The sequence below is a fragment of the Amblyomma americanum genome, chromosome 4 (assembly GCF_052857255.1).
Source record: "Amblyomma americanum isolate KBUSLIRL-KWMA chromosome 4, ASM5285725v1, whole genome shotgun sequence".
Taxonomy (NCBI): Eukaryota; Metazoa; Arthropoda; class Arachnida; order Ixodida; family Ixodidae; genus Amblyomma; species Amblyomma americanum.
The window spans coordinates 69,917,846-69,989,934 of NC_135500.1; the positions used below are offsets into that span (position 1 = coordinate 69,917,846).

Sequence of the window (72,089 nt, forward strand, 5' to 3'; positions counted from 1 at the left end):
AGACGGTACGTTAGCTACGTCAAAAGCCTACACTTGCTTCTGCCTACGCGTAAGAGACGCCGAGGCCTCGCACCGCTTTCGCGAAATGGCATAAGTGGCCCTATCACGAGAACTCATCTCGGAGCCGCTGCGAATTTTTTCTCGGAGCACGTCAAAACGCTCTGAGCTGGAGGCTAGCGCTAAGAACCAGGCGAATGTAGTCAGAGCGGCCGGTTCGACCAGACGAATGTGCGGTCGCCTCTCAGGGCGCCCTTGAGCGATCTACAGCGACAATTCGAAGACATCATTAGATGCATCTTGTAGCTCTGCTCGTTACCTTTTTCAGAGTGAAAGCCAGTAATGTAATGGCTATACAGCAACGATGGAACTGACTGGATGCGAGCACGTCACACAAGGATATGCAGCAAGCTCTTCTTTGGCAACGTGAAAGCGAATGAGCATGGAGATCTAGGTTAGTACCCCTTAATATGTCCAGCTTTCTACAAGGCAGCACCGGGACCACTTTTGACGATCACTACGAAAGGCAAGTGTGGATGCGTTTTTGCTGGATATTTGCTCATTGGTCGAAAAACGACACGTGTTTTGTTGATCGTATTTGGTTGTCACGGATCTCCCCGGAGAACACTCGGACCGAAAGAATGGACTAGGCAACGGGTGTGCCCACACAAACGCACATTTATTACACCCTACGTGACACACACACTAGAACACGAAACTAACAAAACTAACACAACACACAAAGGCTATAAATACACAGGACCCGGGCACGCTGTTATCAGCATCTACTACTAGCGTTCGGCGTTCGCGCTCACGTTTGGTTCGGTATGGCTGCGGCGTTGCATGGATTCAGTATCCGGCGTCGAGGCGGCGTTCGGCGTGCTTGAGCTGGCGTCCCTGGCGGCGTTCTACGTGCTTTTGCTGGCGTCGCTGGCGGCGTTGCTGGCTGCGTCATACAAGCTCCCGGTCCAAGCGCCCGTGGAGATGACGCCGGTGTTGTTGGCGTTGGGGGCACCACCCGGATGGGTGGCCACAGCGCTGGAGATACTCCTGGCAGTAGCAGTTTGTAGATTCCTATGTTGACTCCCCGGAACGGGCTCAGGCACGGCAGGAAGTCCACGATGCGTTGCCGTAGAACGCGAGCTAACCAGAGCAGTAGCCGGCGTCGCTCTCTTCCAGCCAAAGTGTCCCTGACCCGCCGGAGCCTCTGCTTCTCTGCTGTTCCCCCTTGTGCCTCGCTCTCACTCGCCCTTTTATAGCCTCGGTGTTAGTCCACGTAAGCCTTGTCGTCGTCTTCTCGTCTTCGCCACCAATCATCTCTCTCCACCTCACCGAATGCTTCTTCCTCTTCTTTATTCTTCGGTTAATTCGCATCGTCTTTTTCACACCTTTTTTCTTTAAAATTTAATTTAGGCTCCTTAATATATGTGACAAGGGCACCCTCTTTCAAGCGTTTTTCCATGCAAAACTGCTCACGTCATCCTCACCTTCAAGCCATCGAGCCAGCCGACTATCTTCTGTGGCGATTCTGGACTCAGCACACACCACACCGAAGATGTCCAGCACACACCAAACGCACACCACTAACAGCACACCAAATTGCGTTTCCAGAACGTTAACACACCACTGCTGCTGTCCGCACAGAGTCCTTAATAAACATGTTCGTGTCCACAACGCACTCCCTTGTATAATCACATAACACCAACAACAACAAGATAAACCCCAGAGATACATTAACACAAGAACAACAAGATACATGCCAGAGATATCTATAGCTGTTCAGTTGGCTCTACTCACGAAGTCCGCTCCAACTTTATTTCTGCCTTTAATATATTGCACCTGAAATTAGTATTCTTGCGAGGCCAAACTACATCTCATAACTTTATTATTGTTCATTTTGGCCTTGGTTAAGTATTCAAGCGGCTGATGATCTGTCTGAATCCTAAAATGTCTCCCATACAGATATATGTGGAATTTCTTTACCGCCCATACCACCGCCAAACATTCCTTTTCAGCGGTTGAGTAGTTGCGTTCACTAGCCGATAATCTTTTGCTTGCAAAAAATACCGGATGTAGCACGCGATTCTCTTCTTGCAAGAGTACAGATCCTAAAGCTCGGTTTTACGCATCAGTGCGAAGCACAAACTCTTTACCCAGATTCGGAGCAAGCAGAACGGGCGGTATTGCCATATACCCTTTTAACATTACGAATGCATTTTCATGTTCAGCAGTCCAATTCAGCTTATTGCTTGCCCCCTTCTTAGTTCGACAAGCGGGTCGGCTATGTGGGCATAATCGGGAATAAAGTCCTTGTAGTATCCCTTTAAGCCCAGGAACGACTGTACCTCTTTCTTGGTCATTCATCGGTGTCTCGGCCTGCTGTGTTTTGTCCAAGATGTCGTCTTTCGTCGCGATACGGCCCATCCCCAGCTTGTGTCCGCGAAAAGAAATGGCTTCAAAGCCCGCCTCACATTTTGCCGGTTTTATGGTCAACCTGGCTTGCTGAATTCTATCAAATAGCTTTTCCAGCGTACTCATATGCTCTTCCCACGTATCTGTTGCCACCAGGATGTCATCAATATAGTGTTCTACATTTTGGAGCCCATCCAAAACCTTCCTCATCAGTTCCGTCAATATTGCAGATGCTGTCCTCAAACCAAAAGGCATGAATTTAAACTGAAATAAACCCGCCGAGCACGAAAAGGCAGTCTTCTCTTTAGAAGAATTTTCCATTGGTATTCGCCAATGTCCTTTAGTTAAGTCAAATTTAGAAAAAAAACTTTTGTGAGCCACCTTAGCGGACACCACGTCCGCTCTTGGTATGGGTTCTGCATCGGGTACTATGATGTCGTTTAGCCGACGAAAGTCGACACACAGTTTTGAGAAACACGAGAGGCGCATTGTTTGCTGACCACGACCTCTCAATCACACCAAGCTTCAACATATACCGCACCTCCTTTTCTATTGATTATTGAACTGCTAAAGGTAGTGGGTATTGCTTCACGCTGATTGGTCTATCTGTAGAGATCTAGTCTGCAACATATGACATCCGTTTTGCCCGGAACATCTGAAAATATCCTCTTTGCTTTGGAGTCGGGCCTTTATCTGTGAGCTTCAGGCTTCATTCAAATTGGATTTTATTAGCACCTTATTCCAACCTACCGTTTTCTTACCACTGCATGTGGGCATCTGGACAACATCATCTGTCTCCTCGGCTACAAGCGAGCATACTACCTTGGGGGCGCACTATATGGGAACTCTTTCTTCGTACTTTTTCAGCATGTTTGCATGGAAAACCTTCTTGGTGTTATTTATCAATAACTGATAATCCATGTCGTTTTTCTTCTGTGTCACAAGGTAAGGGCCCTTCCACTGCATCAGTAACTTATTATGATCCGTGGGTAGCAGGATGAGAACCTTGTACCCCGGATTCAAATTCCTGAGAGTGGTTCTCTTGTCATAGTAGCCATTGTAGCGCTTGCGCGCCCTTTCCAGGCCTTGATGTGCAAGCCTGCATGTTTCTTTCATCTTGTCCCGCAACTCTAGAACGTATGTGTAAGTTATCTTGAGATCTGATGCAATCTCCTTATTAGCCCACAGCTCCTTGAGTATTGTAAGTGGACCTCTAACGGATCTACCATACAACATCTCAAAGGGCGAGAAACCAAGACTCGTTTGTGGTACTTCGCGGCAAGCGAACAAAAGAGCTGGGTGATATCTATCCCAATCAGTAGGTATCTCCTGGCACATTTTCTTGATCATATTTTTGAGGGTGCCATTGAACAGCTCTACAAACCCAATGCACATGAGATAGTAAGGCGTTGTCAGTAATTGCCTTACTGACAAAAGGCGGTGTACCTCTTTCATGAGCTCCGATGTGAAATTCGATCCCCAGTCACTCAAAACTTCCCTCGGGATCCCATAACGCGAAACATTTCCACGAGACCCTCCGCCGCTTGGATACTGTCAATAGTTATCAGTGGAATAGCGTCAGGACAACGAGTGGCCACGTCAACCAGAGTAAGCACATATCTATTGCCTTTGGCGGATACTAGACAGATTGGCCCCACAATGTCAATCGCCACTCGCTGAAAGGGTAGGTAGATGGCTGGCATCTTGCCCAGAGGTACAGGACCAACTCTTCCCTTCGGAACTGTGCGCTGGCACACATCACATGAGCGAACAAAGCGCTTAACGTCACTCTGAACACCTGGCCAAAAGAACTCCTCGGTGATCCTAGACACCGTTTTTTGAACACCCTGGTGTCCGGCCATAATGGCGTCATGTCCTAAGCGTAGCACGGTCTCTCGCATAACTCTTGGTAACACCAGCTGTTGGACCCGCCTTCCTGATAAAAATAATAATAATAATTGGTTTTTGGGAAAGGAAATGACGCAGTATCTGTCTCATATATCTTTGGACACCTGAACCGCGCCGTAAGGGAAGGGATAAAGAAGGGAGTGAAAGAAAGGAAGAATAGGTGCCGTAGTGGAGGGCTCCGGAATAATTTCGACCACCTGAACTAAATATGCATGCCCTGTGCAAAAGACCATTTAACAATTGATACTCGAATGACGTCTGACTCTTTTTTCTTTTCACCTTTTCCCTGACTCTTTGGAAGCAGGTCTTCAGGCTCGGGTCTTCTTTTGGCCTAATTGCAATTTCGCCCGGTGTTACGCTCAGGAACATCGTAACAGGAGTGGAGAGCGGACGCTGCGTTGCTCGGGCTGTCGCTTGAGCTCTTCTCTCCACTGCCGACGAGAAGCTGACTGCACCCGTCTGAGCTGTCGCGGGCCTTTCCTCCTTTGGTTGTTCTTCAACGTCGAGAATCCTCCACTCGGGATCGGGGTCTTCGACACCTCTTGCACCCGTAATGTTTCCTAAGATGAGATCTTAGATGGGTTGGTCTACGCATTTTGCCACTATCTGCCCAGTATAATATGGCGTGGACACTAGAATCCTGGTTTCAGGAAGGCACCTTACTGTGCTGTCTACCAGAGTGACGACCGACGCTTCCCCTGTAAGATCCTCGTCCTTCACCAGGCTTCTACGAACCAAGACTTTATTAGCTCCGCTGTCTCTAAGCACCAACATAGGACGGTCTCCTATTTGCCCAACCACCACCGGCATTGCTGCTTTCTACTTGGGTGTTCTACTCACTGCCTCATTTTCCAGCGGCGTTTGCACTACTTTCAGCTGTGGAACTTCGGATGGCGTGACAAGTTCTACCCTAGAGTTGACAACGCATGCAGCTTGATCCTGCGTTCTTTATCGGCACTCATCCAGAGTATGACCCCTCCTCTTACAACCTTGACACACAACCTGTGTTTTTTGGGCAGCACTACTAGTCCGACAGTCAGCTGCACGGTTTTCCACCTTGCCGCAGAGAAAACACCTTACTGGCGCCTTGGATGCACCGCCATGTGATCTTGGTTTTGCCGCATCTGTCTCTAAGGTCTTTTAGGTTTCCTCCTTTGCCTTACTCAAATTTCTTGACCCTTGAGCCTCGAGGAATTGGTGTGCAGTGTCGGCGAACTCTTCCAGCAAACACAACTTTCTTTCAGGAATAGCGCCAGCTTTGAGCTGCAACGCGCTAAAAATTGCTCTGTGACCAGCTTGTCACGCACAGCTTCAAAATTCTTTTCTGTGTTTGACATATCAAGCCAACTATCAAAATAGTTGGATAGCCTGCTGTAAAACTGCTTAGCGTTTTCCGAATCCTCAGGTCTCGTGGTGCGAAATCTCTCACGAAAACCCTCTGCCGTAAGCCTGCATCTTTGGAGGAGTGCCTTTTTGACTTTCTCGTAGTCAATGGAATCGGCAGCAGGCATCCTTCCAAACACATTCAGCGCCCCTCCGAGTAAACACGTGCTTAATGCCGTGGCCCATTCACTGCGCTCCCAGCCTTGCCCCAAAGCTATCCGCTCGAATAATTGCAGATATGCATCCAAATCATTTCTCTTGTCATCAAAAGGAGCCATCAGCTTCCTTGGGCAAACTGTGGCCAGTCTAGGAGATTCTGTACGCGCTAAGGAATGCTGATCATTGTCCGTGATCTCCTCATATCTTCTCTCGACATACGCCTGTTTCCACAAAAAAAAAAGAACTCCTTCTCCCGTTCTATCCTTCTTTTCTCCTGTTATTCTGCCTCGCGAGCTCTTCTTTCTGCCTCGCGAGCTCTTTTCTCTTCTCGCTCTTCTGCTTCACTAGCGTCTGCGCGTGCTTGCGCCATTTCCTCTCTGCCTATCTGCCTCCTCTCTATGCCTTCTTGCCTCCTCTTTCTTCCTCTTTCCCTCCTCGTCATAGAGACGCATCGCCTCTTCCTTGCTTAACCCTAGCTTGTGCGCCAGTTCTAACGTTTTTGCCAAATCCATACTTTCTGCCGTCGAGAGATCGGAAAAATCCGAGACAAAGCAACAAAGAAAAAGAGGAAATGAATCCCGGCTTGCTCGCCACTTATCTTTGTCACGGATGTCCCCGGAGAACACTCGGACCGAAAGAATGGACTAGGCGACGGGTGTAACCACACAAACGCACCTTTAATACACCCTGCGTGACACACACACACTATAACACGAAACTAACAAAACTAACACAACACACAAAGGCTATAAATACACACGACCCGGCACACTGCTATCAGCGTCTACTACTAGCGTTCGGCGTTCGTGCTCGCGTTTGGTTCGGTGTGGCTGCGGCGTTGAATGGATCCAGTATCCGGCGTCGAGGCGGCGTTCGTCGTGCTTGGGCTGGCGTCGCTGGCGGTGTTGCTGGCTGCGTCTGCGTCGTACAAGCTCCCTGTCCAAGCGCCCATGGAGATGATGCCGGTGTTGGCGTTGGGGGCACCACCCGGATGGGTGGCAACAGCGCTGGAGATACCCCTGGCCATAGCAGATGGTAGCGTCCTCTGTTGACTCCCCGGAATGGGCTCAGGCACGGCAGGGAGTCCACGATGCGTTGCCGTAGAACTCAAGCTCACCGGAGCAGTACCCGGCGTCGCTCTCTTCCAGCCAAAGTGTCCCTGACCCGCCTGAGACTCCGCTTCTCTGCTGTTCCCCCTTGTGCCTCGCTCTCACTCGCCCTTTTATAGCCTCGGTGTTAGTCCACGTAAGCGTAGGCGTCGTCTTCTTCTCTTCTCCACCAATCATCTCTCTCCACCTCTCCGAATGCTTCGCCACCAATCATCTCTCTCCATCTCAACGAATGCGTCTTCCTCTTCTTTATTCTTCTGTTAATACGCGTCGTCTTCTTCAAACCTTTTTCCTTTAAAATTGAATTTAGGCTCCTTAATATATGTGACAGTGGTGCGGCAATGCTAAGCTACGTGTTGCTTAAGAAGAGTGATGATGAAGGAAGAGGAAGCAAAATAGATCAAAGTTTTTACACACACACACACACACGCTCACGCACACGCACGCACGCATGCACACACACACACACACGCACGCACACACACACACACACACACACACACGCCCACGCACGCACACACACACACAAACGTAAATATAGCACGAAAGCGTTAAAGAGCCGCATGCTTGCAGCTCGCGCACATTTTTTAAAATCCTTTCAAGCTTGAGTTCCGTGCACTTTCTTTCAAATTATTTCACGCTTGACTGTACAGAGGGCTGATGAGGTGTTAGCGCAAACTGGAACAAGAAAAGCTTGCTGACATTGGGGAAGATACTGAGCCAGCAGACATGACTGCAGATCTGTAATATGAGAACAATCAGCCGCCAAGGTTTAAAGAGGTGGGAGACTGTGACACCGTGGCGATTCCTGAAGAACTTGGACATATCGGGTGGACATATGTACATTTTTGGGGGGTGAAGGAAAGATTTTGAATTTGAACGTTGAAGTTACTTGTGTTATGTGTATTTTTGCATTTCAGGCATCCACAATTACAGAAGAAAGCGGTGTTTCCTTCAGCACAAACTTACCTTCATATCAGAACATTGCGCTGGAAATGTGTCTTCATACATCAGCCACACAGATGTGTGTGCCTCACTCCTTGGCAGCTCGTGTCATCCAGGCCTATGTGAAAAGAGCACTAGGCCAGTGTGTAAGCAACTCTTTTTCGAGGGGTATAGTGCTTTTTGCAATGATGAGGATCCATTCCACGATATGACGGCAGTTACATTCGCAACCTTTCCCGTATTGCTGAACTTACTGCCAATTGTACCAAGAAAGGTGGACTGTGAACGCAAGATAAGCTTGTTTTGTTTTTAATGAAGCTGAAGCATGCATTGCAATTTTCAGTCCTTGGGGTCCCGTTCCATGTACACAGAAGAACTTGAGCCCGCATCTTTGTAGGACTGCTTGTCAACTTTCATGCAGCAACCAAAACCTTGCTTTACTGGCCACCACGTATGCTGTCCGTAGTTCACTGCCACCAAGCCCAGGCAACAGTACCTTAACTGCAGAGATATAGTCGGCACGAAATTGGAAACTTAAGTGTCACGGGCAGTTGAAAAACAAAACTTATTGTATTCCCACTATAAAGGAAGCCACACGGTAAAGTATCTTGTTGGCATTGCTCCTAAACATCTTGTGACTATTTTATCAAAGGATTTTAGGGACCCAAGAACGAATTCCACAATAATCATTGATTCTGAGTTAAAAATTTACTTGAATCAGGACACATTGTCCTGGAAGATCAAGGCCTCCCTAGAATTCTCACAGGTGTTGGTGCTCAACATGCTACCCTAGTAATGTCTGCTTGCTACGAGTCCCCGGTTTACTGAATCAGAAGTGAACTATAGGTACCCGCTTTTGTGAGGATACATGTAAAATGGGTTATTCGGTGGTTGAAAATATTTACCGTCATTGCTCGTAAAATCCCAGAGAAGCTGACATCATATTGCCGCCAATATTTGCAGTGTTTGTTCGTTTTTCAAATCTGCCGCGACACCATCTTATCGCTTTGTTTGCGACGCAACACGCGACTAGATTTATCTCGATTGATCGCAGCCAGGCAAAGCTGATTCTACGTTGTTCCGAAATGTTCTAGTAACTTTGCGCCCTTTATCTCGAATGTTCGCTATCAGCTTTAAATTGAGCACGGCCGACAGCGGCGGGCATTCTGTTCCACGACCGCCGAGCACGCTTGTCGCTTCGCCGCCGCCGAGTGATTCAGTCCATTTTGGGTGCAAGTCAGCCCAATAAACAGTTCTTTTAGAACACCCTTTCGTCCGTCTTCATCGCTGCTTCGACTGCCGTCACCACTACGTGACATCTGGTGGAGGTGCTGGGTAACTTCCATGTTCCGGACGCCCCCTTCAAGTCGTGAACCCAGCCCTAAGCGCTTCACACCCGAGGACGAACAAGCAGCTCAGCGAGCCAGCCGACGTCTCCAGGGAGAGGAGCCTGAGTTCGGGAAACTGCCGGACCGCACCAGACAGCGAAAAGACGCTGCTACCAGCACTGCAACCTCGCCAAAGATGTCGACACCGATCATACTGCAGCAGCCGCCGGTGCCGCCAACTTTCAATGGATCCCTAGGTGAAGACCCTGAAGAATGGTTGGACCAATTTGAGCGCGTGGCGTCATTCAACAAGTGGGATGATGCGGCAAAGATTGGACACGTTTTTTTCTCATTGGATGGCTCCGCACACACCTGGTACGAAAACTACGAGTCGTCCCTTACGACATGGGAGCTATTCAAGAGAGAACTATTGAAGGTATTCACCAGTGTCGTGAGGAAAGAAAGAGCCGAACGACTCCTCGAGTCCAGGATCCAGGTTCCGAATGAGCCCGTCCGCAGTTACGTCGAGGAGATGAAGCGCCTATTTCGCCGCGCCGATCCCGGGATGACCGAGGAAAAGAAAGTTCAGTTTTTAATGCGCGGCGTAAAAGAACAACTCTTTGCAAGCCTCGTCCGCCAGCCGCCAAAAACAGTCGAGGAGTTTATGCAAGAAGCCTGCACGATTGAGAATACCCTCGACGTTCGAGCTCGGCAGTACAATCGCCCTTCCTCTGCCTGTGCAATCCGTTCGGACACGCCGGCCACCACCAGCGACAGCTTGCACGAAGTTATCCGCGAAATCTTACGAGAGGAGCTACGCCGATTACTGCCATCTTCCCCACAGCCACAAGCAGCGACCCTGATGGATGTGGTACGGGAAGAAGTGCAACAGGCACTTGGCACCCCGACGGCCACAGAACCCCAGGCCATGAACTACGCCGCTGCAGTAAGTACTGCTCAGCCCCAGCGACAACCCCCACGTCCTCCCCGATATGAGCCAATCGTTCCACAACGCCGCCTCCCAGCCCCCCCCCCCCCCCCGCCCAGCCTATGACCGACGCTCAAGCCCCAGGAAATGCGACGCCTGGAGGACTTCCGACAACAGGCCGTTGTGCTTCCATTGCGGTGAGGCCGGCCATATTCTTCGTCACTGCCCGTACCGACGTATCGGTCTTCAAGGATTTGCCGTTAACGCCCCACGACCACGCTTCGGACAACGTCCGCACGAAATCGACGAGTACCTGCGTCGAGAAGAGTACACGCCGAACCGCTTTTCGCGCTCGCCATCGCCGTCAACCTCGCGCTTTGCGTCGCCACGCCGCAGCTACGCAGCCGCGGTACGAGGAAGGTCGCCCAGCCCCCGTAGGGGAAACTAAAGGCAGCAACCTCTGGAGGTGAGGTTGCTCACGAGCTAAACGGCGAAGATCCTCCACCGACCACGCCCCATGAAGACGCTGCACCCGCGACGCCGCATGAAGAACCGATACTCGCTGCACCGACGCCGCACACAATGAGAACCTCGACCACGACGCAAGCTACCTTGAAATCGACGCCGCCACCCAGAGGAGCTTCGACCACACGCCCAACCCGTGACTCGCATACGCGATGAAGCCGTGCCCCGACGCCGAGAGCGACATGCAATGCAAGAGCCAGGACCTCCGACCTAGAAGTGACTATCGACGGCCGGAAAGTTACCGCTCTAGTCGACACAGGAGCCGATTACTCGGTGATGAATGGAACATTCGCTGCGCAGCTCAGAAAAGTCACAACGGCTTGGGACGGCCCACAAATTCGCACCGCTGGGGGCCACCTCATTACGCCATCAGGACGATGCACAGCGCGAGTGACTGTCAAAGGACATACCTATCCTGCGACCTTTGTTGTGCTACCGCCATGCTCCCGCGAAGTGATCTTGGGTATGTATTTCCTTAATGAGCATCAGGCGATCATCGTTCTGCGATCCAAGCTGATCACGCTTTCGAAGGACGAAGCCATCGCTTCGATGAAAACTCGGGAAATCACGTTGCCCTAAGTGTCCTGGAGGAAGAAGTGAGCGTCCCACCTCGTTCAAGCGTTATTGTGACCGTAGGCGCCACGAAAGCCATAAGCACTGAAGCCATCATCGAGGGGAACATGCAGTTGCTACTAGACCGAGGAATCAGCATCGCAAGAGGCATCGCACATTTCCGCAATGGCCAGGCCGAAGTACTGCTGACTAACTTCAGCGAAGAATACCGGCATATTAACAGAGGAACGACGATTGTTTTCTACGACGAAATATCTGACGTACGAGATTCCTTCGCCCTCTCCGACCCCTCCGCAGAAGATCCGCCTGACCAAGAGAACTCGCCCACTTTCGACATCAACCCAGCCCTGCACCGGAACAGACAAGACCAGATCCGCAATCTACTTCAAAACTACAGTGAGTGCTTTTCGACATCGCCGAAGGTGCGACAGACGCCAATTGCCAAGCATCGCATTATAACGGATCAACACGTCCGACCTCTCCGTCAAAGCCCCTACCGTGTGTCTCCGCGAGAACGACAAGCCATCCGGGACCAAGTCGAAGAAATGCTTCGCGACGACGTCATCCAGCCTTCAAACAGCCCATGGGCGGCACCGGTTGTTCTAGTGAGAAAGAAAGACGGCGCACTTCGATTCTGCGTGGATTACCGCCGCTTGAACAAGATAACAAAGAAGGACGTCTAAACCCTCCCCCGCATCGACGACACACTGTACCGCCTCTGCAACGCCAAATATTTCTCATCGATGGACCTCAAGAGCGGCTACTGGCAAATTGAGGTCGACGAAAGAGATCGCGAGAAGACAGCATTCATAACTCCGGATGGGCTGTTTGAGTTCAAGGTGATGCCATTTGGTCTCTGTTCCGCACCAGCGACGTTTCAGCGAGTAATGGATACAGTGCTGGCAGGCCTGAAGTGGCAGATTTGTCTGGTATATTTAGATGACGTCGTTGTCTTCGCCTCGAACTTTGAAGAGCACCTCAAAAGACTTCGAACAGTACTAGACGCAATCAAGTCATCTGGCCTAACCTTGAAAGCAGAGAAATGCCACTTTGCCTACAAAGAGCTGCTGTTTCTAGGCCACATCGTTAGGAAGGAAGGAGTACGCGCAGACCCGCAGAAAACAGCTGCTATTGAACAATTTCAACCGCCGGCCGATAAGAAAGCAGTGCGCAGATTTCTCGGACTATGCGCATATTACCGACGATTTGTGAAAAACTTTTCGCGCATCGCCGAGCCCCTGACCCAACTGACGAAGGCAGACGTGCCGTTTAAATGGGAAGCGCCGCAAGCAGAAGCCTTCAAGGAACTTCAGCGTCGTTTACAGTCCCCACCGATCCTTGCGCATTTTGATGAAAACGCCGATACTGAAGTTCATACCGACGCAAGCAGCGTGGGACTAGGCGCCGTTCTCGTTCAAAAAAGTGACGGGCAGGAGAAGGTCATCGCATACGCTAGCCGTTCCCTTTCCAAGGCCGAGGCTAACTATTCGACCACTGAGAAGGAGTGCCTTGCCATCATCTGGGCTACGTCGAAATTCCGCCCCTACCTCTACGGACGGCCGTTCAAGGTGGTCAGCGACCACCACGCGCTCTGCTGGCTTGCCAATTTGAAGGATCCCTCTGGCCGACTCGCTCGATGGAGTATGCGTCTCCAGGAGTTTGACGTCACCGTCGTTTACAAGTCCGGACGCAAGCACACTGACGCCGATTGCCTCTCACGAGCCCCTGTAGATGCACCGCCGCTGGACGACGATGAGGACGCCTTCCTGGGACCCATCAGCGCAAGCTCTTTTGCTCAGCAGCAACGCTCGGACCCCAACCTAAAAGGCCTCATTGAGTACCTGGAAGGCAAGGTTTCTTCACCCCCCGCTTCATTCAAGCGAGGACTGTCTTCTTTCTGTGTGCAGAATGAGGTCCTTGTGAAGAAGAACTTTACAGCGAACAAAACAGCCTACCTCCTTGTTGTACCTACTTGTCTCCGCGAAGAAGTTCTACAGGCTTCACACGACGAGCCGACAGCTGGACATCTCGGGTTTACTCGCACCCTCCGCCGCATTCAAGACAAGTATTACTGGCCCCGACTGTCTGCCGATGTCGCACACTATGTGAAAACATGCCGAGATTGTCAGCGGCGAAAGACTCCTCCCACACGACCAGCAGGATTTCTGAACCCCATTGAACCTCCCTCAAGACCCTTTCAGCAGATTGGCATGGACTTGTTTGGCCCTTTTCCAACGTCAACATCTGGAAATAAGTGGATCATCATAGCGACCGACTACCTGACCCGCTACGCCGAGGCGAAAGCCCTACCGAACGGAACAGCAGCAGAAGTGGCCAAATTTTTCGTGGAGTGCATTCTTCTTCGACACGGCGCCCCCGATGTGCTCATCACGGACAGAGGAACAGCATTTACGGCGGAACTCACGCAAGCCATCCTGCGCTACAGCCAAACCAGCCACCGGAGGACAACTGCATACCATCCGCAGACCAACGGACTGACCGAGCGCCTGAACAAAACCATCGCCGATATGCTCGCTATGTATGTCGATGCCGAACATAAAACCTTGGATGTCATCCTGCCTTACGTCGTCTTCGCCTACAACACCGCAGTGCAGGAGACCACCCAGATGACGCCTTTTAGGCTCGTCCATGGCAGGGATGCCACGACCACGCTAGACGCCATGCTGCCCAACGTTACAGAAGAAGAGAACGTCGACGTTGCCGCCTACCTTCAACGCGCAGAAGAAGCTCGAAGGCTTGCCCGATTACGGATCAAAGATCAGCAGCGGTCCGACGCCAGACGCTACAACCTACGAAGACGCAACACGGAATACAAGCCAGGAGACCAAGTCTGGGTGTGGACGCCCATTCGCCGCCGTGGATTGAGTGAAAAGCTTTTGCGCCGCTATTTCGGCCCGTACAAGGTTCTTCGTCGGCTGGGTGAACTGGATTTCGAAGTCATCCCTGACGCAATGACTGCATCCCAGCGACGCCGCGTACGACCAGAAGTTGTCCATGTAGTCCGTCTGAAGCCGTATTATGCGCGCTAAAGGCCGCTGCATTTCCATGCTCTATTTTCGCAAGATCTGTTTTTTTCCCTTACTAGTCGCATTATTTGTTTTAATGCATCGGGTCGATGCTTCTTTGAGAGGGGAGTATTGCCGCCAATATTTGCAGTGTTTGTTCGTTTTTCAAATCTGCCGCGACACCACCTTATCGCTTTGTTTGCGACGCAACACGCGACTAGATTTATCTCGATTGATCGCAGCCAGGCAAAGCTGATTCTACGTTGTTCCGGAATGTTCTAGTAACTTTGCGCCCTTTATCTCGAATGTTCGCTATCAGCTTTAAATTGAGCACGGCCGACAGCGGCGGGCATTCTGTTCGACGGCCGCCGAGCACGCTTGTCGCTTCGCCGCCGCCGAGTGATTCAGTCCATTTTGGGTGCAAGTCAGCCCAATAAACAGTTCTTTTAGAAGACCCTTTCGTCCGTCTTCATCGCTGCTTCGACTGCCGTCACCACTACGTGACAATATGAAGATGAAGTCTTTCATGTGCTAGCAGTCATTATAAATACGAAGAGTTCTATATTATCACATTAATAAAAGACGTAAAATAATAGCTGCAATTCAAGCTTTATTGTGCCGTTGAGGATTGGGAGTGCATTGGTCAAACAAATATTGCTTGTAAGACAATTTAGTGCATCTTTACACTTTCCTGCTTATATACGCACCTTGTCACTGTCCCACATTCGTAATTTTCAAAATGAAACCTTCCGAGTTTTGGCACCGCTACCGAGACAGGAAATGTCACTGACTCTGCATCATTATTAACAAAGTGGCCCATATGAAGGCCCAAGACGTGCGGGCACACTTGAATTTATGAGTAATACTGATGGCTTTTTTAGCTGCAGCTCTTGTTTTCCAACTAAATACTTAAGCAAGGACTTGGCTGTCCCTTTTTGTTGGCGTCGACTGAATGGACACTTTATTTCTAGGAGAATTACTTCGCCATCATTATTCCTGGAAGTTTAACATTTTGTTCCATAAGGAGGCAATGTCTTCATTAGGCCACTTACCTGAATATTCCATCAGTACTACATGGAGCCATGGCTCTTCAGGCCACAGAACAAGGCCGAATTGGTTAACCTTTACATTGTGTTGACGCTTAAGTGCCACACAATCTGTTGGCTCCTTTGCGATCCCGTACTGCACTGCCGACCCTCTGAATGGAGTGTCTTTTACTATATGTTTCACTCGAACATAGAGCTGTGCCTAGCAGCATGTGAGAATCCTGTGTGCCTGAGCAAGCAAGTACATACATGACACTATCAGCGGTGGCTAAACTTACGGTGTTCCTCATTGCAATTAAACGTTATCCAAAGATGCTTTCTACCTGTTCGGTTAATCAGTTGTTTTTATTCTTCTTCCAAAACATTTATGTGATTTCTCAATTTCATATATTATAAACAGTTATTTGGAATAGATAACTTTAATGGTTTTACAACGCCATCTTTAGTTTACTTTCATAGAGGTCTACATGGGAAAATAATTTTCTGTTACGAATAAAACTATGAATACAGCATAAATTAAAGTGCACGAGTTAGATGGAGCCTCCCTAGTTCACTTTGTTTTCTGCTGTGTCGAATACAGTCTTCCTCCCTCTTCATCTACCACTAACAATAAAGGTGACTTAACTTTGCTGCAGTAATTCTTGGGGATCTCTATTTGCTCCATTGGCTTCTGTTATGTAATGTCCGAGCCGACAAAGCATCAATGTAATTACGTCGCAGTGATGCGTACAAGTCTTTTTCCGTGTCTCAGCACATAAGTGGGTTGAGGTATGGAGAAGGTGGACTATTACACAAGATTATTGCGTCTCTCTCAACATGATGGTTGCTCTCAGAGTAGTCACCACAGGGACACGGAGCGCACCACGTGCAGCGCTGCGTGTAAAAGGGGGAGAAACGGGAGGGGGGTTTAGATAGAGTGTAGCACCGGGGTATATGGTGAACGGTGCTGCGTGGTGGTGTTGGGGGGGGGGGGGGTACATGGCATCCCGTGCCACCGCACCGGAAGTCGCTGGCCATAGTTATGCCTTTGGCTGCTCTTTTCTTTTGGATAACTAAAATGTTGAACTGAGGTAACGAAGATTTCTAATAACGATGCAGAAATTTTTGTGGGAGACAAACTGCTTCCAGAACTAATTTTCTGTAAGCGCAAGCTTTGACAGTGTAACTGTGAAACTTCCTCAGCCCCTTCCCCAGTGAAAAAGCTCTAGAGGCTGATCAGCGCACTATGCAGCATGTGCGGAAGTCGATTCTGCGGTGGTGCCTCCTTCTGCACGAAGCTTGTCTGCTAGAGGGCATCCGATGCCTTCAAGAAATTGCAGTACATGCGTGACAGGAAAAGTTTGGGCACGTACTGAGAAATTATAAAACAGAAAAGAGCGTTAGGAACATTGGCAAGCTAGCCATACACGCCTTAAAATATTATTTCTTGGAGCCTGTGAAAATGTATCAACGTTTAATTACCCAGAAAAACAGCCATATTGTGCAAAATTTCATTTGTCTCCATGCAGGGTGCACCAACCGTCGAATGCTTTGGGTAAACTTTTCTTCCTGACGGAATGCCCCAGGATCGTCCCGCGTTGGTCCCTTTTCTCCCGCCGTGTTTTGCACTTGCGGGCGACAATGGCAAGGCAGTCACAATGCGCCGCGACATTTCTGCTGTTGTTCTTAATTTCAAAGAGAAATAAAACGTGCAAGCTAGAAAAATACAAACGTTATAAAGAATTAACTTACGTTAATCTCCACGCTCATCCACTCCCCGTTGATTTGCGCTTGCGCCGCACATTTTCCTGTTATTTAGGAGCCGTTTGATTGCATGAGATTTTCACGTTATGCACGTTACCGGCTTCAAGCAAGAGCTTGCTGTTTTTCACGTTTGCACCTCGAAAAAAAGCTATTAAACTCGTCCAGATCACGAAATGCCGCCAATATTACAATCGATCCGCTTTTTGGTGCCCTGCTCTCAGCCTCACGGAATGGTTTCGTGCCATCTGCAACAACGGAGCAATCCTTCTAAGTTCTCTGACCTCGCTGCCTTGATGGCACTGGTTGTGCAGCGATCGTTTTAACGAATGCCCATTGCCTATATCGAAGATGTCCTCGACCTCTGTAAGCTCGTCAGTGTGTCCCAATGCAGGGAAAAGGCCCCTCCCATGTCTGTCTAATTAACCTGCCTTTCGCCAGCCCCATTCACCCTATGCCTGCAAACTTCTTAATCTCATCCGCCCTCTTAAACTTCTCCCGCCCCCTGCTACGCTTACATTCTCTTGGAATCCAATCCGTTATCCTTAACGACAAGTGGTTATCTTGCTTTTGCATTACATGCCCCGCCCAATCCCACGTCTTCCTCTACATTACGACTAGGATGTCATTAACCCGCGTTTGTTCCCTCCCCACTATGCCCGCTTCCCGTCTCTCACCGTCACACCTGTCATTTTTCTTTCCGTGGCTTGCTGCGCTGTTCTTAACTTAAGCTGAACACTTTTCGTTAGCCTCCACGTTTCTTCCCTGTAGGTGAGTACTGCTAAAATGCAGCTGGTATACAGTTTTCTCTTGAGTGATATTCGTAAACAGCAATTCATGATCTGAGAGAACCTACTATATGCGCTTCACCCCAATCTTATCCTCCTAGCTGTTTCCCTCTCATGATCCGGATCAGCTGTCACTACCTGCCCTAAGTAAACGTATTCCCTTACCACTTCCAGCACCTCGCTGCCAACTGTGAACTGCTGCTCCCTTGCTAGAGTGTTGAACATTACTTTGGTTTTCTGAATATTAACCTTTAGAGCCAGCCTTCTGCTCTGCCTATCTAAATCAGTGATCATGCTTTTTAATTCATTTCTTCAGTGACTGAGCAAGGCAATGCCACCAGCGAATAGCAGATTATTTAGGTATTCCCTATTACCTCTTATCCCCAACTATTCCAAATTCAGGTCTCGGAATACTTCCTGTAAACAGGCGGTGAATAGCTTTGGCGAGATCATGTCTCTTTTCCTGACGCCCTTCCTTATTGGAATTTTATTGCTGACACAATAAACTTTATATTACTTTGTATTGTTTTATATATTCTGATTCTTTTCTATTTCCTTCTTTTAAAATTCGTGCAGCACGAATACCACTATGGTCACAAAACATTTAATGCAGAAAATATATATGTAGCAAAGGAATGTATTTTAGACGGGTTATGTTGGTTCCATTGATATGATGAAGATGTGCCTAGTCAATAATATGAGCGAACTTCATTCAGAAGCCCCCGCCGAAACGGTCGCTGCTGTTCGCGACGGTGTAGCCCAGTAAGTCGGCGCATTCTTTCCTCCCGGACTCCCGTTGCTCCTTGGTGTGGGTCATCCAAACCAGAAGGGCGCAGCGGCGTCCTCAGAACACCGGGAGCACGCCATGGCAGTTTCTGCCGCTGAATGCCACCAGGCGGCCGCACTTTGGTCGGACGATGGCCTGCGAAGCACATAGTGCCCACCATGAGCCCTAACGGGTCCAGGACCCTGCCTAGAAGAGAGTAATAGTGGAGCCACTAAAGCACGGTTGTTTTTCGCTTTGTGAAAGACAGGTTAATTGCTAGCTTATGAAGATTGTCTCACTTTCACGCTGACCTCCTAGCTGATAGTATATAATGTAGGGCACAAACAGGGTTTACCGTGCAGTGCGGCGTCGCAATTATACCACGAAGCACGCAATATGTTTGCGGCTGCGCAGAGCGTTCAGCTTAAGAAGACACTCAGATTCCCTCCACCAATTCTTCTAGTACGACCATACTCAAGTCTTCCTGCTAATTCTCCCCATTTAAATGACTTGTTTTAATAGTTGGCACATACTGCATTTGAGAGATCGATGCCGTCAGACGTGCTGACTGCAGGAAATAGAAGAGGTGGTGCTTCCCCGCTACACTGTAAAAAAATGCTCCGCAGTGCAGAGAAACCCGCTGGTTATGCGTTGCCGGAGGGTTTTCCGCAACATGAGATACGGACTAATTGTCAGAAACAGAGACTCCGTATGACGACTGTCACATTCTTGGTAACGGAAAGGTACACCATGCTATGCACGAGAAAATCGTTTCTCCACAACGAATGCTTCTGCTTTGTTCTTATTAAAGATTCCGAAATATGTGTCCTCCGTTCACTGGGATGTGATTTCATTTAGAGCGGAAGTTATCTGTATTGTAATTATGTACTTTCTGTAGTACATGAACATGCGTCTTCGTATAGCTTCTGCCCACAATGTTCACTGCAGATATAGCCGTCCAGGTGCCGAAGAAATAAGTATTATGTACAAGGCTTTCCTTTACGCATATTATGTATTGCATACGTACAAAGAACGCAGCCTAGAATGAAAGAGTGGCATGTGTTTGGGTCAGTACATGCACATACGTTTTATTTTCATGGCAAACTACAGATTGTACATCTGCATATTGCTGTCAGATCTATCTGAAAAGCATAAAAAATCCTCATTTAGTAGTCACACAACACCAAATTTCACAAATACAATTCAACCATCCGCTACTGAGCAATCGGCTTTCGTAGAAGCTTGTAAAAGCCATTAAATGAGAACCAACCCATTATAATTTATTGCCCAAAATTCATTTCTCATAACAGTAAACAATAAAGTCTACAGCTCTAGACAGAAGCAAACAAAATTCGCTTATCCGGGCGGGACTGTGCGCATGAAAGTCTTTACGGTTGTCTATCATTTTCTGCAAATAGAAAGCTCAGGATGGGTACCAGATACAATTCATGCAGGTGCCTTTCTGTACATAGTACTCAATGCACAACTTATGGAGCAAGGAACATTGGTAATATCTGAAAAAGGCCAGACGCTTCCCGAATTTATCGTCCATCCAATTTGTTATACGCAAGACAAGACGAAGCGTAACTCCCGTACAAAGTTTGTATCCAGTTCACAGGCCGAAAAACGCAGTAACAACGACGAGTACACTTCGAAGCGAGAAGCTCCACTTCAGTGCGCGGCGCCATGTTGGCTGTCGAGCATCTGCTGCGTACGCTATGTGCTATATGTTTGACGTCAACGTCCGGTTTCTTCGGCCCTTTTCGGTGCATCGGAACCGCCACTTCCGCTTCCGACGTTTCAACCAATCAGGTGTACCCGTTGCGGCATATCATGGCGCTTTTTATTGTAACACAAAATTGGAGTACGGCCTCAGGAAGCACACTTCCCCCAAACCGCATGTTTTCACACACTTTCTATTATCTCAGCATGTGCAAGAAAATGTACTAATATCTGATGTCAGTGAAAAGGCAGTCACACGTACCGGTTGCAGCTCACTAAAGCATTCCAATATCTCTTAAGTGTGCCTCACGAGGAACGGATGTTCAAGTTTCCAAAAAGGGCTCTTTGCAGAAGTTTAACCACAGGCCGTTGCCATGTGAACCATTTCAAAATGATGACCCAGGAAGACGAAGTGTCCTCATGCGTCTGATGCAAAAGAAGGATGAAGTCATGAGACTTTCAGTTTCTAGTCCTTTATAAGGCAATGGGACATATACATCCCACTTTTTACGCCGCCGAAAAGGGCCCTTCAAAGGCATTGGGAAGCATGCATCCCATTTTTTACTGTGCTGCCATCTATCTGTGAATACTGTAATTACTTTTGAAAGTAGTTTTGCTGCTTTCCGACAGGTGGTACTAGGCGTCCGTTGTTTGGAAAATTGTGTCTCCGTTCGGGAAGGCGAAGGAATTTTTTTCTTGTTGTGTCTCCAAACGAGAATAATTCGAGATGTCAGGTGAGCATTTCCGTTTCTCTGCTTCAAAACAAAGCCCACTAGCTTGTATGAATCGCGTTTTTTAAAGAATACAAGCAATATTTAGCCTGAAAATCTTGTATAAATAGGACCACCCTTAGAAAACAGCATGAGTTATGCTAGGACTAACTTCCCGATTTTCGGGGCAATGTGTTGAGGAATACGTTACTCAAACTTTTATATTTTGTTTGTTCTTGAAATGCAGATAATCGATTTCTGACGGCAGCAGAAGCGCTTGATCTATATTTTAGCCTTCCGGACGACCCCACGTCGAGTGACTCGGATGGGGATACAGACGTCGACTTCGTACCAGAGCTCGCTCCGCCAGACTCTGATGACGAAAGCGGCGACGATGGAGCAGCAGCTTCAACAAGCAGACCTAAAAAGCGCAAGGCTACTTACACGATAAAGACAAGGAAACGACCGAAAGCGCCTGCAGTTTCTGCTGAAGAAGAAATCGAAGAGGAGCCTGGAGTCTGGGGTAGCAGCGAACCGGAGCACGCCGTCCGCGACCCGAAAATTTGGGACCCACAGTTCTCATCAAAATCACCGACGAGGCCGTGTGAAGCTTTTGCTCTATATTTTGACGACAGTGTCATGCATACACTAGTAACAGAGGCAAACCGGTTTGCAAAGCAGAAAAACCGCAAGCACTGGAAAGAGCTGACAATTGATGAACTTCGCGCATATTTCGGCATTCTGCTGCTGATGAGCACGAATCCAAGGCATCAAATGTATCTGTACTGGAGCAGCGACAGTTTCTTCAATTGTCCCGAAATATCAAGGGTCATGACTTTCCGCCGTTTCCAAAACATTATGAACTGTTTACATATCAACGACCTAAGCAAAGAAAAAAAGAAAGGGGAAGACGGGTACGACAGACTGTCGAGAGTACGCCCTCTCATACAAGCGCTGAATGCCAGCTTCAAAAGGCAATACACTCCGTCAAGCCATCAATCCATTGATGAGAGCATGATGCGCTTCAAAGGACGGTCTTCGTTGAAGCAATACCTCCCTATGAAGCCAATAAAACGCGGATATAAGGTTTGGTGCCGCGCTGACTCCCAGACAGGATACCTTATTGATTTTCAGGTTTATGAAGGGAAAGCTGCTGACCGCCCAGCCAGCATGGGTCTCGGAGAACATGTTGTGCTCTCCCTGCTTGATGGTGTGGAGCCTGGTACACAACTATATTTTGATAACCTTTTTACATCCACACGGCTAATGGAGGCCTTGAAAGAAAAGGAAATTCTGGCAGTGGGGACCGTTCGAACAAATCGCAAGAATCTCCCTGAAGAAATCAGACATGATAACAAGCTGCAAAAGGGTGACTATATATGGCGGACAAAAGGAAGCATCACGGCTTACCAGTGGAAGGATACGAAAAACGTCCACGCACTTTCCAACTTTCATCACCCGAACGACACTGCGGACGTTGTTCGAAAGCTTGCCAATGGCTCGTCCGTGCCTGTCCAATGCCCAAAGGCCATCTCAGACTACAACACCTGGATGGGTGGAGTCAACAGGTTTGACCAGAGGAGAAATACGTATCCGGCAGACAGAAGATCTAAAAAGTCCTGGTACCGAATTTTCTACTTTCTGCTGGATGTAGCAGTAGTGATTGCTTTCCTCCAAATGAAAGAAGACAATCAAATGAGCTACCTGTGGTTCCGGCTTGTCCTCGGTCGCCAGCTGATAAACGGCCAAACCTTCAAAGGCTCTAACAATCGGCCTTATAAAGCCAACAAAAAAGGCACCAAAAATGGCCAAAAAATGGTAGGAGTTCAGGACGAAGTCCGATTTCTGGGAGATGGACACCACCCTCAGAAAGTCGCGAAAAGGAGGCGATGTCGCTGGTGCTCCAGTGCCAAGAAAGAAGCTCGCACCAATTTTTTGTGCTCTGCATGCAATGTGCCACTTTGCGCAACATGTTTTGGGCCTTTTCATGCTGGTCGAAAGTGAACTGAAAGCCCTTGAGAGGCGATGGGACAAATACGTCGCACTTTCTGTAATTTCATTGAGTGTCCGTGGGACACATCTGTCCCACTTTTTCTGAATAAACTACTTGTTCTTATGGCTTGAAATTTCGTGCAAACTATTTCTGTTGGCTTCATTTAGTCAGATAACACAACATTTTTCTTAGTTCTTGAAAAAAATATACCTTGCCTTACAAAGGGCTAGAACAGCTTTGACACGTTTTTACTGGTACTGCTTGGCGCAGCTTCAGTCTTCTTGACATTTTGTGAAATAATTCCATATCTGCTAAAGATCTCGCAAGCAAACATTTCGGCACTAATGGAGAAGCAAAAAGGCTCATATCCTAGGCCTTTTTTGTCACACTAAATGAAGGCTCGCCTTTTAGGGTCATTGATTACGAAGAGGTCAATGTGGGAACAAACTTTGAGAGAATTTCTGCAAGGGCTCTGCGCTCTGAAACCTAAGAATTTCTCATGAGGTGCCCTGTAGATCTATCCCAACACCTCAGTGAGCTGTTATCGGCCCTGTGAGTGCACTGTCACTTGACATCAAGGGTATGTACTTCTCCTCGCCACATGCAGCAATTATGTATACGACAAGCGAAAGTATAAAAGATTTCTAAGAAGTGCAATTCCAGATTGCTTGCGGAGGAATGCACAAGTCTGGCCATTCTCAGCTGTTACCTTTGCTTCTTGCCCGAGTTCTACAGTGAGTACTACGTAATGACAGAAGGTGTCTGCATCAACTCATATTTAACACCCGTCCTGTGCGACCTCCATCTTGCATTGCATAACAGGCAACTTTATAGCACCCTTTCTGCAAAGAATGTCTTCAGGGTCAGTTTGTTCTGTCAGCTTCCTGGTCCAGTAATTTCTGCTGTGTTCTCTACCCTTAAATTATTTACTGCCATCATTCTCCACTCCATGAAGCCTGAATGCGGTACACTGGGCTGCTCCACGCGTCGTGGAGCAGCCCAGTGGCTATTTTTTGTCACACAGCGGAGGCACACAGCTCGAAAGCCATGCTTGCTATATACAGCAGACAGGGGGGCTACGTGTGAGACACATCAATAATAACCAATTCTCACAGTGTATCTGGTGCAAGAACATCTAAATACTACTCAATGTTTGCTTAAGTTTTCAGATACACTCTTAGATTAAAAACATAATTTGGTTACATAAGCAGAAGCACAGCAATAATGTACTCAACAATTGCCTGAAGCACTGTACGCAAGTTCTCGTGCCGTCATGAATACAGCACACTGTCCACGTCTTCATCATGCCATGTCACTCCAGCACTTCGGTAGCAAATGTTTTCTCTAAAAAAGAGTAGTTTTGTTTATGTTAGACTGATCATATTTAATTTTAATATACGCTATGTACTTCTCATTGTACTGCCCCAGGCTCAGCGGCGGTGGCGAAAGCAACATCGGCAAAGAGTAACTGAAAATCCTTCGCTTAGCAGTTCTTGGTCAGGCTTACAGCGATACACCTGGTGAACTAAAGTGGCAAGAGCGACGACGATCGGCCCCGCAAGATAACGACACAAGCAGCGCCAGCCAGGAGCATATAAAAGGACGAGGCTCACCTGTGCCCCCCACACTTGCTCAGCGGCGGTGGCGGAAGCAACATCGGCAAAGAGTAACTGAAAATCCTTCGCTTTGCAGTTCTTGGCAAGGCTTACAGCGATACACCTGGTGAACTAAAGTGGCAAGAGCGACGACGATCGGCCCCGCAAGATAACGACACAAGCAGCGCCAGCCAGGTGCATATAAAAGGACGAGGCTCACCTGTGCCCCCCACACTTGCTCAGCGGCGGTGGCGGAAGCAACATTGGCAAAGAGTAACTGAAAATCCTTCGCTTTGCAGGTTGGTGTGCTTTCACTTATTGAAGTCATAAGAAACCTTCTGCCAAACGCCGCCGCCGCTTGAGTCTGTGCTGTTGCTGTAGTTGTTTTCTATTGTGCCGCATGCTTTTCCATCGCGAGTGCTATGGGTGATCCTGTTTGTGATATATGCCTGGTTTGTAATCAGTCACTTCCAGCAGAGGGCTCGTCCCTTACCTGCTCAGAATGCCGATACGGTTACCACTTAGGCGCTTGTTCTAATACGACGAAAACTGCCCATAAAGCAATGACAGATATCGATAAAAACATTGTAAGTGTCAAACATGCGTAGTTTCAGCTGCTCGAGGCTCCAAAATTGTAACAAAGGTACAGAATGAGCAGTCTCTGACAGAAAGGATGCTATTGGAAATCAACAAAAAGCTCTGTGAACTACCGGAAATCAAACAGAAGTTAGATATCCTTTTCCAGGTCAAAGAGACAGTGGAAAGTATGGAAAAGTCTGTTCAGCATCTTTCAGATCAGTATGATGAAGTGCTGGCCAAAATGCAGCTTCAGTCGACTGAGATTGTCACTTTATAAAAAAGGTTTGAAAAGATTGAGGCACAGATTCAGTCAGAGAACACTAACCCGGAAATCTGCGAACTACAACAGCAAATAAACAGTCTGGAACAATACAGCAGGCGGAATAACTTGGAAGTACATGGACTTGCACAAACCAAAAATGAAAACTTGTTCCAAAAAATCAATGCTATAGCCCAGGACCTAGAGGTTCCTCAGTTGACTGAGCACGACGTTGAAGGCCTTCATAGACTGCCCGCTAAACGTTGCAAAACCCCGGCAGTTCTGGTTCGCTTTTTCTCACGTGTAACGAAGGACCAATGGATGGCAAAGAAGCAAAGTATGCGGGAAGCTGAATCCACAGTGTACTTTCTTGACAATTTAACAGCGCAGAACAAAAGGCTCATGTGGATGATGAAGACAAGAGCCACAGAAAAGCAGTACGAATATGCTTGGCACAGCAATGGAAAGCTTTTTGTGCGCAAGTGCCAGGGTGAAACGGCAGTACGGATCGCGTGTGTTGCTGACCTGGAAAATATCATCTAAGCAGGCACCGCCTCTACTTCGTCTTACTAATCAGTTTTTTCTTTTATCATTTTTCTTTTATGGCATCACAAACAAAGCCCCTAACTACGACGCTTTATCTTTTAACTCTACGGTGCGCAGTTGTCTGGTTCATGAAAATGACAGGATGTCAGTCTTTCATGTGAATATTAGAAGTCTAAAAAATAAGCACTTTGAAATGCAATCAGCTTTGGATTCCCTGAATCATAGATTTGATATACTAGCGTACACTGAAACATGGCTCACAAATCAAAATGATGTTATCTTCTTTCGTGGCTACAAGTATGAAGGCCTGTTCAGAGAAAACCGTAGAGGAGGTGGCGTCGCATTGTATGTTAAAGAAAACCTTGACTATGAAGTTTTATCAGATTTTTCTCTTGTCGATGCCAACTACGAATCGGTTGCTATAAAGTGTCATGGAACACTGATCGCTTGTATTTATCGACCCCCATCTAGTGAAAGTGCCGAATTTATCAAATTTGTGCGTGATCTTCTTGAACATGCTTGTATCATAAATATCCCTGTTGTTTTGGTTGGAGACTTTAACATTGATCTTTTGACAAATAGCTCCTCGCGACGTCTCTTTCGTGAAGCCATTGATGCATTTCTCTGCACCAATTTTATTCAGTCACCAACAAGAATAACCTTAGAGAGGGACTCATTATAAGATTTACGTGTTACAAATCATGAGTTATCAAGTGTGCTATCAGGTGTGCTTACATTTGATTTGAGCGACCATCTGCCTATATTTTGTTTTGTTTTTCCTCGAGCGATAAGAAAAAGGAAGCAAGTACCACCTCCACAGATAGTATATCGCAGTTTCAATCAAGAAAACTTAGCTAGGTTTAGATCCATGATGGAAAGCACTCCCTGGAGCGAAGTTTACAATGAGTCAAATCCTAGTATAGCGTACAATATCTTTCTTCAGTTAGTAAAAAGCAAATATGACACCGCATTTCCTTTGACAGTGGGAAAAACTCACAAAAAGTCTCGAACGCCGTGGGTTACGAGAGAGTTATATCGACGAATTCAAACCCGTGACAGGCTTTTTGACAAATTCATCCAATCAAAAGATCCAGTCATACTTAAGGAATATAAAAAACTTAGAAATAAGTTAGGCTCTGATATTAAAAAAGCTAAGAAACAGTATTATCAGAATAAATTTTCAGCAGTCTCCAATTGCCCTAAGAAAATATGGGATTGTTTGAGCGACCTCATGGGAAGGGCGAGGACCCATATTCCCAGCACATTAACATTCAATGGTGTTGAATACAGTGGCGCTGCTTTGGCAGACAAGTTTAATGCTCATTTCCTATCCTCTGGCGAATCATCTCAGAAGCAGGATAGAAATCATGAAATTGCTCAATATATTGCCTCTCCAATTGGTAGTTCCATATTCTTGAATCATTGCAGTGAACATGAAGTATTCACATTCCTTAGAAGCCTAGACAAATCCACTGCGGCAGGCGCAGATGAAATTAAGGCCGAGCCTATTACTGCTGTTGCCGATCTAATTAGCTAGCCCTTGCAGCATATATGTAACAACGCGTTAGCTCAAGGTATTTTTCCAGATGGTATGAAAATTGCCAGAGTGGTTGTTTTGCACAAAGGTGGCCCTAAGGACAATATAAACAACTACAGACCTATATCTGTACTCCCTTTGTTTTCTAAACTACTGGAATATTTGATCAAAATCAGACTGTGTAAGTTCTTTCACGACAGACAAATTTTTGTTAACGAACAGTTTGGATTTCGTGAGAAGTCAACAGAAATGGCATTGCTTGGTATAAAGGAAAAAAATATTTTCTAATATGGATGACAAACAATTCACAGTTGGACTTTTTTTAGAGTTCAGGAAGGCATTTGATTCAGTTAAACGTGACATTTTATTTTTTAAGCTGCCGTTTTATGGCATTCGAGGAGTTGCCTTAAATCTGATCCGTACTTCTTTCCGGTCGCGTGCAGTATACATGTTTGAATGGTCACCAAACACAACATGGCCAATTAATATACGGTGTTCCACAAGGGTCTATTTTGGGTCCAATATTTTTCATTCTTTATATCAATGATATAATAGCCATCCCTCGAACTCCCACAATAATTTTATATGCAGATGATACCAGTGTATTTTTTTCTGGCATGCATCTTAGTAATATTCAGGCTGAGGCAAATGCATGGTTACAAGAATTGTCTTTAGGGTTGAATATAAATAAACTAGAGTTAAATGTTAATAAAACAAAGCTTATTGTATTTAAGGCACATAACAAGCCTGATAACAGTGAAATTAAGCTTACATTCAAAAGTAGCGTAATTGAGCGTGTTTCTTCGTACAAATTTTTAGGCATAATCTTTGAAGAACACTAGAGTTGGACCCTGCGTATTGATAAGATTCCTGCCAGCATATCAAGGTCATTATGTGTATTGCATAAACTTCGAGACCTTGTTCCGAAATGGCTGAAGTGGCAATTATATTATATCCTGATTCAATCACATCTTCATTATTGTTTACTTGTTTGGGGATCTAAAAGAAAACTAACCTCACGAGGCTGATAACATTACAGAAGAAAGCAATACGATACGTAGAAAACCTTGCATACAATGATCATACAGGTTTGTACTTCTCTAAGTAGTCTATTCTAAATGTCAGTGAATTATTTGAGTTGAAACTGCTTTCTTATGTGTTTAACGATTTGAAACATCATCCCACTAAATATGTTCAATTAAACTCTAGTAGTGACGTGCCTTATAAACTAAGACACGTCAGTTACAGAGTACCATCCGTAAGGACTAACTATGGAACCGAAATGCTTTCATATTTAATTCCCAGTCTTCTAAATAAACATACACAGGCCATAGAAATTATTCAGAAATCTGTTTCCCAAAAGTCCTTCAATAGAAATGCTAAAGCTTACCTCCTTTCTCGTCCGAATAATTAAAGGGTTGTTCACGCAGAAATTCTTGATGTCCCTGTTTTCCGTCAGCTCTGTGAATTTTCGTGTTTTCTTATTGTGATGTGCCTTGTAAATATTTACTTTATAATTATGTCATTGCAAGAGTATGCACCTTCCTCCTAGTTTTACCTAGTTTTTGCCGCTTGTCCTGAGCATTGTATCTGGTGCTTGGGCCCCATCAGGCAGAGTGCATCTGCCTTTTGCCCCTGTATCCGAGACCTTGTTGTCTGAAATAAAGATCTATCTATCTATCTATGTATCAATCTATCTATCTATCATGCTTTGAATTATGTCTACATCAATCACCAAATTTGGTGTAATTAATATGTTCTTGGAAATTCTGATTGAAATAAATCTGACAAAGTATTATTTGAGAAAATGTGGCGCAAGGAAGAAGGACGCTAGCTAGATAACCTGGACGAATGTTTTCAGTTTCATGCAGTCATCGGCAACCTTGCACATAAAATGTACAATTTATTGGGTGTTACCATTCCGAATGGAATTTCATGTTGCAAACATTTAAGTAAAAAAACTCAACCTTCTGTTCTGCATAAAGGAACGAAAATTCCTCTGGTATTTTTTTCACAAGCCTCTGCAAGTACACAATTCAATGAATCTACTCTACAAGTATTGAATCTATCAGCACGAGACAGGGACGAGAAAGGAAACAAAAGGGGCACTGACTCACAACTGAAGTTTATTGAAGTGAACAAGGAGTATATAGAAAAGCCAAGCACCACTAACTACACAAAACACATAAGCTACATCTCAACATAAGCAAAATGTTGCCCTTAACATTCCTCTCATCTAGACAGTCCAACCCGCTGCGTGTTAACGCTATGGGCAGTACACTCACACTTTCGTCACCGAGTCATAAGATGTGTCTAGCCTCAATAATTTTCAAGTTAATCTGCTCTAAACGCAGCGCACAAAATACGTATTGCGGAAAGGAATGGCTCGCAGGCTTCACATTCCTTGCAATGTGCAAATAAGTTAAACCCCTACCAATATCCATATACCTCTTGTGCTCCTGCAGTCTTACATTGATACACATTCCAGTTTTACCAAAATAAACCCTACAACATGATAATGGTATCCGACACACCACACACATTTTACAAGGCACATATATGTTGCCACGTTTCACTCGACACATGTGCTTTAACCTAACGAAATTCACAAAATTATGAACAATTTTCCAGATTGTAGACAACTTATTAGGGGCGACAACACCATTTTTTCGGCATACCTTCTGGCCACAGTTTTTAAATTTTTCGACAATCTATGTATGTACAGTAAGACAGTCAGTCTTTTTGTATATCACTGGCTGGCCCCGGTCAGATCGTGCCAGTCCATGCGAAGGGGTTTAAGCTTTAATATGCTAAATGGAAGAATGGCGCAGCATCAAGTAACGAGGACAGCAGGACCGCACACCCATCCACAAGTGCCAGCCTTGGAGCAGATACAGAATCCAAGAGCGCATTCTTGACATTCAGCGTTGACAGTGAAGGAAACGAGGAAACACGGATTTGAACGCAAAAGATGAAACGAGCCCGATCCTTGGCTGCCAACCCTGAATGTCATGTACGCGCTCTTGGATTCTATATCCGCTCCAAGGTTGGCACTTGTGCGTGGGTGCGCTCTCCTGTTGTCCTCGTTTCTTGATGCTGTGCCATTCTTACCTTTAGCATGTCGCACCAACTTGCCTAATCTTATACACTCAGCTTTAACAATTTATCGCACTCTCCTGCAATAGCATGGTTTGGAAATCATGCTTTCATTAGCCTTAAAATCTTCTCTTGGAAATCAGTTGTCACGCTGTGAGAGCACGGGTTCACCAATACCGAGCCTATACTTAACGACGCAATGCTATCTTTCACTAGCTTAGAATCGTTCGACCAACAGTAATGTAGCTGCTTAACACTCCTGAGTGAATATCGCTAGCATGGATAGCGTGTGCAGAACATCAAGGTAAGGTTCAGAAACCGCAACTCTTTGTTGGGACGTTTTCTCCAAGGTAAACTTAACACAAAGGCCTTGCTCCTTAAACAACTTCACAATATGTACAGGTCCCACACTATCGCAACCCTTGTAAAAGACCAGAAAATCATAGACATAGCGAAAGATTTTTCCCGAGCCCATGCAATTTCTTGGCTATCATTCCATCCACACTGCTTAAGAGAATATTGCTTAGCACAGAGGCAACCTTCGAATCGGTACATTTAGCAGACTTTTGAACATATGCCGCACTGCCATACTCCACAAACATGCTCTTCACTTCAAATAAAAGGAGGCAAGTGCCAAAAAAGACTTATATTACACACCCGTTCCTAAACACAAGCTCATTGTTGTGCTCCGATATACACATTCATAAGCTTTTCACAAGATCTTCATACGGGATAGAATAAAATAGTTCTACAACGACGCTAATCACAAGACAATCCGCTGGATTGTCATTCTTAAGATACTCAACCACACTGCGAATTGAGTACAAGAAATGAATCTTCAAGATGCGAAGTAGACAGATGCTTTTGCAAATAACCAGAGATAATTTTGCATGAATCCTTTTCTGAAATTGACTTGAAGAGCATGTTATTGAATAGCATTCATTTGAAGAGCATGCTTCTAGAGTAGCGCAGTGCGGTATGTGTTCTAAAGTCTCGAATATGTAGTGGTTCGAAGACTGGCCTTGTGCTAAGCAATATTTTCTTGAGTAAGGTAGATAGAATAATTGTCCAGAATGTGCATGGGCAGGGGGAAAATTTTTGCTATGTCGATGATTTTCTGGTCTTTTATAAAGGTTGTGATAGTTCGGGACCTGTACATCTTCTCAAGTTGTTTAAGGAGCAAGGCCTTTATCTCAGGTTCACCTTGGAGCAAATATCCCAAGAAAAAGAGCTGTGGTTTCTGGACCTTACCTTGATGTTCTGCACACTTCATGTGTGCTGGTGAGTGTTAAGCTGGTACCTGGCTACATGTCGACCATTCCAAGCTAGTGAAAGATAGCATTGCACTTTCTAACGCGGGCTCAGAATTGTTGAAATTATGCTTTCACAGCATGACGACTAGTTTCCAAGAGCAGACTTTAAGGTTAACAAACGCAGGATTTCCCAACCTGGTTACTGCAAGAGGATATGATAAATTTTTAAAGAAGCTGAGACAGTTTCGCGGTGACCGGCACAATCAGGCTGGGGCCAGCCAGCGAGATGCCAAAAGACCATTTGTGTTACCGTATATACATAGATTGTTGCACAATTTGAAAAATGTGGCCAGAAGGTATGATGTAAAAGTGGCATTCTCGGCCCCTAATAAATTGTCTAAAATATGTAAAATTTTAAGAATAATTCTGTGAATGCGGCTCGACAAAAGTACACGTGTAGAGTGAAATGTATATCTACCTTGTAAAATGAATGTGGTATCAGATATTATTATCTTGTGGTCTGATCTACGTATGTGCAACTGGAAAGTGTATGAATGTAAGACTACAGGAACACAAGAGGTTAGGGGCTTGGCTCGGTGGTTGAGGTAACTTTGCTGTACATTGCACGGTATGTGAAGGCTCGTATCCTTTACTTTCGGCAACACATCATTTTGGCAGTAAATTCATATAGATTAAATGGGAGATTCTCGATGATAGACACATCTTATGACTCCATGACGAAAGTGTGAGTGTGTTGTCTATCGTGTCAACTCACAATGAGTTGGACTATCTCAATTAGGGAAATGTTGAGGGAGATTTTTGACTCATGTTGTCTTGTATGCTTGTCTTTTACTGCGTGGTTTATGGTGTTGCTTCGCTTTTTATATATTTCCTGTTCACGTCAATAAACTTTAGTCGTGAGTCAGCGCCTGTCTTGTCTCCTTTCTGATCCCTGTCCTTCGCGCTGGTAGATTCAACATGATGGCTCACCTCTGCAGAAATCTAAGACATGACATTTTCCTCTGACACTCGTGGTTCAGCACATAATACGGCAGAGGCTTCTTAATTACAATAAAAGTTCATGGCTCCAATTAACACTACCTCCTGCTTACAAGACAGAGAGCAGCATTCATTGTAGATTCTACCTGCACCACAAAGAGCAGAGCTTTAATTTGAAGGGACTAAACTAGGAAAGAAGCACAAAATATTTAGAGCCAAATAACTGAACTGAAAGAAATAGAAGGCCGTATAATAGTGAACACACTGATATATTGCATGCAAGATATATGCATGCTATATTGTAATATCCAACGTTGCTATAATTGCCTTATCCAAATACTGCATAAATAACAAAAAATGCAGTATCACAAAAATACTGATACAGTACATTTAGTGTTAATAGTAGCAGTGCAGGTTCCATGAAAAAAAATAGATCCCAGTGCTGGCTGTCGTTCCCACAGCAGCCTTGTGAGCAATGGCCGGTGTAAAGGAAAGAGGAGGAATGACTGGAAAGAGAAAGAGCCAGGGGGAAGGAAGATAGGTATATAAGGACTTAGGATATGATAGGAAAATAAGATTGTTTAGACATCGAGCACAAAATAATCATTACCACACAAGTAAAGACATACAAGATCAACCATATATATCATTGTGCAGAGTGGAAAACTAGATGCCATTTAGTCCTAAATATCTTTTCAATAAAGTGGTTAGAATTATTTATAGCATAACTGACCGAGTGAAACCAAAACAGGGATGAACAGGGAAGTTGTTAATATTCTGGCAGAAATCAAAAGACGAAAATGGACCTGGAAAGAGCATACAATGCAGAGAATGAATCATCAATGGTATCTTAGGGCAACAGAATGACTTTGATGGATAGTAATGGCACAAGGGGGTCTGTGGCCAAAGAGTGCCCTAGCAGAAGTTAATTTCGTCTACTCAAGGTGAGATCAGAGACGCATTTCCCAAGCATTTCTTTCCAGATAAGCTGAGCGCCACGCCAGGAAACAGCTAGTGCATTGTATCGCAACAAAATGAATTTCACCCGAGGAAAAATATAGCAGGAGATAGCTGATTATAAGCTCGCTAGATAAGATTCAGAGATTTCTGCGGATAGTGTGGCATGCAGCTGGTTCAAGACACAGATAATTAAAATGGAAGAGGCCGTTGTCCTGAGGTGAATGTAAACTAAGCTATTAGGATAATGAAATTCGCTACACTCGCGCTGTCAAGAATCATCTCAAGTTCCATGCTTCAAGAAGATGCAAGTTTGCTCAGTGACAAAACAAATCATACAAGTTCACCCAAGAATTTGTTTCTTGGCGGTATCAGGCTGCAGGTGCAGATGAATTAATCCTGCCTCAGAGAAGAGCTACATAGAACACAAAGCATTTTAGGCCAGTCACAGCCTGACAGCTGTTAATAAATATTTTAAAACTGCTTTTCATTGCACAAACAATAATACACAGTTGGTGTTGGTCATGTGAATATGTTAATGAGGCTCTCCTAAAAATTCTAGCCAGAGCTAAAATACAAGCTGTCTCAACTTAGTTTCTATAGCAGCAATGAAGAATTTAAACACATACAGATTATTCAAGCAAAGTTTTATTCTTCATGGTGTGCCCTAAAATTTTAAAATATACTGAAAAGTAATAGAGTGGAGTGCTTGTGCCACACAAACTAAGCCTTAACAACAAAGAGAACACAAGATATAGGCAATCACAAATTGCCCAAAGTTTGAATGTTTGACAGAACAAATATGGAAAGAAAACCTCTCCACAACTGGAACAAAATAGCGTGATACCGAGCCAACATTTAAAAATTTTTTAATCTAAATCCCTAGTCTGGTCCTCCAGCACTCGTCAGCAAGCATATCATGAAATGTACCTTAGTTCTTGTAGCTGTAAGGAGTATACAGCTGATCCGGCATTTTGATATGTGAACAGGAACCCTCAATGACCACCAGGCTGAAATTCTTCGTTGGCTGCTCTAGTAACAAGACTGCAGTGAAACACTTAGCAAGTTATGCTGACGTAATAATGCAAACCGTTATTCTGAGAGTTCGCTACCGCGCAACTCTGAGGTAGCTCCTGAAGTGTTGCAATCGAATGCAATAAAGGACTGCATATTATAGAAACAAAAGTAAAGAGGCTGCAATACAATGCCACGACGGAACTGCTGCAATAAAGCAATAGCGATACAATGTACACTTTAGGCAACACAATGAAACATGATCTTTTATCCTTAATTATCAAAATTTAAATATCTGTTTTCCCTGCTTTCTTGCAAACTTAAGTTTAGATCGTGAAAGCGCTCAAAAGACAAGGATAGAGAAAGAGATGACCACACAGTGCGATTACTTCCAGTGTCTTTTTGTGCGCATCCACTATCTAAAAATGGTTACCCAACTAGCCTAAACCCTGTCGTTATTTCAAAATTAAGCCTTTCACAAAGTGGGAGCCTCTTTCACCATACAAGGTTCACCATAACTAATGCAACACTTTTTTCATGATATCTTTTCTCTAAGAATAAACACTGCTTGAAGATTTTGCAATAATACTTGTCTTTTCGATTCTACGAGTGTAACATGCAAGTGTTCAATGAACTGAAATGACCATATGCCCACCTTGATCATTGCTCAAAATCAGGGTATAATGCACCAGAAGGGCAGCCTCTGCTTGATTTTTTTGTTTTCCTAACAAAGCATGCACGTGAAACCCTTCTGCTGGCTTGTATGCAGCACGTTTGTCTAGCTATGTGAACTGTGGTTTGGCTATAAAGATGAAATTGTACTTTGGAAGTGAATGGCTTTCTAAAGTGCATTTAACATACATACCGAGGCTTTAACAGCACCTGATGTAAGCAACATTAGCGGGGGGACCGCAGGAGTGGGCTAGTGGTCTGAGCATCGGCCTCGCAACCGGGAGGTCCGGAGTTCGATCTCCAGTGTCACCGGGTAACCAGCGGTGATACAATGGGTCGTTTCAATGGCCAGTTTAATACTTGAAAAAGCATGCTGCAATGTATACAAAAAATGATTTGGTGCTCTCTCTTACATGACATCAGTTAATTATACCATTGTGTTGGTAGAATACAAAATGCATGTGCGAACATATACATGCACTGTTTTTGTTATGGCATGCTATGTGCTCGGAAAGCAATAGTAGTGAGCAATGTTTTGTTGCAGCCTTTCTTCTGGTGGAATTTGAATCATGTGAAGTGGAGCTGAAAGAAATTGTTTGATACATAAATATATTTCATGCAATACAACAAAGAGTCCACAGCCCCATCATGAGTTGTGGTTTAAACTAATAGCGAGCATTTTACTACTCTATTCAACATGTGATGCAAGTCAGTGATGCTGGAGGCACAAAACTAAATACTGCGAGGTAACAAGAGCTAATATGAACAATCATGCATTTAAGAAATATTGTCAATATAAATTTTCCTGAATGAACTAAAGTTATCCTTAAAAGCTTTCAGAGGAAGGAAATTTTGCTAAATGCCTTTTGCCAGAATAGGCCTTTTATTAACCAGTGGCTAATGTAAAGAATCTGATTTTAGACCATGCTATGCATGCTCTAACGCCAAAGTAGTTGCATACAAGCAATGTGTATACTATACCCCTAGTCTTATGGTGGGCCTGTACTGCACAATTTTCACGCAAGGTAGAGGAAAGTATGTGCCATAAAACAGACCTCTGCTTGCTGAAACCGATAAAGAAATACTGTTTTTTTAAGGCAGGAAAGAAGTTACAAAGTTCCTTCTGCAGGTTTTGAACTTGAGGCAAGTTAATTGAAAAATATCAAAACCTGACCTGCAATTATTGAAGTTTCAGCAAATAACATTTCTATTGTAACAGTGGAAACGCTCTTATTTGTGGAACGACTTTTCAAAAGCCTGCGTTTCATGGTGGCTGTCAAGTAGCCCTGATAAAGAGAAACCACTCACGACAAACAACCAAGCCACTGTAGCACATTTTCAACTGTACCCTCGTGGTGTAGCTTCAAAGTAAGTGTTAAGCAATAGAATACATTGGTATTTAGTGCATGGTAGAGAGAGAGTAGGCAGATGGTTTCTGGACACTCACAAAGTGAACAAGGGAAGGAAAAATTTCAGAGTGCTTGCGAACGTTTCGACAAGACTTGTTTTCGTCTGGGTTCACCATATACAGAAGAAACTTAGAATCACTCATGTACAGGGTTGTCTACTCTTAGTGCGAACGCGCGAGCACATGGCTGTGCTCTTTGGGCCACTGCGTTTGACATTGTCGCACATCGAAGTGTAACAGATGACACGAAGCACCACATCCAGGTGCATCTCCTCCTGCGCCATTTTGCAGTGATGAGTGGCTGTGTCGCACGCAGTAAACCTATAAAGAGTGCGGCCACGCGCTCACATGTTTGCACTAAATGTGACCAGCTCTGTATATTCCGTAATTAACGTAATTATTTGAAAAGGCCTTGCACATGGCCAGAGGTTTCCCAACCCATAATTTCCTCCTTCTTTCCTGCATTCTTTTTTTTTATTCGAGAAGTGTGCCATGAGGCATAAGTTTAAAAAAGAAAAGGGGAGGAAGGAATGCACGGGAGTGACAGTTAAAAGAAGGAGTGATGAACCGTTGCGGTGAGGTAATCGCAGAGGTTGTTAATGAAACGCTTGTCCATAGTCCACTTCACGTAGTCACTTACGCGGTTCCACCGCAGGCCCACCTCCCTGAGGAGCCGTTTTCTGATATAAGTCGTCGCTGGGCACGTCCACAAGTGCCGCACATCACAAATGTCCGGTGCTGCGCGACAGTGCGGGCACCTGTCAGGTACTGGCAGATCTTTGCCACGCCACCGATGACGGACAGATGGTGTCAGAGCCGCCCCTGCCCGAATACGGCGCACGGATACCTCCTCCTGCCGAGTAAGACTTCGGGGGAGAGGGTGCGAACACGGAGGAATTAGAGCGCGTGTTCGCTGGCGCTGAACTTCGGAATCGGAAACATGGGAAAGGAACGGATCTGGGGGAAGAGGGGAAGGTGGCGGGTCGTCTAATGTATGAAGATGAGTCATAGCATCCGCTAGAATGTTATGTGGATCCTGGGCATGGCCGCAAATCCAGTGTATGCGCACAGGACATGGATACTTTGCGCAGAGCACATGAATAGATTGTGAAATCTGGAACGTTCGTCGAACAGCCTTAAGCTGTTTAAGGGCGGCGCGGGAGGCGGTGTATATATGAACTGCATTGAATGTTGGAACGAGCGGAAGGGAAGCAATGGCATTATAATTGGCTTGAAGTTCCAACGCCAGGGGAGTGCACGTATCCGCAGTATACGTCGCGCGAGAGTTGAGATGCGGATGAGATGGACTATACACAGCAGTAACTCCCCTCTCTGCAGAATGTGATGCATCCGTGTATAATATGCACCCTTCAGGCAGATATGCTGCTGATACCGACGGGGAAACAGTGGGGCGATTGTCAGTGAGCTGGCAATAGGACCACGGTGGAAGTGTGTTTAAAAGATGAAGTTTGAGAGACTGTTTTCGAGTTCTATTGGCCACCCGTTGGTCGATGATTTCACTGAGTGTATTAAGTTGGGCGAACTTCTGTAGCACAGGAATGGGTGTTAAACGAGGCAGATATGTTATGATATGTTATTGATATGTTATTGATAGCTTCAAGGGAGTCCCACTGTCTGCGGGGGAGACGTTGAAATTGTGCCCGATATACTATCCGTGGCTGCAGGATAGAGCGCACAAACTGGCGGGCCGTAGGAGCACGTGCGCCACCAGAGCGCATAGCTATGCGACCAACCAGACCTAGAGTAGCGTGAGCCGATTTATGGGTGGCTGTCAGCCACGGGGTGCCAGTCCCAGATGTATGGAGGAGAAGACCAAGAATACGAACAGTGTCTACCTGAGGAATCAGAGAATTATGTACCGTAAAATTTAAAGGGGGAGCTTTCTGTAAGACGGCTTTATTTCCAATTCGAATGAAACATGATTTAGTAGGAGAGAGTGTTAGACCCAGAGGTGGGAGGCGAGATGTCAATACATCCAGCGCGTGTTGAAGGACCGACTGATGAATAGACGCATCTGGATGACAGCACCACAAGGTGATATCATCGGCATATGCAAGCACGCTGATAGAAGGGATGGTCTCTAGGGCTCGTACAAGAGGAATTAAAGCCACATTAAATAATGTGGGGGCGAGAACGGAGCCCTGCGGCCCTCCTCTATTGGAAGTGAAATTACCAAATGGCTTTACATGGACACGCACGCTGAAGGTTCGATTTGCTAAAAAGGCGTGAATGGAGAGGTGGAACCGGTGAGGGAGACCAAGAGTTGGAAGGGAGGCAAGAATGGTAGAGTGAAGGATGTTATCATATGCCTTTGTTATGTCTGTAGCGATTACGGTTCGTACAAGGTGACTCTGCGGAGAGTGGTCAAGCACGTCAGCAGCCAAAGTAGCAAGCTCATCCTCCGTTCCAATTTTTGGGCGGAAACCAATTTGGGAACCTGGGTAACAATCATGGGATTCCAGCCACCACGACAAGCGTGCGGCTATAATGTTTTCATAAAGCTTGCAGATGGTAGGCGTAAGAGAAATTGGACGAAGGGCCGAGAGAGATACTGGAGGCTGACCTGACTTGTGTACTGGAACCACAAAAGAGTGCTTCCAGTCCCCCGGCATGACGCCAGAAAGCCACACTTCATTAAAAGTATCAAGTAGGGTTTGCAAAGCCCTTCCTTCCAAGTTACGGAATAAGGAGTTAGGTATGCCGTCTTGCCCGGGAGTAGTAGTTTTTAAACGTTCGATGGAGGCCAGCAGCTCTGCCATGGTGTGGTCAGAAGTAATCCCATTGGGGGGCTCTGTTACCGATAAGTCAGGTGGAGACGTAGCGGTGCAGTCATGGTTTGAAAAAACTTGGCGGGCCGCTTGTTGTGCAAATGTGTCCTCATCCACATTTAGCGCGAGGCGAATGCTCTCTGTGTAATCTGCAACCTAAGAAGGGCGCTCCATGGCGTGAAACACTCTCCAAAGATGTCGATTGCCCTTTGTAGAGGACAGGCGGGCACACCATGCAGCCCAGCGTTGCCTGCCTAGCCGCTTTGCATAGCGCCGCGCCCGTGCGGTAGCGCGGTGAAGAGCAGGAAGAGCCGAAGGGACATCGGGGTGACGAATAGCGTAAAGATCCGCCTGGCGACGAAGAGCCCACACATTCAAGAGATGTATGTCCGGGTTTGTGTCGTCTTCATTTACAGTAGTGGTAATAGTGTGAGTAGCGAGAACAGCAAAGAGAGTAGACAATGCTGAAGAGGGGTTGAATGTAGATAAGTGATTGTCTGCGCGTACAGAGTCCCATGATGTTATTCGTACAGAGCGGCATATTTTCCGTAGACGCGTAGGCGTGAGGGAGATAAAAATATGGCTGTGATTGCTACCCCAAGTATCAGAAACAACAGCCCAACGAGGGTTACCGGGGCCTAACCACCAAGTCAAATCCGTGGGCGGGCAGAAGTATTCGGGTGGTTTAAAAGTTGAAAGGAATGATCCGAAAAGCTCCCTTGGATGTGTGCACCCCTTGAGGAATCCGATGGGTAACCCCACGCAGTGTGTGCGCCGTTGAAGTCACGACCAACTAGAATAGGGATACCCGAGTTAGTAGAACGTAGAAAACGAACCCATCCCAGATTGAGAGATGCGGAGCCAGGACGACTATAAAAAGAAACTAGAATAAGAGGTGTGCGTGCAGGTTTTACGAGAAAAGCGACAACCTCTTGACGTGTGTTACACCACCATGAAAGGTCGAGCGGTGTGTGCGGAACTGAACTGTGAATATAAATTGCAGATTTACCTGGGCTGAGGGAGGAGGCTGTGCAACGGCGATCAGGGATAGAGGGTGAATGGTATGGGCAGAAAGCTGAAAGGCGTGGGAGTGCATTATGCTCTTGCAGTAGGAACGCCCATGCCATCAGCTTTCCGTCGCGAAGGCGGATGTTCACTTCAGAGGCCTTATTAGCGAATCCTCGACAGTTCCAGTGCCCCACCGCCGATGATGATGCGCTATCCATGACGAGGCCGAAGAGCTTCCACGATGAGGGATGTCACCTGCTTCATCAGCGCTAATATCTTATCCACTGTGGGGTAGTCACGGCTAACAGGTGGTCGGCACCTGATTGTGGGCCAGTGCTTACCCTAGGTGATTCCTCTGATGATTGCTCCCGAGTTATTAGAAATCTTCGAGATGTTTGAGAACGACGCTGCTCGTTCGTCTAGTCGGCGGCGAGCCTCCGCCATTGCATTGTCTAAAGCTGTGTCTTCATCTGTGGTATCCACATGTGATGGATGCACTGGACGTTTTGGCGTACCATTTGATACGGGAATGTGAGCCACTTGTGCATATGTACGCTGGTGAGGAGACGTATGGTGAGCAGCGGGCTCAGATAAAGGAAGTTCAGGGAAGTCGTTGTCGTCACATGCGAGAGCTGCAAAGCGATTACTTGTAGGAACGCCCATTTTTGCACGCGACTTGTGAAACTTCTTCGCTTGCTTTTTCTTTAGACAAGGGCGGGGAGCGAATGTCATGGTCCGGCGATTTGCACAGGGCAGAATGAACTGTTGGTTCATTCATGTCGGCCACAGCTGCTGGATTAGGGCAGGTATTTTGCATATGTCCTTCTTTGTGGCAGTGATAACAAAAAATACAACGAGGTCGGAAGGGCTGTGGTTTGACGATGGCACCGTAGTAGGTAAAGTACTTCGCGAGCGTCAACGGGCCTTGCAGGATGAGCAGGTATGAGCCCCGGCGACCCATAGGCCGTGCTTGCAGTACAACATGAGTTGAGCAGCGAATATTTGCGAGCACCTCCTCGGGAGGGCTCGTGCTGTCGACATGATAAACCAAGCAGCGGAGTGTGTCAGGACCAGATGCAAAATATATTTGCACCGGGACATGCTTGATGTCTTCCAGGGGGATCCGCCTAACTGCGCAGTTTCTGGGCGTCCATCAAGGATGACAAGTTTACCGTGATGGTGTTCGATGGGCGATGGACGACAAACCCGCAGTAGGTCGAAGAGTCAAGAGTGTGGTCAGTTGCGGCTTGAACATTCCGGGCAGGGATGGCAGTCATATCAAAGCGCAGTGTAGGCTTGATGGTAACTCGGAACGAGTTCGCAGCAGGCGGAAGAGAGCCTTGACTCACAGGAGGCATCTGTGGAGGAGGCTCAGACGCTGGTGACGGCCCTTGGTGGGAATACTGAACTGGCGCGACGGGCACAGTTTCTTGAGGGAGTGCCACGGGCACGGAGGCGGTATAGCAGTCCATTTCACAGGCCAAAGTCGTAGCATCGGAAGACGGCGCAGGCTGGAGGCCCAAGGCGCTGACGCTTGCGTGGACGTGGAGGCTGCGTCAGGTGGCAATGCAGCGGGCATTCGCGTAGCTGTCGTCGACAAAGCAGAATCCATGCAGACGCGTAGCGCGGCCTCGCTCGGTAGCACCGAGCTAAGCCTAGCTTGCCCCTGAGGGTTCCGGTTGGGTTTTCTTACTTGAGAATGCGCCCACCGTGCCGTAAATTTCTCCGCAGGGGCGTCGTCAGCATTAGGTCTCACGGAGGGCACTGTCCGACCCACGCCACACGCGAGAAGACAGCGAAAAGCGAAAACACAGACCTAGAAGCATACACGTAGCCACCCACTAGGTCTTCGTCTCCTTCTTCCACTGGCCTGCATTCTTTAATTTATCGTTATACTTTAACCTTACGCCCTGCACCTCCTGACGTCACTTCTCGAAACCTTGGCTCCCATACTCCCCCCTCTTCGTTTTGCCTTTTCTCCGAACGTGCCCTCATTTTCTCTTTTTACTTCAAATTATTTCGCCCCCTCCTACTATTTTATTCTGCTATGCTGCTTAATTCCTTTATCCCAGTTTGTCATGTAAAGGCAGCCAGCCATATAAAGCCGCCTGTTACTACTAGACATAAAGCCTTGGAAGCCCACTATCTCTCCACGCTCCATACCCCGGGATTCCTTTCGACAGAATTGTCCTTTTATTTTCACAGTTCTGCAGGTTAACCGGTTAACCTTCTTTAGCAGGCGACATGCCTGGTCAAGGTTCACCCTCTCTATCCTAACGCCCTTCCCATATCGCACTCTCGTCCAACACAACAGGCCTTTCTCCTCGAAGTGAAAACCATTTTTAACCCCACCAATGATGAACGCTTTGCCATACAAAGACAAGTAATCTTGTCAAAACGTTGGCAAGCACCCTGAGGCTTTTCCTTTCCTTATTCAGTTCGTGAGATACCAGGGACATATGTTCAAGCAGCCATACCACACTAATACCCCTGTCACACAGGCACCGCAAAGGCCTTTCAGAATCAGGTCCTTCTATTCAAAGGCGTAAGGAGTGCAGGTACACGGCACAAATGTTGGGCCTTTTCCGCTAAGGGCCTTGGAAGCGAAGGCGCTCAACCGAGACCTTCGGAGCCCGAAGGCGCGGCATTCGAGAACCTTTGATCGCAGTGCCATCCAAATTCAAATAGTAAAAGCAATAAAAAAATACAGCTAATAATGTTTGAAAACAATTTTCTCAAATACGAAAGGTGTGTCTGACTTTTGTTTTCGTGCGGGAGTTTGTTTTTTACGTTCAAATTTTAAGAGAATGAAAGTATTGCGGCAACACCGAGCGTCCTTGGTGGCCAAGGCAATAGACGTACAAAACTTGCTCCTTCTATTGAGAGTAGCTGTTGCAGTACTTTTAAGGAAGCAATCAGAATAAATAAAATTGTCTAAGCTCAACAAATGAACAGATACACCACTTTAATTTTAAAACACTCACTTCAGCCACCCCGAGCATAGCAGCTGGTGCTAAGCCTGAAGGACTTTCACCTTTGGGCTGCACCGTGTAGCTGCGTCGCTGCTCCGTTAAGGGGTGAACAGGGTCCTAGAAAAAGAAATTTATAATGAAGTCTCAATTATGAAATCTCCAAGGAACATGTATTTTCGCGTGCTGATTCCAAATATGAATATTAATTTTATGTGCAACAATTTCTTGAGCACTTATGCAATATGTTATGTAACTTTTGGTGGAACTTTAGTTTTCGCTCCTTTGGTAAAAAATGGTGCCTTTGCTAGAAAGGCCTTCGAGGAATGCCGTGTGACAGGGTTATAATTTCACCGACGTTCCTCAAGCAGCGCTTCAGCACCGGCTATCGGAAGCATATCAAGAAGTTGCACAAGTGCAACGTGCCGGAAATCGCCAAGCTGTTGCGCAAATACGCCTCCAAAGCGCGCGTTTAAAGCACATTTTTTAGTGACATGAAAGACTCGGTGCCTTCAGTTCTGACCACATTCTCCATGATGCTTTGGTGGCTTAGTATATCAAAATACTGGACATGAAGAAACAGCTGATAAGTGAGGGCTATTATTTTCTATAGGTGAAATAATAACATTCTCCTAAAATAATGAAAGAATCTCTCGGCACTGACATCAATGTACAATTTGGCTGCAACATACTGACATGACAATCTGGTTAAACGTAAATTACCTTTTCGTACTTGAAAACTGCATGCATTATTTCAAGAAAGCGCGAGCACAGAAGCTCATACATAGTGTCAAAGAAAAGAGTGCATAATAGTACTACTTATGAGGTGTTTATCGGCAACTGCAATGAGCAAGGTTATGCAAATGGCCATTTAGAGTTATTATGTGTCTTACGAGTGCATGCACTTGAGAGGTGAGAGCAGCTGTGGACGCAGCTTTCCATCGCAGTTTTGAGTCTGTCGATATAACACATGGAGTAAGGTATTCACTGTTTTGCTGCCGAAGGCAAAATCGTCATCTAGTGGAATTTCCTTGCTGTTCACTGTCAATATCTACTGCTCAAAGTAAAGGAAACGGGGGTATAAAAATACAGCATTTCATATTATGCTTTGGCCAAAGGCAGTGAGAATGAAACAGACTAGAGACTTGTCTTATGATGTCTGCACTGTTTATTTTGCACTAGAGGAAAATAACTTTCTGTAGTTGACCTACTGCTTGCCACTGTCCTAGAAGAAATGAATAAAGGTCTCAGAATGTCTACCGAGAGAATACTGATATTGCAAGTGCATTTCTCTGAACTGTTTTGAAATATGCAGAAGTTACCAATTTTTGTACTACCTGATTACATACTTTAATCTTTGCAAGGAATATGAGGATAATGGACTGCGAAAAAAGTCAGGAATGGTACCTTTGGTACTCGGCACTTGGACAAGCAGAAGAAAAACCATCTGGACGTCCCCAGGAGCTCTGCTGCCAGGCACCACTAGCAACAGTAATCAAATGTCCAGATCCAAAGGAGCCATGCGAATGATTGCCGAAAAGTCAAGTTTAAGGACAGCAGATGCATGAACACAAAACAGTTCTCCAACGTTGGTTCAGTGTGACGAATGGTTTCAAATCTCTAGACTATATCTGGTAGTGCACAAATTATCAGAAGACCATCACCTGCGCAGAATCATCTCAAAACACATTCTACACGCAGCACCAACATGGAAAGTTTCTGCTTAATTGAATCCAAAAGTTTACGCTGATCGATCAATGTTACTTCAAATATAGACAGAAAGCGCATGCACGTTGTACTGATGCTATCGTGAACATAACATGCGACGAGACGCAGTGTTACAATACAAACAAAAAACCGCTTTCAAAATTTGGGAACAAAAGGCTCATCTTCTCACAAGTTCGCCAAACCGGAGACGTGGCCGAGTGGTTGCCGCCAAAGTCACTCGCAATGCACAGAAACAATAAAAATGCAGTGCCGCTGACTTTCCTTGAGCAATTTTAGTCGAATAAACTTACAACTGTTTGCACCGACTACCTCTGCAAGCATGTCTACAAGTTTGTGGCGCAGCCACGCCAATAGCAATTTACAAAGCTGCACGGGCAACTCATTGCGTCATTCGCGTATTCACGTTCATGCTCATGTCGCAGATGTCGCAAAGGCGCACAACGGCGAACACATATAAGATTGATTTATTTTACGGTAGCTTTTTTAGCTGACAACCTGAATGGTTTGATATAATAGGTTTTTCTTTTTGTTGCATGAACGTTATTACTACCAGCAGCAGCGCAGCTTGGCCATGGCTAGCCATGGCAAAGTCGAAGCGCTAGCCAAGCCCGCAGTCGGAAACATGTGTGCAGTTAGCGCAGTGTACGGTTGAATGAACAGGCGCTTTGGAATGGGTTTTTGTTCTTCCGTGTTCGCTGCCTGCGTCCGGCGCGTTGTGTGTCTTTAGTATGTCTATGTGTACGTGTGTGGCCCGAACGCTGCATTGGAGTGTACAACCACCTGGTGCCCCGTGTGGCATCGGTGCGTAGTAAAACGATCACACAGAATGTGCGTTGCAATGCCAGAGGTCCGGGCCTGCATGAGAGAGGAGACTTGAAGCCGACGGAAAAGCTGCTCTCCCTCGTGGGGCTGCAAGAATCTGGCGAGTAACAGTCGACGTGCGTTTCCGTGTATGATTCCGTTTAGAACGCCAAAAAATTTAGCACTGGCCAACCGCAATGATGAGCTGCTGCTGCATCATGATAAACACCTGTGTGATGTTTGTGACAAGCTTGTTGGATGTGAACGTGGCCATGAATGGTATTCGCCGAGCAGCGGCCATCAGGACGTGGCACCAGTGGATACCTGAAGACGATTACAGTTTGCCCGTGCCCAGGCGCCTTGCATTCGACCGCATGCTTTGGAGTTAATTATTTATATCTGAATTTCACACGTAGTTGAACCTGTTGCAAATATTTCAGCCGCATCCTACAAACGTACCGTCGGAAGAGCACCCTTTTTCATTTCATTTTTTTAGGGAGGGGGTGGGGGGAACTACCTTCTCCTCAAATTTTATGCCACTAATATTTTGAGCTCATTTTCTAAACATGTGTCATGGTGGCACATTCTTGCCGTTTGGTAGCACTGTAAAGCAATGCATTTATTGAGAAAAAGTTTATTTGCTGTTAGGTTGCCACAAGGTTAATGATTGTCATTGTACTTTGGTGCCATGTTCAAACAAAACACATCATTGTACACTTTACTTGCAGAATGTGTAATGAGGTAATAAATTACCGAGACGTGAGTATGCACTGTGGTAAATGCGAGCAACGTTACTGAATTCACACTTGTCATATTCTGTTTTCGTTAGTGGTTACGTATGTCTTGGTGCCTGCTGCTTCCCAGTGTAGGGGCGAGAGGCATGTCGAGCTCCACTTAGCAGCTTTTTTCTCTCCACTCTCTACTGGTCAACATGGTAAATTAAACTGAACATAATGCGGGATTGCTCAGAACTAGATTAGACATGTCACTAATTTACTCTCAGGGCCACTCGGCATCGAAGAGAGGAGTGAGTGGCTAACAAAAATACATGTGTAGGCAGATTAATTAAAATGATTATACAAAGCAGACTTGAAGGCATCGGATGCAGTGATGGACACGAGGAAGGCAGAGAAGATGTGACAGTTGGAAACGCAGGAAAGTAGAGATCTGCGTGAGTTTGTACGCGACTTAAGGTGAACAATACCAAAAAAATTAAGAAGGCGCAGAGGACTGAGGCAGTTAAAACTGTAGTTTAACAGAGGAAAGAACCTCCCAGCAAGCAAAAATGTGCACATGCAAGAAGTTATGCGAACACAGAACATAGAAAATGAAACTCCTTTTGGGACAGATGGAAAGCTAAGGAAAATTGCTTATTGTGATGTTGCTTAAAAAGTTGGTGTCTAGTTGTTCTCCTTCATATCCGGTCCTTCACACCCAGCAAAGAAATGCCATCAAAAAGGAGCATCTCCAATCACTCGTTACATGGGAGGTACACATCGCCAGATATGTGATGCTTGGTGTCTCATCTTGCAGACTAGCTCGTTCGGCAGATATAAGCTCTACCGCATGTAAGAGGCACGTAGTAGCCTTGTATGGCGAGTATTTCATAAGTGTTACAGCATATTGTACAGTGCTAGCATGTTTTATTATTCACATCGCAGTAATATGCTAGCACAAGCTAGAAATTTGTTAGTGAACAGAAAAAAGAATGTTCATGCCATATCTTAGCCACATTCCTAATATTGTATAAAATATAGTGCAATTAAGAAATTCCTCATTTTTTTCAGCTTTTCTTTCTGAGCATTTATCTTTTACAAGTTAGCAAGGTTCTACAGTGTTCTGTTCCTATCAGCTGGCCCCCTTTTTTATCAAAGCTGCCGAGTACACAATGGGTCTTGTCAGCTCAACCTAAGTAAACAATGGATAGATAATTCATGCTTTTAGAGTATTTCCCGAAAAAGCTGCTATTATTTCCAACTCAGGATGGTGCACATCCTCCTTGTCACTGCAGCAATTATGGCGGCTCGCTGCTTTTTGACGGCGTTTTATTTATCTGCAGGAGGACCAGGCTAAACTGGCGGCAATAGGCACCTACTAAATTAAACATTACAAAGAGCAATATTTTATTGTGCTGTGCCTTTGTTATTCATGAAGGAGTTGGCGTTTTTGAGTGATGGTTGAATAGCTAAGATGTAACTGCTACATTGAACAGCATTAACAGATTTGTTTGCCCATGCTTTTGGCTTTCTCAGTGGTTCGTTTCCTTACGAAACGGCAGATGGAAATTCGGCTTTTAACTCGTGCACTTTCATCATGTTTGCAATGTACTTTAAGGTGGTGTCCAATTTCACTTTGGAGAAGTTGTCCAACGGTTGTCTGTGTCTAAATGTTCTCTAACAGTTGACCTCATTACGCAGCATTTCTCACAGAAAGCAAATATTGCAGTAACATTTTTATTAAATGTTACTCTGTCATGTGGCTAGCAACGTAGCAAAAACATTTTTTCATCAAGCCAGCTTTTAACATTATAGCAAATTAAGGCCTTTGTTATTTAACCTTGCTCACAATTTGTGCCAATCACTCAACCTTGAAGCAACATAATGCATTATCACCCTTCCTCGGATCTTCAGCTTTGCACAAGGTGTTAATCTCATTAGATGTGCTCACGGTCATTCGCCACGGACATTGTTGGCTATGAGTAAACCAGACAGATAAAAAATGGGACGTCATGTGACGCCTATAGTCCGCGAGCCAACGGTTCATTGTGTAAAAGTGGCGTCACATAATAAGGATCTTCTGTTTTTGCTGCCTTTAAGCAAGTTATTTTTGCGTTTGGTGGCACACATAGTCGATGGGGTCAACCGTCCTGTCGAGTGAAGTTGTAATCCCTAAAATTGATGTTTAGGATTTTTTCCTGCAATGACTACGAATGAACACGGACGTTTCCTTCAATTCTGTACTGAAGTACGGTCATTATCTACGTCTCATTCAAAGCAGAAGTGGTTCCATTTTTAAAACGTACATAGTCTACGTTATAGGTACGGAATTTTCTTGCAGTGTATGTGCAACCAATGTAGTGCCAATATTCTTAACATATTTCCGCCTCTAGAAGTAGTTTTGCAATGATTGAGTACAAGTACTAGAACTGTCACTACTAGTATAAAAGGTCATTATTTCACCAGAAATCAAGGCCGTGAATATCGATCACCTGGCCAAACAGTCGACGTTGTTCGTTTGCCGCTTTAATGCTAAGCCAGTCGAGCCAAGTGGCTAAGGAGAGGAAAGTGGAGATAGAAGCCTCACTGCTGAAAAGCCGGGCAGCAGAAAACACAACGCGGTAGGTCAGCATTAGAAGACGGCCAGTTGGGACAGGAGGGGTCGGATTCGTGGAGATGCAATTAACAAAGACGACCATTTGAGCGATGGAGAGTGCACCGCGATGAGGTGACGCAACAAGTAACGCTTTATCACGCCAGAAGAACTCATATAGCGAATATCATGAACTCGACAACAGCAGGGGACTGCGTGAGATGAGAATTATATTACGGTATGAAAATCTTTTTTGAGATATGGCCATATTCTTCGTTAGGCTGAAAAAACGGGACGCTGCACCAGCTATCACAATCTTCAGTTTACGTGGTGCGATAGCGTTACAGACGTTTATCATAGTGATTAATTAACGGTGAACCATGATCGGCTAGTTCACACGCGCTGATTGGTCCGGACGCAGCAGGCCTGCGCGGCGCTGGCCAGGACGTCCTCCAAGGCGTACTGCGCGTGCGCACTGTCGATGCGCGCTAGGCGAGAATCGCTAGCTTTACGCGCCATGAGAAAAGTCTATTGAAAGTAAGGCTGATGCGAGTGCACTTCACTCCTGAAAATTTGTTTCGAATTCACCACAAAAAATCTGATTTTTTGGTTCATTATTTTGGCTTCCATTATTTAGTTTCCATTCCTTAGCCAAAACAAAATTCCAGGAGTTCTTGTGCTATTTAAAATGGCCTAATGGGCTCTCTGAAAGCAAGGCGGCGGGGGGAGGGGGCATACTATCAGCTGCTTTCAGCGATGCTCAGCAGCCGTCTTGTTCACAACGCATCGCATATGCGTTTCCGGCTCATTCGGAGGAGAGCAGTGCAATTCAAAGATGCTCTGATTTAAGGTGATTGCTTCCAAAACCACAGTCGGGGGGCACTTGCATTTATTTGAATTATATTATTCGGCGCCAAATTTTCCGCAAAGAATGAAGTGCGTAGACTCACTTAGCTTACTTGCCACCTTCAGGGCAGATTCGAAATATAACATAGCTGCAGTGGTGGCTCAGTGGTTATGGTGTTTGGCTGCTGATACTAAAGACGGGTGTTCGATCGCGGCCGTGGCGGTCCCTTTTTAATAGAGGCGAAATGTGAGAGGCCCGTCTACTCTGCGATGTCAGTAGACGTTAAAAAAGCACAAGTGGTCGAAGTCGTCCAGAGCCCTCCACTACGGCGTCCTCATCGCGTGACTCGCATTGGAACACCAAACCCCATAAAACGCCATCCAAGTAAGGCATATCGACTCAGGAGATGTTTGCTGCTAGTGCAAAGTAAGAGCTGTAGGGACTTGTCCACTCATTTAAAGCTTTCTCTCGGTGGCCTATTTGCATGAGACTGATGGTGCGGCTCTACACTGACCGGATAGTTCGGTATCACTGGCCTCGACGCCCGTGATTACACTCTGCGACAACATCCAGCCGGGTTGTGCTGGCTTCGAGGGCGGTCTAGGGTCACGGACCGGCTAGCAACGAATTGTACCGTCGTACCCGCCGATCGTCCTCCTGTGTCGCATAGCGATCAATCGGTCTCGCATTTCGGAAAGTAATATTGCAGAGATGCTACCTGTCTTCCTGCAACGAGACTGCAGCGATGGCCGAGTGGTTGAGCATCCGCCTCGCATGCGGGAGGTGCGGGATTCCATCCCCAGTGCCGCTGGGTACCCACCGGTGATACAATTGGTACAAATTTTCCTGTGGTCTGGTGCTGCGCCTATTTACGGTGAAATACTTGGAATACAGATCTTTGACCCCACCTTGAGAAGTCTAAATACCTTGTGCCATGGCGGTCTTTGGTCATAGATGCTCTTGCGCCATTAAAATCCATAATAATCATCAACTTTCCGCAAACGCCTGTCTGCATCGGTTGGGTGAGGCCAGGATTCTTGGTAAGAGTGCCGAAAAGACTTCGCGTCTCAGCCTAGAAGCACACTATATTAAAGATATAGAAGCAGCTGCTTCAACACTCCGTCATTATCACTTTTCGAACCAGAGGTCGACTCTTTAGTAGCAGCTAACGTTTGAATTTATGTCTTGATGCTTGCTTGCGCGTGCGGTCATCATTCGTGATTGCTCGCTCTCCTCCTTTTGACCTCTGTTCCTCGCCTTATTTAAGGTGTGTGCATTGCTTTAATGAAATTAAGTTGCCAGTCAGCACTTGTGTCTTGTTCTTAATTTTTTGTTGCATCCTTTACCGCTGCTATTTTTCTTGGATTCAAAATGAACCAACTAGTCCAAAAAGAAGTTTTGATAAACTAAAACGGTAGCTGAAGCGGTCTCCCACTCATCAATTGCTATTACGCATTGCCATTAATAACCACGCTCTTTCCCACGTTTCGGGCACTTTAAATATCGTGCCCGAAAAATTCGGGCGATATAGCCTTTCACTGCTTTCAGTAGGGCTCTGTTTGCTGTACCGGCAGTACTGTAGGGTTTCTAGCGGGATGACATCTCGCGGTATCTCCAGCTTTGCTCCCCTGTTTTGTTCCCAACCGCGTCTCGAGCGGCGGCAAATCTCCCTAGCCACTGATTGGCCGATTCATGGATCATCATTTCCGCCAGTTTGGTAAGCGGGTCAGCTACGCGGTGGCCAGCCCTCCTCCCACGCACACGGACGCTGGTGCGTGGAGTCTTGGTGAACCCGAACTCTCCACCGTGTGCGTCGCCGTTCAGATAGACGACAGCGCGTCCGTCTCGCCAGCTGAACTCCCAGTTGAGCGCCGGGCAGCTGGCGTTCTCCTGGAACTGGCAGTTGTCTGCGTGCAGCGGGTGGCTCATGTCCGCCCTCTCGGTGCTCGAGTCTGTGACAGCGATGAACGCCGATGAATTCAGTGTGCAGCCGCGTAGCTGCAAACGAGCTCCTCGGCACGAACTCTCCTGTAACCGCCGAGATTGATCCCTCCTCTTGCGCTAATCGCAAGCACAGCCTGAAACTGTCTCCTCGACTTATTCACCGACACTAAATTATGACCTATATATCAAGATTTGTTTTTAAGCATTGTTTTCTTCTAATTACAACAGTAGACTGAAAAAACCTGCACCCACATTTTCTTTTTCATAAGCACTACTTCTACATGGCTGCCGCGGTGGCTCAGTGGTTACAGTTGTCGGCTGCTGATCCTGGAGACACGGGTTCGATCCCGATCGCGGCGGTTGAATTTCGATGGAGGCGAAATTCTAGAGGCCCGTGGACAGTGCGATATGTTTGCACGTCAAAGAACCCCAGATGGTCGAATTTCTGGAGCCGTCCACTGCGGCGTCCCTCATAGCCTGTGTCGCTTTGGGGCGTTAAGCCCCCGCAAACCAAACTACTTCTACACAGGATTTTGGGGAAAAGGTATCAACGTATGCTTGCAAGTTATCTGCTGTTCGGTATTTTTTCTGTTAATCTTCAGTTCGTTTTTGTTGTAAAGCTAAAGCTTTACTGACCGCTAATTTGCGATTTCGCTCTGGCGGTGCTACGAGGAGGCACATCACGTCACAACGCGCGCCTTGCCATGGATATTTCCTTTCTCTTTTGTTCCCTAGTCACTACTGCGCATGCGCCACTAGTAGCACCGAGTCACAGGTGTTCCGCCGCTGGGCAGCGCCGCGCCTTTCCTCAAAATGCAACTTTCAATTTTCAGTTTTGCCCCGCCGCGGTGGCTCAGTGGTTAGGGCGCTCGACTACTGATCCGGAGTTCCCGGGTTCGAACCATACCGCGGCGGCTGCGTTTTTATGGAGGAAAAACGCTAAGGCGCCCGTGTGCTGTGCGATGTCAGTGCACGTTAAAGATCCCCAGGTGGTCGATATTATTCCGGAGCCCTCCACTACGGCACCTATTCTTCCTCTCTTCTTTCACTCCCTCCTTTATCCCTTCCCTTACGGCGCTGTTCAGGTGTCCAAAGATATATGAGACAGATACTGCGCCATTTCCTTTCCCAAAAAAACCAATTATATAATTATAATTTTCAGTTTTCTCCTTCCCTTTTCCCTCCCTCCTTTATCCATTCCTTTACGGCGCGGTTTAGGTGTACACCGAGATATGTGAGACGGTTACTGTGCCATTTCCTTTCCTCAAAAACCAAACAAAACAAGTGAGCTGACGGCGTTCATAGAATTCATTGGCGTTGACAACTTTGCAAAGACCGTTCATTTTCACGAAAGGAAAAGCGCATAACCGGCTCCGTGGGTCAGTGGAGGCCTCAATCTCGCTTTCAGGTACGCGGTGTATGTGTCCAACTGCAAAAGCCTGCTTTGATTGCGTTCTGCCCACTGAATATTCAGCGCGCCCTCCCTATCACCCTGTGGGCTGGTATGCAGTTAATGGTTGATCGCGAGAGGTTGATAACCAAATGAACGCTGCGGCCTAGCTATTGCTGTAGTGCTGCATGTCAGCCACTACATATAAAAGAGAGGATTACCCTTCCTTACTAATGCTTACAAATAAAATCTCTTCACTAGAACACAGGCGTAAATTTAGTCGTCTCTAGTTTTCACATAACATTATAAATAAAAAAATCGGGCTTCAAATGCCTCATTATATAACGGCTCTTAATGCACGAAAAACAAGACATAGACACAACTTTTCCCTTACGCCATTATTTGCTAAAACAAAATCTCCCATGAATAGTTTGTATCCCCGTACTATAAACGAATGGAATTCTCTCCCTGTTGATGTACTACAAATAGGGAACTTCACAAAAGCGTTGAAAAACTTTTTGTCACATAAAATAACACAACCATAAGCAGCATTTTCACTATTTTTCTCGTTTTTTTATGTGAAATGTCCTGTATTTTGTTATGTTTAGTTCCAGATTGTTGTTTGGCACAGCGTCTTTATCCACATATAAATTCAAATGTGCGATTCTTTTTGTTGTAATTACTGTGCTAAGGCAAGCATTTAGATTTTTGTAGCGTGGCTATCGGCTGCATCATTTTCATGCACTGTTAAAATTCAATTTTTTGTCACCTTTGTTGCATTGTCCTTACCTTGTCAACTGTATTGCCCCTCCTGCATGGGCCAGTATGTTGACCTGCAGTATTATTAAATAAAATAAATAAATAAACAACACTGTCAGCACTAATGCATTCAGGCCATATCTCTCTCTCTCTCTCACAAAAGCACGAATGAGGCGAGTGAGCCACTTATGCCAGTTATGCGCCCTTCCTTTCCTCAAAGCCATCGCCGTCTAGAACATTGTCAACGGCAATGCCAATGAACACAGTGAATGGCGGCATCTTTCGCTTTGTAAGTCCTGGATTAGCTGACCTAATCCACATTATTTTTTTATCTGGTTTTCACCCTGTAATAGCCCGAAAGGGCTCACGCTGTATATAAATTTGTGCCGATTTTGATCTCGAAAAAGAGAATGTCGCAAACTTCAGCAGTATTCCTAAAGCGGAGTTTTCTGCCTAAAAGGACTTTTCAAACAAGGAACAGTTTACCCGGGAGCCCTGCCTGGCTTGTAGTGAAACTTCCCGTAGGATCGTACGATAAGACCGTTTCAGCGTAGAAGCCTCTTTTTTGCATTATATATGTCGGGAAGAAAAAGCTCCGTCGCAGAGCCGTTGTCACTATGATACTTTTTTTTCTTCCCCTAAAAGCCTCAGGACATGAAGTTGTCGTAACTTTTTATGTACTTACTATTCAGCGCGGTCCGGCATGTGGTCTGCACTAGATGCATGTAGAACCTTCTCTTGATCTGGAAATAGGCTTCAGAGAAGTGGCGGGCCCTGTCCGAAGCAGCCAGCATCACTCTCGTGGCGGGCGCCATTTCGGCCGAGTATCGCAAGTGCTGTGAATAGAATCGCGTTGCTTAGTGCACCGATGCCAGAAGCTCTTTATGTTAGCCTGTCTTTCATATAACCGATTTTAAAACATCTCGTCCACCCGTATTCCCTGAGCTCTTACTGATTTTAAGCTGTTTCGGGTGATCAGAATCTAGAACAGGTTAGTTCCTCTTTGGGCCTTCTTTAGTGTACTACATCGTTGATTCTCGAGCATTTGGTTGGATTGTTTGCCCTCTTGAGCCTGAGCGTGCAAACAACGCATTAATATCGCAAGAGGACGTGGCAGTCTTTTCTATACATGTTGGATCTTTTAACGTTGTTTGTGTAACTACACCTCTAATATGTTGCCCGGCGGCGGTATATGGTTTGTGTAGTGAATGTTTAAAATATTACAATGGTACGACATTGCACTCTAAGTCAAGATTGCATTTTAACTGTGTCTGTTAAAACCAAGCTTGATTTCTGTTTAGTGTAGTGCTTGCCAAAGCGGAGGAGACCCACGCGAGTTCTAGAGTGTGACCTGTTTCTTTTGGTGCGGGTGATTGTTTAATCGCTGCAGAGTTTTCCGGTGCAAGTCGATGAACGGCGGGGCGACTAAAATTCCATAGGTACAAATCCTGCAATTAAAATATATATTTCCCTTCTGAATATTGCGCACGTAAAGAAAAATCAGATTCCAAACTTTCCATCATCTTTCGGGACGATGCAGTATCGACGGGAGTCGCGCCAGTCGCATCTCAATGTGGCCCAGCCCCAAACTAGTATGCGTGGAGGGATCAAAGATGCTAGGCCGGTTTGAGAAATAACGCATCTCTCCCTCTCATTGATTCAGTCTGTAGCTGTCTTTTGGTGTTAATATACATTCGTTCGCCTACTTTTGACGACTTTAACAAGCGTAACGCATATTTATCGGCTTTTAACTTTATTTTCACGCAAAGAAACCAGACAAACACGTTTCTATAGGTAAACTTGCCGCTAAAAATCTTATCTACTGTGTTTATGAGCCAGATGTTCTCTGTGAACGTAACAACAGCTAAAGGAACATCGAGGGCACTAGTCACCTCAATGACGTCGTAGGTCAGGAACCCAGTAAAGACTTCCTTGTCGGTGAGCCGCTGAGAATACATCTCGCGGTCGTTTTCGACGGGGCCTGCCATCTGCGAGAAAATTGGCATCTTTAGAAGAGCAGTGCGAATCTGTTTTATTAGAGAGCGCTAGATGATATTAAGTCTGCTAAAATAGGTGGCCCACTAGCCATGTGGCATTCGCATTACAAAACTAGTAACTGTCCTATAATATTTCCTTCCTAATTTGAAGGGCTCGCGAAAATAAAAAGAATGCATGTTGAATTCTTGAGTCACTTCCCTCGTTCGTATACAGAGCATAACAGCCAACGCCATATCTAGTCTAATAACCGTAAGACGGAAGTTCAGAATGATGCGCTGGTTTTAACTTCGCAGAAAAGACAACAGGTGAAAGAACACTATTAGATGTCCGAGCGCTTTCCAGTCTGAGTGATGATGATGATGTCCTCAGGTTTAATAGTCTGTGAACTTCCAAGCTATGACTATATTTACGCAAAAGGCCTACTAGCGCCAGAAGACGGAGACGACACACACAAGACAGGACTGGCGCCAACTTCCAACTAAGTTTATTCGTGGAAAAAAGCATTTAATAACCACACGAGCACGCAAACATAAAAGCAAAACACATACATAGGGTGACAACAACGGCGCACATGCCAAATCGGCCAAACAAAGATTGTAACACTGATAATGACCCGCTAAGAAAACTAATCTCTGCTTCTGACAAAGACACAGGTGGCTTGCTTACGTAGATATGATCACCCTGGTTTCTTTAATTAGCTTCCATTAATTCACGCTCTAATCTGTCTTTAGATCTTGCAATGAATTTAGTGTTTTCAAAATCTGGACGGCACCTGCAGCTTTTGCAGTGAGTAGCCATGTGGCTGCCATAACCATTTTTTGCTGTAATCTTGAGCTGCCTCACTTTTTCATTAAAGCACGGACCTGTCTGGCCGATATATTCCTGCCCGCAGCTTAGAAGCACGACCTATACAACGTCAGCCGTGCATTCAGTGGCGCAGATTTAGTGGTTATTTTCGTACTGCCTAAACATTCTTACTTTGTTAAAGGTGCCAACGCGCGACAGCTTGCAAGGAGCATATAGAACCACACTGACCTTATACCTGCTGGCCACTTTCTTTAGATTGTGTGAAAGGCGATGAATATAGGGAATCACAACTGTCGGTTGTTTTCCTTTATCCGTTTTTTTTTACCCTGTTCACCCTTTGACGTCGGCTTGCGCTTCTTCACAATGTTCTCACTAATACTAGTGATGAGGTGTTTTGAGTACCAGTTTGGGCAACTCTGTTCAGTTTGCTCATTAAAGCTCTGTTCCATCCCATGCTTACAAGTTTTTCCAAGGCTGCATTCAGGCATGTTGCAAAGATTCCTTGGAATGTGAACTACCGAAAGGCAGTAGCTCTTTGCACGACCTGGCGCTGTAGGACCAACAAACATGTCTGACCTGCTTAAACACAAGTCTCAAGTCAAGAAACTGCAGGCGATTGTTTTGGGGAACTTCTTGCGTGAAACGAAGCCCCTTAGGTTCACATCTGAAAATGGTGACAATGTTTTCAGACATGGTGCTTGGTTTTGGACCTACGGGAACGGTTAGCACAATGAGGTAGTCATCCACATATATGAATACCCTAAAAACGTCAGAGGTCAACAAAATCCGGTCACTAACACGTATGTCAACACACGATAAATAAATGTCACTGAATACAGGTGCAAGGTGTACAAGCGCCATCGCGCTGAACATAAAACTTATGGTTAAAAAAACGGCAGTCTGAGAAAGGTAAAATTTTAAAAGTGATAAGAAATGATCACAGCTCGCACCTGTTTCATCCTGAACTGACAGTGCGCCTATGCATGCATGGTTTTGAGGTGCTCCGTCTTCTTGTGAACAGTTTAAACTAAGATGTTGAGTGAACCAAGTGTTCGGCAAACATGACAACATCCTAGACACAAAATGAGTATAGTGTTCTGAAGGCGCATACCTAAAGACATCTGTCGCTCCTATCCTTGAACAAACACACCTAAAATGACTCAGACGTTTCATAAATGTGAAAAAAACTACTTTCGCCAAGGTTGACCAGGACGTCGCCCTTTTCCTGGCTCAACAGGCCATCAGCGACCACGGTCTCCTGTACCTTGAGGCACTTCTCGTCCCTGGTGACCCGTACTCCGGCGTCAAGGAACTCTCTGTCGCAGTAAGGCAGCTGGCCCTGAGCATAAGAATTATCTCGAAACACATAGAAGTCACCAGAAAATGACAATAAACAAGCAAAAATTAGACATCCTCTCCAAAGCGCTTAAATGGGTTCGTCCGGATTATATCTCGGCAATGAACAAAGTAGAATAGCAGGACTGTCCCCGCCTCTTACTGCTGAGTTTTCTGCGCGGCAGTTACGTTTCTAGAATTGAGGTGGTGCGCCTGTTGTGTACTATAGTCGGATACAACTCAAAACGCAGCAGCATTTCCCCGTCAAAGAAGCCCTTTCAGCAAATGACTTCGGCCTGCTAGCTTGTCAATGCAGGGAGCGGTGCCGCAATGGAGAGAGGGGTCTATCCTCGACCGCAGGGGGGAGGGGCTCTCGCCTTTCATCTACCCTGCTTTGTCACACTAGCAGGGTCACGAGCATCAGCCGAAGCCATTGGCTAGAAGGGGGGCCTTTCAGAGGGAAACCCTACTGCGTTCTTAAGTTATATCCCACTGTAGTTTTCCCGATTATTCTGTAGTCATGAATGTGGCGCCTAGAAAATACCAACTCATCTTATATTTTCCTTTTTCTGGCTTTTCTGAACAATCCGAGCCAGTCCCTCCAAACTTGACCGTTCTTCCTTTCTCTTTCTTAGGTCCTCTTCCGCTTTTCTCCCCAGCATCTTCGAGGCTTCAACGTTAGTCGCCACAAAAACCCGCGAAAGTGTCGTACAGAGAGTAAGGAACTGAAACGCTCTCGGGAAATGCTGTTCAAATGACCATACCTCTTATTACTCGTGTTGACGCGTTGTTAGAATTGCTTGAGCTTTTGATTTGTGCACTTCACATCAAATAAATCGTTTTAACTGTCATCTGGAAAGAATAACTGCCTTGCAACAAATTCCCAGTGAAAGATAGTCCTCGTACTTGCTTTCTTTTAGGTACGGTCACGCCGTAGGTGCATCACCAAGGATGGGTATAAGAGAAGATTCCAGCGTTTTACAGTGCGTAAGCTGGTTAGTGCTAGCAACTTACCCGTCTTGGGCACTTGGTCAGCGCTAGCCAAGCGGGTTTCTTTTGGGTATTCGATGGAAGGAAAAACATAGCAGCTGTCTCACTACTGGGGTACGTCTTAGCCGCACCATGAGGGAAGTAATGAAGGTGGTTGTGAAAGAAAGAGAGATGCAATAGCGGATGGCTCTGGAACAATTCCAACCACCTAGGGATCTTTAACTTGCACTGATTTGCACAGCACAGGGGTGCCTTTTGTGTTTTATCTCCATCGAAAGGCCTCCGCCTCGACCGACATATATCCCTCCTGCTCCTCGAACTCGGAAGCAGAAAACCATACCACTGAGCTACAGCGGTGGGTGGCCACGCGTATAGCTATCAGAAACAGGCTTATATCTCAGGAGAGAAGCACGCCGCTACCCCATACGCGCGCCACTATCAAGTGCTCTCGCCTTACGCTTCCCTCTTCGCGCTCTTACGGCTGCACCATCATCAGAGGCGTGTCACTCTCACCTTACTCCCCATCATACGGCGCGGTTCGGGTGCCAACCCAGATGTGAGGCAAGTACTGCGTCATTACCCTTCTTCAAAAACCAATTTTCAAGTTTCTTTACCCAGCAGTGGGTGCTCAGCAGCTGCGCTGTAGTATGTTTTCTATACCTCCAAAGCTTACGGATCTCAACTGACTGCCTATGTGAACAAAATTTGGTAACCCTGTTACCAGGTAGTAATAAGCTGGGAATGAAAAACAATCATCCATACTGTGCTGCTAAAACGGCATTTTAAAAGCAGCGATATATTGGTGCCTAAAATCACTTCAAGCATATGTTTTCACATACGTGCCCTCAATTCTTTTGCTGACGCCAGTACCGTGGGGTCCTTGCGCTCTCTCCATCGTAGTAAATCTTTCAAGGCGTTTGGCGCAATACGTACATAAACTGCTAACAGCACTGGTATTAAAACGTTAGTTCCAGTTTGACACATCTCAAATCGTCCACCTGCCTTCGGGCACCAAGGCGAGACGTCGGAAGCAGATGTGGTCGCGTCGCTGGTAGTCCCCTTGCAAAGTGGGTTAGAATCTTCGAATAAACCAGCGTTCTGGGCGGCAGATTCGCCTCGACCGCTTCCTCCTCTAGCGTCGAACAAGGCTCGTAGTTCGCGTAGGCAGAATTTGCGCTCGCGTCCTCGCATGTCACACGCGGGGTCGCCGGTCCCGAGCTGACGATGTGCGGACAGCCGAACGGGGCCTCGACGACTGAGGCCAAACGATGTCTCGCCGTTTGTCCGGAAAAGCAAACCAGGACAAACCTCCTGAGAAGTTCAATTATCGGGAATACTACCATCTTCCTTGAACTCACGGTCTTCTTCTTCTTCTCCTTAGTAAGCATGGCACATACCCACGAAGGGGATTGGCCAAGGTTCTGTGGATAATCCCAAATAGGTATTTGCTCGGGGAAAAATAGGCGTAAGAAGACTAAATCTATATAAAAATCGGAACAGTCAAATGAATTAAAGAAATATGAATTGCCAGGAAAAGAATCGAGCATTTTTGGACATGCGACAAAATTTTGTATACAGCTAACAAGGTAATCGATCAGTTGCACTTATGTAATCATAAAGGTAGCAGCAGACACTGCTTAACGGGAATACATTTGCGCTCGCACCGAACGAAAGAATAACTGGAAGAGACAGTGGGACTCCTTACCTCGAAAGAGGGACCTCCAAATACTGTTTCCTCTGAACTGCGAACCGCCGGCAAGAGAGGAGAAAACGATCTATTGTTTCATTTTGCCCACATGATACACAAAGGTTTGTCGCAGCGATCCACATCTGCATAAGTACAAATTGAGGTGCGGGATTCTGCATCGCAAAAGCGTCATTGACACCTCACAAAGCCTTGATTTACACCACCGGATATTCTATGGGAAATTGAAGTGGCTAAAATCCACGGTATTGACAGTGTTGTAGGCGTTACCGCAAAAAAGTTACCAAATACGTTACTCGTTACACTACAAAAAAAACGTTTTACCGCCCTACGTTACATAAAATCAACGATAACGCGTTACCGTTACCGAAAGAAGTATCGCACGTTACTTTACCGTTACTCCATGGTCATAAATTTTAATCAAGGCGTCTTCGCTTCAAGAACTCGACAATTTTATACAGCTCATATTTCACATAAGTCTAAGTACACAAAAGAAAACATAGCTGAACTGAAAAATTTACAGTATTTTTGTTGCACCTTTGCTAGCAATATATTCGCGCAAATTGTGTAGCACTAAAAAATGCTTCAATGGCTTAGTTCCGGAAAAAATATATATGCGCACATAAACATTTTTTTTTCACTTAAACCTGTATAATCATCGCAAAAATGCGTGCGTTTATGATAAGGTGTTCCAAGACAGCCTCGCTGGCTCAGGAACTCAGTAACCAGAAAAGTAGCCGCAGTTGCAGTAAGAAAGAAGCAAAATTTATTTTGAAAGCAGTGTTGATAAAAAGCGGCAGCATTCAAATAACTACAACTTGCTGTCGAATTTAACCAACAGCTGCATTTCAAAGCTGTCATCGGACAGCTTGCCTCGCTTCTTAGTGAATGCGTCCGCACTACGCTAAATAGGCGCTCGACGGACGCACTGGATGGTACTCCTGTATTCACTTTGAAGAAGAGCTGGTGAACGCGTGGAAAGTTTTCCTTGAGCCCACTCAGCGCAAAGTTACACGGCACCAAAAGGTATCGACACAGTTCTTCATCTTTAGTTGGCGACGATGTCGAGACGGCGTTGCCGAAGAATTCATCCTCCGTTGTGCTGGAGCTGAGGCTGGTCGCTTACTGGATGCCCGCAAGCCGAGAAAATCTCGGCAGCTCGCTTTTGATGGTCTCTTGGACAGCATTTCGCTTCACTTCATCGTGAGTCCACGACAACTTGAACCTCGGTAGCAACGTAGCCGCAACAAGCAGATCCTTCTGATTCATAACAGTGCTGAATTTGCGTCAGCCAAAACTCGCTTCAGCAGAGTTGCTTTTATCAACAAGGTGACTGGAAAGTTGTCGAATAGCTCTAAACATTTGTGAATGGCACCCGCTGTATCTTGCGTTATCGCACACTACCTTCAGGAGATGAAGTTAAATTAAGTGATAATTCTCGACCGCACGATATACGTTTGTTACAAACAGAAGAGCAATAGGAGGAAATGCGAACATATACAACATTTGAATATGCGAATCATGTTTGCATAATGTCCACAACATGAGCGCGCAATTCTCCCCGGCTTAAACTTTTACATATTGTCGCCAACAAATATAGTACGACTCGAAAAGGGGCTTCCAATCGCACGGCCAAGCAGACTAGCAGCACGCACCGGAGCGGAAAAGGCGTCTTCCTCGCTCAGTCACGAGCCAAGTCATGCCGCTCGGCCGTATGGCTGCGCCCGCAGAATGCGAGCAGTGTGGCAATGTATAAGCAGTCCATTTCTTCTTAATAAGCCTATGACGTGTGTTAAAACCTGACCTCTTGCGGATGCCATCCAAGACACACTGAGCTAGAGGCCCGCAAAAGTGCAGTCCAGAGATTTTCTCGTGCTCGATCTTTTTGATGACAACATCGAGCGTCGGAAGTAGGTAACCACTGTAGTTGTTACCTTGCAGGACGTCCAAGCCACAGCACACAGGCTTCATGACCTGCAGTGTAAAAACCTGATGTTCAAAAAGAAGCCGCGAGAAATATACCTAGGAGCTACATACCTTGCAGTATTCCGCTACGAACTTGGGCTCGTCAGGTTTCTGCTGCCTGGGAATTTCATGCTTGGAGAAAATAAATTCCAAGTCTTGCCCTTTTTCTAGCAAGGAATTAAAAGCGTCCACAGCCCTAAATGTTGAATTCCATCTTGTAACAGCAGGATGCGGCAAGTAGATCCCGCAATGGGTCTTACTCAGGTTAGCTGCTTGCGCCGACTGTCCTTGCCTATTCCAGAGTTTCTGGCACTAGCTGATCAAACTCTGTTTTATCCTAGCGTAATCCGCGTGAGCAGGATCCGCCCTCGCTGCGTCAACACTTGCAGTTAGGTTCATGGTGTGCGCAGAACACCGATGATGCGGTAGAATCCGGCGTTTGCCTTCTTCCACGCTGTCGGTGAGCGGACATGAATGTACGGGCTCGCAGTTCTGCTCGCCTTCATCGTCTCCTTCATGACCGTAGAGCCTGTGCAGCGTGAAGACAATGTTTAGCAATGCGTACCAGAACTCAGTAATTCACAGAGGGGGGGAAATGCTTTAACTGACCTAAAAGCTTTCAAGAAGTTCGATCCACTGTCCGTGATCACCTTGGTGACCTTTCTGTGAAGCTCGAATTCACTGAAGACCTCTTCAATTGTAGCGGCCAGGCTTTCATAGTTTACTCTGCCTTTCATTCGGCGACAAGCTAAGGCGGCGACCTTTTGGTCTAAAGTCCCCAGATCCAGCCATAGAGCTGTCACGCCAAGGTAACACTTTGAAACCATATTTTAATGAAACATTACACTAAACAAGGTCGCAAAAATACACTATTTAGAAAGTGGGCTTGGTTTGGACTAATGCTGGAGGACAACTATTGAGTGCGGAGGGTTAGAAAGGGACACGATACATGCCTTCCTTTTGTTGTTTATATTTAAACCTTCACGCTGAGTATTATTTACACAATGAGATGAACACCAATCAACCAGCACAACTTTTTATTCTACGCACTTGTTTCCCAACAATTATCAAGAGCTAAAAGATTCACCTGTGAAAGTAAGTGCGACAATCCGCAGTGACAGCCAAATGAAGGATGGTTTGAAATTTTGAGCGTAAATTTTCTTTCATCGTTTCGAGGCGCGCATGGAGACGAATCATGAGCATTGGATGTGTAAGAACTGTTCTTTCTGTGGCTGTTTCTTTGAGTAACTTCAAAAATGATGGTTCCTCTACGACCAAAAAGGGCTGCGCTACCAGTTATGACAAACTCTTAAACAAACACGTCAAGCCGCTCTTGAGTCACTGAGTGAATGAAGTTCAGTTTCCCTTGAGTCATCCCCTTGGGCGAATTTTGTTCCGGGCTCAAATGTTTTTCGCACAGTCTCCTTTTTTCGACAGCAGCGCAAACTCGGGGAGGCTTTGCCTGTGTAGTTTCTATTTTAAAAAATAATAAGCAGTCATTAGAAAGGTTGAAATACCCATAGAGGGGCTGGGGTGTTGCTAATCTGGCAAAATCGCCAAAAAGGCATCAGTACTGATACTCAACATCAAAAACAAAGTAAAATTAAAAAGAAAGATGCAAAAGTCAAGCTTACCTTCACATGGTTTTTCAAATTGGAGTTCAAGGACTTTCCGCAGCTCAACAGGTTCAGTTTTGGCAAACAAAGAAGGGACTTGAAAGTGAGGTTTTCATCTTTGCTATTCTCTAAAACATAAAAGTATTCAGTGCAGGCCACGGCGACGGGTGCAGAGTTGTCGCGGCCATCCTTCCAAGTCACGCGAAGGCCGAGATGGGCAGACGATGTAGCCTGAAGGCGCCTGTACTTTTTATACTCTTCCACACCTCGGCGGTCTGTTTCCTCCTCGCATGCGCCTGGCGTTTTCCATTTAGAAAACCGCGTGTTTCCTAAAGTGCCTCAAGCCCCCTCTTGATGTCGGGAACTCGACTACAGGTCGAATCAAGCGTCAAGCCTATCTGAAAGCACTGTCCTTAATGTCTGCAGCTCTCCGCCGCCAGAAACCGGATGCGAGGAAATGGGCTAAAGCTATTCTTCCGTGAGGAACACGGACAAGGCACAGGTGACAGCAATTCACTTGCAGCTGTCCAGTTCTAAGAAAAGCGTCTACGTGTGGTCCGCATGGTGGACTCCGCGGCTTTCATCAAGCTTTCCGCGGTGACGGCTCTACCCTCCCCACCTGGTGTCAGCGCTTCTCAAGGAATTCTGTGCCATTTTTCCCAGAATCGACCATTTGCGGAAACCTGTAACTCTTCTTCTCTGCCAGGCTTGTTTTCCAACCAAAAGGTGTCGAACCAAGTCGACACGCTCAAATTATTCAAGCGAACGAAAATTCCAGATGGTCGCACTCTGCCTGCAACAGTCTCTGTAGGAAAAGGAGGGAGACCGTCCTTTGTCAAAGAGCTGTCGGGAGTTGGCTGATCCTTGTTCTGGATAGAGGAGCAGAGGGGGGGGGGTGAATGGAGAAAGTTGGAGCGACCGTTTTGTTCAGCAGAAAATTTTTAGCAAGTTTAGTGGAGGTAGCTCACGAGTCACTACTACCCGCACAGGAACAATGGCCCATTTCCTTCTTTTTTCTCGACTGCAGTGCTATAGCCGATTGACTGCGATCTCCTTTTTGGCGCTCTACCATTGTGCTCTTTTGACAGCTCTCTCAGGCCCATCTTGAAGTAAACTGGCGACATTCCTCAGTTTACCCAGAACGGCGAACTTGACTCGCTTCGTTTCAACAAAGAATGCGAAAGTGTCGTCTTGGAACGAGACCTTTTGGGTGGAAAACAAGATTACGGAGAAACGATCGTGCTTTTTTTTGGTTGGGTGCTTTGTGAAGCGCAGGTGTTTGCTGCTATAGATGCGAGTCGCAACTAGGGTCGAAGAGAGCATCTTGACATCACTTTAGGTGCTTTTTTTCAAAAGGAGACGAAGGCGGGGACAACCGCAATAAAAGATAACTAGTAACGTGACACCTCACGTTGCAAAAAATGTTAACGCAAGTACGTTACCCGTTACAGTTTCGAAATGGTAAAGAGTAGGTTACAAAGTTACCGAAAAAAAGTAACGCGTTACTGGTAACGCCATTACTTGTAACGTGTTGCCGACAACAGTGGGTATTGAGGAATGGAACACTCAGGTTGGCTGAAATATGCTGGAAGCGCTGGAAACGTGAAGTTTTTAACAGAACGAGGTGAGGGACTGGATAGATTACAGGAGCACTGAGAGCTGACCTTGCCAAAAAATCTGCCACCTCGTTAAAATAGACGCCCGAATGCCCAGGTACCCGGACAAAGCGGATAGCACGAAATGTGCGCGGAACAAAAAACCTAAGCGAACAATTCAATTAAGATTTTTCCGAATTTTGGAGAGAGACTAGAACTGAAATGCAGTCTGCAAGAATAAGAACCCGGGCTACATGCCTAGGAAGTTTGAAAAGAGCTAAACTAGTGGCCACAACTCTGCGAATAATATAGGAGTATAATCTGGGATACGAACGGAATAGCTGCAAGCCAGCTCCTGCGAACATATCCCAACCGTCGCCTTCTTACAGCTGCCGAAGGCATTAGTGGAGATAACCGCATGAAGAGGAAAATTTTGCAGGTGTTCAGAATGGAGACCATTTAGGATATTTGGGGGCACATATTTCGCATGGGCGGGAGAATATGGTAATAACTGAAGCTGGGTTCAGCCTGAGTATCTGCAACTTGTTGGATGGAGATCAGATTAACCTGAAGCGGGGCTAACAGATTCTGCGTGAACCTAACTTGCGGAAGCTGATTGCGTGGCCAGTGATTAGTGAAAAACAGGTGTGGTTGGAATAGAAAAAGGGACTACGAACGCCGGGGGCCGGGTCAAAAGGCCTGAGAAAAGTACGCACTGTTGGAAGCGGGAAAAGAGATCGGGGATACGGGCTTCCAGATAAAGCACAGCGTTTGAAGCAGATTTTGGGAGCCCGAGGCATAGCCGTAGGGCACGCCTTTCCAGTAAAACTAATGGCTGCAGCTTGTAGTTTGCGCTACCAGAGAACAAGACACAACCAATTTCCAGAATCGGTCTCATATAAGCCTTCAATGGCAACAGTTCCGTGTCACGACGCATGCCAAACTTTTTATTGCCAACTAGTTTCAACCGGCCAGAACACGTTCCCCTTTAATAACATTATTCTTAATATGGTGCCGCAAGTCCAAGCTTTGATCATAAGTAACGCCTAGGTATTTAACCAGCTCCACCTGCGGAATTGGAGTGGAGCGGTATACTAGCGAGATGTACAAAGGAGTGTCGGGCGGAAATACCAGCCGGCCACATTTGCTGACATTAATAGATAAATTAATTTCGTTCAACCAGACATCCATAGCATTCAGGTACGCCTGCAAACATTCGTATAGTGCATGAATATCCTTTGCTGATGCGAAAAAAGCTATATCATCTGCGTATACATAAACTGCAATGTTTGGATGAATGGGTATGTCCCGAACCAATGTGTTGAAAAGCAGTGGAGACAAAACAGATCCCTGCGGCACACCTGCTGATTGAACATAGGTATTAGAACAGAAAGATCCGTCTGTACAGAAGAAAAATTTCTTTTAAAAATTCACAAATCCAACCATAGGTGTAGTGCGGTAGATGTAGTTGAGCAAGATTGTTAATAAGGACCGTGTGTTGAACGCTGTCTTAGGTTTGGCAACATCAAGTGTCATTAAGGCCGCTACTTCTCTCTTGCGCATTGAGAGTCGTATTCGGCTCTCGAGATCCACATGCGCGGACCATATGAAACAACCGCGACGAAAGCCAATCTGTGCTGAGCTGAGTCCGTTAACGTGATGAATTTGCCCTGTGAGATGACTGTGTGCTACTCTTTCTATTAGCTTTACTAAATTTGAGGTTGAAGCAATCGGCCGAATATTCTCGAAATGAAATCCATTCTCTGCATTTTTCAAAAGTAAAATTATTTTCGCAATTTTCCAACTGTAAGGAATCCAAGAGTTTTCCAATCACACATTTACAATATCAAGAAGGTGAGTTGGAAAGTTTTGCGCTAAAATTTTTAACATGCCCACAGTAACCCCATCAGATCCCGGGGCAGCAAACAGCATCGAGGAAACAATTGGGAGGAGTTCCGACACATCCACGTCGGGATAGTCCGAGCTGGGGGTAAGAGTGTGCAAAGGTTCCGTTTTCTGCACTTGGAAACGCAAAGCCAGCCCCTGAGCGATACGTTCAAGGTGTTTCTCAGCTTCCAGCGGAGAAAATACCATTGACTTTATGCGGTTGGAGGCCGGAGAGTTGTTATTTTGCGCCATGAATCTATATACAGCCTTCTTAATTTGAGGTTAAGAGAGATATGTGTTTAAATTTTGATTATATTCCTCCCTTGCTTTTTTACCAGTTCTTTTGAAAGATGCAGAGTAGAACCTATAATTTATCTAATTAGCTGGGCTCTGATTATAGGAAAGGCTTTCCCATGCTGCTTTTCTAAGGCGATAAGCTTTCTCACACTCCTCCATCTACCAAGGAGAAGGCTGTCTGGCAGGGGCAGTAGCGCACACAGAATACAGAGCTCTCAGCAGCATGTTGCAGAAAGGAAATTGCTCGCTGAGCTCTTTCTGCTCGATCTGAGCTAACTATGGAGGGAAGCGAGGCAGATATCAATTTTTTATACGCAATGCGATTTTCAAATTCCATGGTTGCACCTCCTTTTCTGAAAGGAGAGGACATAATAGTAAAGGTTATTAGAAAGTGGTCACTAGATGTACCTGAGTCTACTGTTGACCATGCAGATACTCCAACCCCACGAGATGCTAATGTTTAATCTATTACTGAACGAGAAACTCCACGCATAAAGGTTACTGCTCCGGAATTGCAGCAGCGCACTGCATTCATAGACATGCATGGCCAGAGAAGCTGGCCGCCGGAGTCAGAGCGACTACCCCAGACACTATGGTGCAAATTAAAATCCCATGTGATGACTGTGTTGTTTGCTCCGCTCAGTAATGTGTCTAAACAATCTGTCCTGTGAACACCTGCAGGAAAGTAGACGTTAGCAACAGTTACTGTGGCTCACTGTGGAACAAAGATATCAACCGCCAACAACTGACAGTCAGGGAGCATAACTTTCTTCGAGACTGATGCCCGGTGACATATGTTTGTAGAGATCATAGATATTAACCCACCACCTCTGTCATTAATGCGGTCTACCCTGAAAGCTCGGAATTTTTTCATTGAAAATAATTTAAATGGAGCGAGCCACGTTTGTTGCAAAATCACAATATCTGGATTATGTTTATGAAGAAGTATTTGAATATCCGTGAGAGAAGAAAGTACGGAACGACAATTCCCTTGCAGAACTTTAAGACCCGTCATGATTATTGACTGATGAAAGAGGCAACGGCCTCTTTCAGCACATCAGTCTGGCGGATTAGTTTGGGGGGTCCTTACTTTTCTTTGATTTGCGGAACAGCTGACTTCGAGGGTGAGGAAGAAGCTCGACGCTTCTGGGAAGGACAGAGCATTTCAACATCCGTGTTGCAGATATCTACGTGAGATACACTGCCAGGAGCGCTGTTGGCCGGCGAGACTTTGGACGCCTCAGGAGGCGACATGGAGTCACTCTTACTAGCAGCACAATTTAGGAGCGATGCAGGCGTCGCCACCAAAACAGATGATTGAGAAGGCAGATACAGGCCTGCAACAAGTTGAGATAAAGCCTCGGTGAAGTTGCACAGCATTGGCTCTACCACCACAGAAAGAGCCTGTTCTACTGAGAACACTATCGAAGTAGTCAAACTTAACTCTATATCTGCAACGGAGCTTCGCGCACGGCTGGCATATGTATTATTCTTCTGATCCAGAATTGCATATGCATTTGCTCTCAAGCATTGCTTAGCTTGAATTATATCTAGCAGGCTTTGTTCGTCAGCTCCCTTCGAGCAGTGGGCATCATCAGCTGGGTGGTTACACTTGCAGAGACAACACTGGGGCTGATCAGAGGAGCAGCTGTCATCCGAATGCCCTTCTCCACAAACACGGCAGTGGGTCGCCGATTTACACGCTTTACAACTGTGACCGAACCACCAACAGTTGGTGCATTGAAGTGGACGGAGTTGCAGAGGATCCACACGATACACTATTGGCCAGACCTTGAGCTCAGAAGGACAGGAGGAGCCAGCAAAAGTAGTTATAACTGATTCTGTCGCTACACGCACACCATTTATTTCTCTACTGTACCGGTAGACAAAAAGAACGCCCCCCCACCTGCAACCTGAAGCTCCTCCGGTATTTCCTGTGGGGAAGATGCTGGGCCCGCTCCACGAACAATACCTTTGGAGCATGCGAGCTGTTCAGGGATGAATACTTTCACCGCTAATGACTGAGAAAGTTTGCACTGGAGCAGGTCTGTGACGCAAGCAATGTCAGAGGACTTGAAAACCATGCCTCTACGGCCGAACGGTTGCACTTCATAGATCTGGAGGTAGTAGGTAGTGAGAGACCTTAGCTCCTCCTGAATAACCTTAGAGGTTTTCATCTTGATCGCCACAGGGATGACGTCAATTCCATTTTTCCTAAAAAGGTCCAGAGACAAGCTTTGTGTGGGCAGGCTGGCAATCCAGGCTGCCGACCCTCCGCCAGTGGAGGTCAACGACATACCTGAGCCAAAAGCTCCCTCAAGTGCACATTAACCGCGCCTACAGACTTAACCTTTGACCTGGCCAAATCTCCTACGCAGAACGGCCTCACCAGAGATGAGCACGCAGACACCACCAGAAAGGCACAGCCACCATAGGAAACAGCCGTTCAGAACCGTCCCTATTCTTCCGTGACTATTCTACCGTGACTATTCGTCGCGCCCTGTACCGGCATGTAGATTAAAATGTTGCGCCTAAACGTGAAACTGCGTGCATATTACGCGCGTTGTTTAGAATTAGGAGTTAGCGCACTGGTGGATCCAAAAATTTCAATTTCGTCAACATTTACTTTTGTGTTTTTTGTGTTCGTAATATCGAGTATTAGATTAGGTAATAATCTATGATCACCGAGCTTTAAAAGCATAGTTAGGGTAGCAGCACATGTTCGAATTTTATTTTTCCACGAGTAGTGGTTTTCACCTGTTTATTAGTCTGCTACAACATACCGTTCACGGCAAAATTCAGAGTGCTTCTATTGTAAAAAAAATTGATTTTTTTTATAGCTGTCTCCAATCTAAGTGGACACGTGAATCGCGACGTGAAGGAAGTGACAAAGTAGAGAGTGAAAGAAGTGGCGCCATATTGAATGTCTCCAAAATAATTTCGACCACCAGGTGATATTTAAATGTGCTCTGACAGCGCACAACACAAGCATACAAAAGAAATCTAGGAGGGCACTTAGCAAAATCTCTGAGGTTTGAATGCGAAGGCCTTGCTATATTTAGTTCCCTTCTATTTTTGAACTTCATTCTTTCCTTTCTAACGGTTTGGTTTCTGGCGCATAACGTCCCAAGGCTACTGAGGCTATGGGGAGGTCATAGAGAAGAACTCCGGAAATTTCGCCCACCTGCGGTTCTTGAACGAGCACTGATATTCCACAGTACACGGGCGTCTACAATTTCGGCTCCATCGAAATTACAGCGCCGCGGCCGGGATCGAACCCGCGTCTTCCGGTTCAGCAGCCGAGCGCCAGAACCACTTGGCCACCGCGATGGCGTTCCTTTCTAATGACACCCGTAGTCATAAGTACAGAGTTACAA

The 72,089-nt window shown here is 46.0% G+C and overlaps 1 protein-coding gene, 1 long non-coding RNA gene and 1 pseudogene across 2 annotated transcripts; 1 reads left to right on the forward strand and 2 right to left on the reverse strand.

Moving 5' to 3' along the window:
- The first annotated feature begins 339 nt into the window (after nucleotides 1–339).
- Nucleotides 340–16,977, forward strand: LOC144130167 (uncharacterized). The gene is made up of 3 exons (XR_013313986.1): nucleotides 340–451; nucleotides 7,889–8,059; nucleotides 16,848–16,977. It is a non-coding gene; the product is annotated as an uncharacterized LOC144130167 (long non-coding RNA).
- Nucleotides 16,978–18,711: 1,734 nt separating this feature from the next.
- Nucleotides 18,712–60,172, reverse strand: LOC144129560 (prolyl 3-hydroxylase 2-like). The gene is made up of 7 exons (XM_077663703.1): nucleotides 60,161–60,172; nucleotides 58,514–58,661; nucleotides 57,899–58,032; nucleotides 56,410–56,505; nucleotides 55,203–55,353; nucleotides 52,186–52,376; nucleotides 18,712–18,789 (listed from the first exon to the last, which is right to left on the reverse strand). Exons 1-7 carry the CDS (start codon nucleotides 60,170–60,172, stop codon nucleotides 18,712–18,714), a joined length of 810 nt encoding a protein of 269 aa, XP_077519829.1.
- A 1,991-nt stretch (nucleotides 60,173–62,163) lies between these two features.
- LOC144129561 (uncharacterized) lies at nucleotides 62,164–64,054 on the reverse strand (annotated as a pseudogene).
- Nucleotides 64,055–72,089: the final 8,035 nt, after the last annotated feature.

Bases quoted from the DNA above. Each gene is read 5' to 3' on its own strand.
- LOC144129560 (XM_077663703.1), bottom strand. The intron at 52,377-55,202 runs GTAAGTACATAA...TCGCTGTCACAG, and splicing joins ATGCCGGACCGCGCTGAATA to ACTCGAGCACCGAGAGGGCG. The intron at 18,790-52,185 runs GTGCGTGGGAGG...TGTGCTTCGCAG, and splicing joins CTCCACGCACCAGCGTCCGT to GCCATCGTCCGACCAAAGTG.